Raw genomic sequence first — 72,089 nt, 5'->3', positions numbered from 1 at the left:
TTTTCACTGATTTTAATTTGATATCCAATTCCATTTTTTTCGCTCCCTGGCAACATAAGTTCCAAGGACGTGGCCAAGGGAGGGGAAAAAATGTGAGGACATAACCATATAATTTTAGGGGATAGCTTTTACTTCCTCCTAAATAGCCTCTTTACCAAACATCCAATTGACCCCCTGAAAATCCTATTCAGAACACGTTCCTGTTGTCCTTCAGTAAGTGGTCTTAACTGAAAACTGGTGGTGGGAGTTAAATTTGTTATTTTAACAATTTTCAGTTTGGAAATATCAAACCATCGACAGTTTCTCTTTTTTCTAAAAAAAACTCAGCAACGAAATAATAATTTTTTCCCCAATCAATATTTGAAGTGTATCATGTTGCAGGAAATTTTCGCGTGGCAAGAAATCCTTGGCAAGCAACTCTGAGGACGATGGACGGAGGGGAGGAGACACCACCCCGTTGCCGTTGAGTTTGTGTGATTAAATCCTGCTACTTTAAAGCACTTGAATGTTGTTTTAATACGAGAAGAGAAAAATGTATTTGGTTTCAATGTTGTTGCTGCTGCTGTTGGTTTTTTTTTCTGATATTTTTTAAGTGGAAATGCTTGCCGGAAAGGATTGTGCAAGTGGTGACCTGAACATGGGACTGACGGCTAGGAAGGGGAGGGGGTTCAAATAGAGAAACATAAATCCCAAGTCTCCATGTAAAGTGTAGCAAACTTCATTTAAAAGCTGTGAATTGTTACAAGTGTAAGCGGCAGCCGTCATCGTTGGAAGCCGTAGCGTCGTCATTCTCATCATTATGGCAAGCTGGCAACCAGTAGCCTCCTCTTACTGGAGTATATGTCGCTCGTCAGCAGTCTCTTCGTGGGTTGCAGTTTTTTTTCTCTCCCAGATACAATGACGATGATAATGATGACGACGATGAAAAACTTGGTGAAGCGCTTGCATTCTTGAGCATACTTGAGAATTTTTTACTTTAACGCGCGTTGATAATACATCGAGCGCAGCGTTCATGCATACGTTTGGGGGCTTGAGGGCAGGCAAAACAGTGGTAAAGATATGGAGGAAACTCTACAAAATGGGACAATTCTACAATGTTTTAAAGGCCAGAAAATCTTCCCTTGTAGAAGAACAGAAGATATTCCCTTTTAGAAGACAAGAAGAAGGTCTTCTCATGGAGGAAGAAAGCCTTTCCATAGAGCACCAGAACGTATTCTCATAGAGAACCAAAAGGTTTTCTCATATGAACGTAGAAGGTAGAAGACAAGAAGGTCTTCTCATAGAAGATCCGAAAATCTTTTCATAGAAGACCCGAAAATCTTCCCATAAAAGACCCGAGGGTTCTCTCATGGAAGAGTAGAAAGTATTCTCTCATAGAAGAAGGTTCTTCTCTCAAAGATCAGAAGAATAGAAGGCCGGAAGATATTCTCATAGAAGACCCGAAAATCTTCCCATAAAAGACCCGAAGGTTCTCTCATGGAAGAGTAGAAAGTATTTTTTCATAGATGATTCGAAGATCTTCTCATAGAAGACCCGAATGTCTTGTCTCATAGAAGGGCAGAAGGTCTTCTCTCAAAGAAGTACAAAAGGTCGTCTCTCATAGAAAAAAAGAAGGTCTTCTCTTGTAGAAGACTCAAAGGTCTTCTCATAGATGATCCAAAGGTTGTCTGTCCCGAAGTTCCTCTCATATATGAGCAGAAGTTCTTTTCTCATAAAAGAGCAGGAGGTCTTTTCTCACAGAAGAGCAGAAGATTCTTATGTCAAAGAAGATCAGAAGGCCATATCATAGAAAGCCAGAAGGTCTTCTCTTAGAAGAGCGAAAGGTCTTCCCATTGAAGAGCAGAAGGTCGTCTCATAATAGACCAGAAAATCTTCTCGTAGAAGGCCTTCTTGTAGAAGGATAGAAGGTCTTCTCGTAGAAGTCCAAAAGGCCTTCTCATAGAAGACGAGAAGGTCTTCTCATAGAGAACAAGAAGGTCTTCTCATAGAAGGCCAGAAGGTCTTCTCATAGAAGGCCAGAAGGTCTTCTCATAGAAGGCCAGAAGGTCTTTTCATAAAAGGCCAGAAGGTCTTCTCGTAGAAGGCCGGTGGGTCTTCTCATAGAAGGCCGGTGGGTCTTCTTATAGAAGACCCGAAGGTCCCTTCCGGAAGACCGGAAGGTCTTCTCATGGAAGACCGGAAGGTTTTCTCATAAAGGACGAGAGGGTCTTCTCTCGTAGAAGGCCGGAAAGTCTTCTCTCATAGAAGACAGAAAGGTATTCTCGAAGAAAAACATTCTATACTCACGGTGTAAATGTTTCTCGGTTTTATTCCACTGTGCCTTGTTGTTGTTGTTGTTTGCTCCACAAAAAAAAGAAAATCAAAATTCCCTAACAAGGACTTCTTACTTAAACACTTCGGCCAAAGGAAGCGGTCCTGGACTACATTTAATTAAACCGCAGCTTTAATCCAAAACCTCTTAAATTTGGACGGTGACACTAGGACTTTTTTCAAAAAAGGATTCCTAAGACCATTTCGTGTTAGGTCCCTTCCTTTATCCCCCTAACACCGAACCAACCAAGTGATTGTTTGAGGTGGTTCCTCTCCCAACGCTTATCTCCATATACACACACATGTAAAGGTTCGTGTATCCATGTGTGTGTGTGTGAGAGGACTTTTGCTAAGATTTTGATACACTTAACTAACATACTTGCTCGTAACACTTGCGTTACGTTACGAAAGTTCTTGTGTTTCTCCTCGCCACGGATAAGTGGTCGACATATCAACATTTCAATTGATTTGAAGTGTTCCATGAGACTTAGGGCTTTCGGTATTTGCTTGGGTAGTTTGTTGATTGGATGGAGGGATGAAGGCGATGATGGGTGGCTGCCTGGCTGTGTTTAGGACATGTGTCTGTTTAGGTAGCTGGCTATAACGTATGCGGAACACACACTAAACCCTTTCAGTTTTTTGAACGCTTTAGGACTCGCATGTAACACTTGAGTGAGCGCAATGCATGAGACATGGCAGCTACAGCAGCAACATCGTCAACAGCATCCTCATCGTCGCCACTACTAAACACCCCTTCTCTCGTCCTTTCCCGGACAGCCTTTGGTTTACCTTAGCTCTGGTAAGGCACCAAGTGAGCTTGTGTTCCATTGCATCTTCCTTCGGTACGACTATCTGTAAGAGTGTGTGTGTGTGTGAGTGACATGGCCACTACTCACATGTTCCCATTGAGCTGCACATCCTGCACCACTGCCACTCTCTCACACACTCACACACACACACTCGCATTACACCCGGCTAATGTATGCCGCTTGGTTGGTAATGGTCTTCATGCTCAAAAATAAAAGCACTCGGAAGCGAAATACAAAAAAATTGTTTCAATTTATTTAATTTAAAATAATTTAATTTTACATTCACGCCACTCACTTCGTGGAACAACTCCATTAGGCAAAAACGTGGCCAAACGACAGCAGTCATCCATCCATCCAGCCATTCGTCGATTCACTTTGTTGACATCATTAGCCCATAATAACGGCTGCTTCAAATCGAATTGAAAGTCTGTCTTCACGTATCGGAAAATCAAATCAGTGTTGGTCTCTTATTTTCATATCCCCAACTAATGAATTCAATAACATTTTATATTGGACAATTTGTAAAAGAAAAGGATACCAAAAAGGATACTGAGATATTTTAGGACTTTTAAAAGAAAAAGGTGAGGAGCATTTTAAAGAAGATGCCAACATGTGTTCTCATGGAATACTAATATAATTTCCGTTGCAGAACGTGCGAGAATCTATTACTTTAATTGTTTTTATAACTTAATGCGAGAAAGCAATCATTTTATCTTAAAAATGGTAAAACTTATAGACAAATATTTGAGATGACAAGCAAAAATAGTTGCGAATGATACTCTCTTGGAAGACACTTTACCAGTCTAATTTGGACCAGTGAAAATAGTAAAATGTTTGATAGGTTTTGACAGTTTTGCTAGATTAGCGCGAAGTAGTTTTCCCAGGGCGATCATGTCTCTCTTTTACCATTCAACGAGATTCAAGGATCTGTCGGACCAAACTACCAAGTGGAAACTGAAGTTATTATTTTTTTTCCGAATTTTTATTAAGCAAGTTTTCTTGCGGCAATGTTAAGTTTGTGGGAGAGAGGGGTAAGTGGAATGAAAACAAATCCTAAAAATAACAGAAGAGGAAATGAAATACAAGAGACAAGTTCAAAAGACAACGGCAAAAATCGCAGCCAGTAAACTCGCCTAGTATAAATCAGGACTTTGGTGATATTTTTTTTACCCTCAGCGATATAGGATTTGATACGGCCAAAACGTTCCTCATAGAAATAATGATTTTATACCCTAGGTCTCTTTGGACCAAGTCCGATTCAGGACATTTAGAGCCGATCTAACGATGTCTGTCCGCCCGTGCGTCCTGCTGTAAGGCTGGTACCCACGATAACTCGATTTGATCCAAACTTGGTACATCGTAATATTATTAGGAAAATTAGATCGAGTTCGGAGATGGGCAATATCGGTCCACTCCTTCTGGTAACTCCCCAATAAAAGGTCGGAATTTTCAAAAAAAAAAAAAATATAACTTTACAGAAAGAGATTTTGCTCCAACTATTCAAATCCTAATATTTGAATCAGTGCTAGGATAGAAGCGAAAATGGACAATGTATCATGTACCTCCTCCACAAAGGGTCAACATTTTGAATAATTATACAGGGTGTTCACAAGCGAACAAAAGCATTTTGGTGCATGATAGTGTCATTTCTTTCTATTTGGCTGGAAAACCACAAGTGGCTATCGTTAGAGCACTCCAGCATTTAAATGTGAATAAATCTTTTGTGTCTCGTACCATCGCTCGTTACCGTGATACTGGTAGCGTAGCCTGACGTCAAGGAAGTGGACGAAAGAAAACAGCAACATCAGCAGAAATAGTTCGAAAAATAAAGAAGCGACTTGATCGAAACCCGCATCGTAGTAGCCGAAAAATGGCTTGTGAGCTGAACATATTGCAATATTCCATTCTGCAAATATTGATAACTGAGCTCGGAATAAGGCCATTAAAATTCCAAAAAGTGCAAGAACTTTCACCGAAACAAAAAGAAAATAAAATGAAAAGAGCTAAAGAGTTGCCTCGCTTGGCCAAAAGTGGTGAACTGCCGAATTTGGTTTTCTCCGATGAGAAAACATTCGTTGTCCAGCAGTTTGTAAACAAACAAAATGATCGTGTTTACTTGCCAAAGAGGTCACCAGAAAATGTCCACCTTCGGTTGGCCACCGGAACTCAAGCGCCGGCCATGGTGATGGTATGGGTCGCCATAACAGCCGATGGTCGCTCTCCGTTCGTATTAATTGACCGTGGCATCAGAATAAATGCCCAATATTATCGCGAAAATATTCTGGGGGAGTATTAAAGCCTTGGGCACGCAAACATTTTGGCCGCAAACCTAGGACATTTTAACAGGACTCAGCACCATCGCACTCAGCACGCGCCACCCATGAATGATTACAAAATGAGGTTCCTCACTTCATTTCCAGGCCACCAAAATCTCCGGATACCAATCAGTTGGACTATTGTGTCTGGAGTATTTTGTAAAGCAAGGTTGGCACTAAAAAAATCCAAAATGTCGATCACTTCAAGCAAGCGCTTCACCGGGAATGGGCCAAAATACCGCAGAGCAACATTCGGGTAGCGTGTGACGGTTTCATTGGCCGTTCGAAGGCAATAATTCATGCCAAAGGTGACCAATTCGGACAAATCTATACTTATTTATGCTATTTCCAACATTTTTTGCTTTCATACATTTAAAATTTAAAAAAATTGTAAAAATTATGGCGTTTGATTTTGCTGCAGTTTATTATCTCACCCTGTATAGTACTCTTCCTACAATGATGGTACACATTTCCAAAACCACCTCCTTATCTCAATTTCAGATACCAACAGAAACCATAATATCAGTATTTAGAATTTCAGCTCCATATCTTCACTCAATAGCAAACTTAGTACCAATTAGTACTTTTTGTACAAATATTGGACGCATTTCCAAACCACCGCCAAATCTCAAACGTAGATACCGTTAGTAATTTAAAATACTAAATTTCAGAATTTTATCTCCTCAATGTCAAATATAGTCAACCATTCAATACCTTTCACAGTACACATTTCCCAAACCTCCTCCATATGTCCAGACTACACATGAGTAGCGACCCTAATACCAACTCTTTATTATAAACCTATCACCAACAAGGAACCCAATACAAAATTTCAGAATTGCATCTTCATCCGTTCACATTAAACCGAGAGTTAGTACACATTTCCAAAACCACATTCACTTATTTTCCAACCTTGATTTTCATACCAAATTTTTAACCCTACCCATTCAAATAATACCAAATGCATTAGAACATCCTTAATGTTTGATCAATCAAGTTTGGCAGAAACAGGATTCCACCAAAATACCAAATGGTACCATTTTTCGTTTGCCAACGTCGATTCTCGAAATAACAGCCTTCGGTTTTATAGTTGATGCGTGAACTCTGTGTCCACCAGTTTTTTATGAAAGAATCTCATTATTGAAAATGTTACATACCTACCTAGTTTTTGCTGGGTTCTGTAATTCAAAATCGAATTAAGTCAACTTTGGGTTGGAAAGGAAACCAGTAAAGAAAGTCCTAAGGTTGGGCTGGGCCGACTTTATGATAACCTACACCACTTTGCTAACATAACAATTCAAAGTTTTTATGTGAGAATCCAATCATACACGCAATGATTATAATTATAATTTAAAGTTCAAAGGACTAAATATGCCGAAGCTTTTGTATCTTTTAAATTCGGACTTGTTTGCCCATTTGGTGCACAATTAATTTGAAATCGGATAAAAATATATATGGGAGCTATATCCAAATCGGAACCGATTTCAATAAAATTTGGCAAAGATATTTCTGAGCTGTATTAAATATATTTCCCTGAATATCGTTGTTACGGAGTGTATATTACGGCTGTGGGTAAAAAATATAACAAATCGGAAGAACAATATATATGGAAGCTATAGCTATATCTAAACCGATCTTCACCGAATTTGGCAAGCTTGCTTCTAGACTCAATTCGGTCGCATGTGCCAAATTCCATCCCATTTGGGCAAATATTAGACGTTTGGTGCACAATAAAAGGTAAATCGGACAAAGTTATATATGGGAGCTATATGCAAATCTGAACCGATCTCGATAAAATTTAGCAAAGGTATTTCTGAGCTGCATTTGATATATTTCCTCAAATATTGTTGTAGCAGAGTGCATATTACGGCTGCGGAGGACAAAAATAACAAATCGGATGAACAATATATATGTGAGCTTCAGCTGTATCTGAATCGATTTCGATCAAATTTGGCATACTTGTTTTCAGGCCTTATTTTGATGTAAGTCCATACTATTCGGGCTGATATTACACGTTTGGTGCACAATAAAAGACAAATCGGACGAAGATATATATGGGAGCTATATCTAAATTTTTACCGATTATCTCCAATTTCAATAGGGTTCGTCCTTGGGCCAAACAAATGTTTTTTTGGAAAATTTCATCTCAATCAGATGATAAATGCGACCTGCATTTTGTTCACAAGAATACGTGGACAAGACGGACTGACATGCATAAATCAACTCAGAAAGTGATTCTATGGAGATCCTCAAAAGTAACTATAGGTCTATCTCGCTTCCTTCTCCATGTTAAAAACAAATGCACAAAGACATAATACCCTTACCACTATGTGGTGCAGGGTATAAAAATCAAAAATCGATTTTAAGCTGATGTTGTAAGCACCAATATCCCAGAAAGTTTAAGTTTTTCTTGAAAGTAAACATCGAAAAATCTGAAAGTGAAGTTTTAGCTCAAGGTGCCCGAAAGAAATCGTAGTCTGTAACGCAAATCTGTGAGAATCCTTTCATGTCATATGGTTAGCTATGAAAACACAAACACAGAAATAATCTAATAATCCTTTGACGGAAATACAAAGAACTCTTCCTGCAGATACCCCACCATCTATTTCTGTATCACCTAACCTTGTCCTCGCACGGACATGGGTCAGACGCTCGCTCTGTGGTCGGTCAGTAATTGAATTACGAATTTTCCCAAAAAAGGTAACGAAACAATTATTAAAAATTAGGGCGGAATATGTATTGTAACCAAAAGAAAATTAAAATGTGGTCGAAAGAAAATGCAGAACCACCTTCGCAAGGATGCAATCCCCTTCCGGCTGCATGGTTTATTAGAAACCCATCATGCCTGCCGTCGCCGCAACACAACAAGCTACCAATTTATGCAAACATCAACATTTACTTAATTTGATTTTGTTTACCGAAATCCTGTTTTCTGCCAAACTTGATGGCTCAAACATTAAGGATGTTGTAATGCTCTGCTCGCTGCCCCTGCTGGTGGTGGATTACCAAACATATTGTTTTGGTTGCTACTGCTACTGACTGGTCTTCGCTCACTCTCTCGCTCGGTCTCTGGGTACTGTGGTTTGTTTATGCCTTATTTAGCCCCATAGGCGTTAACTTGTAGCATTAAGTTGCAAATTGAATTATTTAAGCATTAACTTTTATTTATTTTAAGGGTGCATTGCCCCTGAGGAGTTTTAAGGATGTTTTTCGCATTGGATGGATGGGAGGACGAATGGAGGAAATGGAAACATCTCTGCTTGTATTTTGCTTGAACAAACAATATTTATTTGCTAGCCAAGAGAAACTTGGTAGTAAGCTGCAAGTGCGAGGGGAAGCGACAAGGGGAAATACTGAAGGCTGTGAATGTGGAAATCCCTGTGTGATCGCTGAGTACTGTAAATATGTTTAATGTCCAATTAAATTTCAGGCTTCGTTGAATTTTCTCAAAAGGCCGAAAACACTTATCCAAGAAAATTCCCACACTTCCAAAACAATTTCTCTATTTTGTTTTGGGGGGTAGGGGGAGTTGTTTTGCACATCGCCTCAATGTTGCAACAGTTCTTGCATCCGTTTGACACTTATCTTTGTTTAGACAAACTCTGGAAATCTGTTAGACAAACATTTTGGTCAGTGACATTTCGTCTTGTCGCTCCTGAGAGCAAGAGTCATCACATCAAATGCAAGCACAGGATATTCCTAAAAAAATCCCCTAAGTCTCTTTATTACCTCCCCCCACCTCCTAAAGCAATATAAGACCTATGACATTTAAAAAAAGAAGAAAACATTCCTCTTTTTTTTTAAACCATTGCCTATGACACGTTTTCGGTCACGTGGCCATGGCCATAAAAATTCAGTGTCTCCCGGTTTGTCGTTGCCAAAGTGTCACAAGGGCTGCTAATGCCTTGGCAGCGTTTTAAAATTGTAAATCTAATCAAATTGATTTCTTTGATTTGTGTATTAGGTCTTATATCCATGGGCCACCTCATCTCACTCCACTGCCTTTCTCTTTAAATTAAAAGGGGACCTTCATTTAATCCTCTCACCCAAGGAAGAAATAAAACGCCCACTGTCATGTTGTTGTCACCTTTCGTCATTAGATTGTGGCGTCATAGCTCACGTGCACGTATATGCCATTTGAAGGTGGACGGACGGGGGTGGGTCGGGTCGGGTGGATGGGTGCGTGTGTGACAAGTGTTGTGACAACATTTATCGATGAGACCTTCTGGCAAATGCAAATGAGGCGATTGTGGAAAGGTAAAAGTGATGTGACAGAAACAAGTGAATGGACGGACAACGCTTCGATTTCTACGGTGTTAATTGACAATGTTGAATATTGGATGTTTTGGCGGAAACATCCTTAGCAGGGGAGGCTAATATCATTGGAGCTGGGAGCTATTCTGATTTTTGAAAATTTTTTTCAAATACCAGGAAGTTAGGTTTCATTCGCTTTTACCATTTCTTATGACACATTTACACAACAATGTCATTATTATTGGATTTAGTACATTTTGGCATCAGGAACTACTTCATCATCCTAACCACTTATTTTTAAATAGACTGGTCATAGGAAGTAAGTACTTATCAAATTTCAACCAAGACCCAATATTCTATTACAAAGAAATGTATTTCAAACCCCAGAAATCATAAATATTCTTGATTAGTATAATATTCTATGTCGATTATCATGTCATGTCCGCCCGTTTATCTTTCTTTTCGTCTGTGGAAATCACCTTAACACTGAACAAAATGAAGTAGGTAGACAACATTTCGTTCAAATATATCTTAGGTCCGTAGAAATGATTTAGTATTAAAAATGTTCCATATAGGATAACAATTTCGTATAGCCCCATATAATTCTACCGACAGAATAATGTGTTTGGGTGTTTTAGCCAAAGTTTTAATCCAACCATGCTGTAAATTGGAGGTTTATGTCCCTAGTATGTTCGAAATATCCATACAAAAAATGTCCTTATAGCTCCAAGTTTGGTATAGACTCAATCTAAATGTACATCCGGATATTAGGCATTTTAATGATTTGACTTTTCACTGGAATTTTTTTGTATTTGTTATTTGGAGTTCATGATAGGTACTTCCTCATATGACATAAAAATGCCTCTGCAGGTTCACATATTCGTGATATTTTCGTATAATCCCAGTATAACAATACCTAACGATATTCGATATTTTGATGAATTGTATCAATTTTTTGACGAAACTGTTTCAAATTCCACTGGGCTGCCATCTTCGTATATACCCAAAATAATGGTACCTTCCTATATTCGGTATTTTCCCACAGAGTTATCTCATTTTTTTTTTTTTTTTTTTGCAATTGTAGGGGCCATCTTCACTGATACATAATTGGCTATACACCGTTTTCGTATAGCCTCTATATGACTGCAGCCGATATTCGGTATTTTAAAAATTTCAGCGAATTTTTTTTTCATCGCAATTCTTTCAACTTTTAAAAATTTCATCCAAATACCTATCAATTGAATATACTCTATCCTTATATTGAATATTTACAAGGAGATTATGCACATAATCCAAATATTGAAAATAAGTTAGCCCTGTTGATATTGAATATTACCCTATTAAAATGAATATTCACATTATCCAAATGTTGGTAAAGGCTGTCAAAATAATTCGAATATTAAAAAAAGGCCAAATAATAAAATTGGGTTATCCGATTTATATAAATGTTGAAAACATATAAACTTCTATTAAAATATTCGAATACTGAAGAAAAGATTATCGAATATTGTAAACTTATTATCAAAATATTGAAAATTATTATCCCCAATATTAAACTCACAATATTAACATAAAAGTTATAGACCAAAATATTGAGAAATGGTATCCAAATTGTACAATTTGGCTAACCGAATATTCAATAAAGAATTATCCCCGTTGTTCGAATTGTTGTAAATAGTAATCCCCGATGACAGAAAATTATTATTCTCACTATCCGAATATTGAAAATTTACATTTATGTTATACGAATATTTATTCTAATGTTTAACAAGTAAAAAAGTAGATAAGTTCCGGCCGGGCCGAACTTTTTATACCCTCCACCATTTGGAAGAAACTTGAAAAAATAAAAAAAAAAAACCGGTAAAAAAATACCGCTCAATGACGATATCGTGGACCTATATAGGGGGGTAATGTACTCACAAGGAATTTCTTTGTGGATTTTAAGACAATTTCATTGACAAATTTGGCTATACGATATCGTGGACCTATTCAGACAAATTTGGGGCTATACGATATTGTGGACCTATTCAGACAATTCTCTTCTAGAGGGTAAAGTACTCAGAAGGAACCCCTTGTGCGGATTTTAAGACAATTCCATTAAAAAAATGTGGCTGAAATCATCAAATACCCAATATCGGGAGTACCGGTATATGGGAGGTATACGATATCGTGGACCTAAATAGACAATTCTTATCTAGGGAATAAAGTACTCACAAGCAACTCCTTATGTGAATTTTCAGACAATTCCGTTGAAAAATGTGGCGAAAATCATCAAAATACAGAATATCGGAAGGTGCCATTATATGGGGATAAACGATATCGTGGACCTATATAGACAATTCTCTTTCAGAAGGTAAAGTACTCACAAAGAACTTCTTATGTAGAATTTCAGACAATTCCATTAAAAATGTGGCTAAATTCATCAAAATGCAGAATATCTGGGTATACCGTTATATGGGGGATATACGACATCGTGGACCTAAATTGATAATTCTTTTCCAGGGGATAAAGTACTCACCAATAACTCCTTGTGGAGAATATCTGACAATTCCATTGAAAAATGTGGCTAAAATCATTAAAATACCGAATATCGGGGGGCTATACCAAAACGTGGACCTATACATACGATGTTTCTCCACCGCAACCAGAACCCATTATGACCAACTAAAACCAAATTTCAGACAAATCCGTGAAAAATGTGGCAAAAATCATCAAAATATCGAATATCGGGAGGTAACGTTATATGGGAACTATACCAAAACGTGGACCGAGATATCTCATTTTCAATACCATCTTAGAACCATCTGCTAAATCTTGACGCTCTACGTCAAATAATGTGGGCTGTATCGTGATTTCAACAGAAAAACAGACAGACGGACATCTTTAAATCGATTTAAAATTTTATGCTGATTATGAATATATATACTTTATTGTGTCTACGAAGAATATTTACAAACGGAATGACAATGTTAATATACCCTCCTTCCCAAGGTGGAGGGTATAAAAATACGTTATTTTACAAACCTCCACTTTCCCATATTACGGTTTTGATTTATTTTTTTTTTTTTTGTTTTTTTGAATTTTTTGTAAATTTTTTAAGTTCAAGTATTAAAAGTTAAGCCCGGCCGAACTTAGCTGCTTTTGTATTTGTTTTTTTTTTTTCTTAATATTACTTGCGTGAAAACTGTTTCCTGTCTTGGTTTTGTCTTCCGATACATTTTGAGAATGAACTCTCTGAATAGAAAAAATACAAGTTTTTGATGTCCCCTAAGAAAATCTTCGTCTGGTCAACATGTTCTCCATAGCCTTTTTTCTAATTTTTTGATTCTTACAGCCTTCTTGACCACTTTTTGCTGACCTTCTATAACGATAAGTTCCTCTGCTATCTGCCAGTGGATTTTCTCTCTCTCTCTCTCGCTCTCCCTCTCACTATTCAATTATTTTGGACTTATCTGAGTATCCGAAATTTATTCCATATCCCAATGATAATTCCTAAAGAATCATGACCATTGATGTATGGCATGTTTCACATTTCTTGTGAGTCCTTAATTGAGGTAGGTATGCCAAAGGACTTCCTGTTATTGTCAATTAGTGCAAATGGATGCAAATGCTTAGAGCAGATTTCAAAATTACAAAAAGCGAATACAAAGCTTTTAAGGTGTTGGACGAGGCAGCAGCATCGCCAGCATCTACGGTTACATCACATTACTGCTCTTCGCTAAGCGTGTCGCGAACAATCTTTGACTTCACAGTTGGAATGGCGTTGGAAATAAGAAATTAACAATAAACACAACAATTAATCCATTTGCAAAATTATTTTTCACACACACACACCCACACACAGAAGGCAGAACAAAGCATGCACATTCGAGCATCCAGAACGAAAGTGCCGTAATAGAGCGAGCATGAGCTGAATTTGTGTGGGTGGGGGTCCTGACGGTGCTTTGGAGGAGGATTCTGAGGGCTTTTAATTTAGGCAAAAAGATTCTGCACTCTATTTTCACACTGTGCTAATGTGTTGTTGTGTTTTTGTCAAGCCATGGCTGACAGGTGCTCTAAGGTTTTGGAAAGGCAGGTTTTGTGGCATTGTTTCCAGGTTTCGCCTCCACCCCACCATCCCTCTCCATGGCAAGCTAAGTCAAGTTGTTTTGCACAGAAAATAGGTAAGGGTTTTGAAGGATTGCGTACGCGGTCTTTTTTGTAATGTGTTGTGATGTTGTTGTTGTTGGTGTTCTTGCTGTTGTTGTTAAATGTTTTTATTGTCACTTGCACATTGTGGTGCAATTTCTTAATTACTAATGATGACGATAAAGATGACGTTGATGGCGACGACTTGCTAAGGATGATGGCGATGAGGATGCCTTCCACTTGGCCATGGATTAAGTTGCTACTGAGACGCATGGTTTAGCGCCCATCATGGCTTGGCTCGGCTTGGTTTCCTTAATTGCAATTAACTGCCAAATTAATGGCAGTTGAGAGAATAAGCCTCGACATACCTCAGCCACAGCCTGCCAAGTTGTTCCATGTATGAATGCCCTGGTACTGCTGTTGGATTTTTACAGGGTATCCATAAGATGGATGTGTGAGCTTCTTAATGGAATTGTTGGCGGGGTACTTAGCTGGATTTCTAAACAAAACATAACAACAAGAAAACTGCCAGAAAACAATGGAGGTAAGGTGCCAAGATGCAACATGGCTACTACTAGGCTATTATCCCCACTCCAGTGTGGGCCACCAAAGTGCATTGCAACAAGACACACTTGAGTTGTTGCTTTTTTTGCCAGAGGAAGGGCGGAATGTGGTAGCAGGGGTACAACTTAATGTCAATTCAAATACCACAATGAATGGGTACTGCACCAATTAACATGCCACGCTGCCAAAGAGGCCAGCCAACCACCCATATGTTACCGCCAGCCATCCAGCCGATTTTAATGAAGTCAAATGACAAAATCCTTTACAATCCTGGCCATAGCACCTATCTCAAAAGCCTATTTTCTACATTGTCGCTATGCCTGCCTGATCCAAGAGGGTATAGTGCGGTTTGGCCTGTATTTCGTTTTTGTTTGTTTGAAATCGTCAACGCGTCTTGGCTGACATTTCCATGTTTTGTTGCTTTTGTTGTTGGCCGTTAGAAAAATTCTCATTTTTAATTAAAAATTATAGAAATAATAATGTGTGCAGTGTGCACCTGAGCTTGGCTTTTAATATTTCAATGAGAATGTACATTGACTAATGGTATTGCATGCAGGTTTTTTTCAGCGGAATTAATTGAAAACTTAGTGGGTAACAAAGAAAACAACAAAAAATATAAAAAAACTATTTGAAAATGTGGCTGAAACCTTTAATATGCCTGGGGGCTACCTAGAATAAAACCTTTGCCAATGGAGCTGTTATAAACTAGAAGGAATCTAGGGATAATACAAATGTCAAATCGTATCAAATTTTAAAGTTCCATCTCTATAAATTTCTTAGTTAGACCAGTTAAAGTTCTATTCCCATCGACCCAAAATTTTGCCGTAGGGCGCGGATCCAAATCCATTTTTTCTGACCAAAACTTTTTTATGATAGCAAGTGACTGCCATTTCGTCAGCGAAAAGTCCAAATTAAAATTTTAGATTCGTTCCAACATTTTGTATCAGACCTTTTTATACCCTCTACCATTCTATGGAGGGTATATTAGCTTTGACATTCCGATTGTAATTCCTCGAAATATTCATAATAGACCCCACAAAGTACATACATGGTAAGATGAAAAAACTGCAACAAAGTTAAACGCCATAATTTTTACATTTTTTTAAAATTTCTTTTGACTGAAAGCAAAAAATGTCGGAAATAACATTAAATTTTAGAATAAATTTAGATTTGTTCGAATTGGTTACCTTTGGAACGAATTATGGCCTTCAAACGGCCAATGAAACCGTCACACGCTGCCCGAATGTTGCTCTGCGGTATTTTGGCACATTCTCGGCGAAGCGCTTGCTTGAGGTGATCGACACTTTGGTATTTTTAGTGCAAACCTTGCTTTCCAAAATACTCCAGACACAATAGTCCAACGGATTGGTAACTGGAGATTTTGGTGGCCATTGTGTGCTGGAAATGAAGCAATTCGGCCTTTATTCTGATGCCACTGTCGATTAATACGAGCGGCTGTTATGGCCGGCCACACCATCACCATTGCCGGCGCTTGAGTTCTGGGGGCCAACCGAAGGTGCACATTTTCGGCTGACCTCTTTGACAAGTAAATGCGATCATTTTTGTTTGTTTACAAACTGCTGGACAAAAAATGTTTTCCCATCGGAGAAAACCAAATTCGACAGTTCACCACTTTCGGCCAAGCGAAGCCACTCTTTGGCTCTTTTGAGTCTACTTTCATTCTGTTGCGGTGTAAGTTCTTGCACTTTTTGGAATTTCAATGGCTTTACCCCGAGTTCATTTTTCAATATTTGCCGAATGGGCTCACGAGCCATTTTTCGGCAACTGCGACGCTGGTTTCGATCAAGTCGCTTCTTTACTTTTCGAACCAATTCAGCTGATGTTGCTGTTTTTTTCCGCCCACTTCCTTAACGTCGGGCTATGCTACCAGTATATATAATAAAATTTCACGATTTAAGCTCTATTCCATCACCTAATTCCAAATTTAGATCAATTATGTACTTTTCGTAAATTTATAGTTCACAAAACCATCTGCAGATCTCAATAACAGACACTAACATGCATCCCAACATCAAATTTGAGGATTCCAAACCTATCCCTTCACCCAATACCAAATTTAGTACTATTAAGTAAATTCCGTACAAATATAGGATGCATTTCCAAACCACCGTCAAATCTCAAACACAGATACCAACTGAGGCATCAATATCAAATGTAAAGATTCCAACATTATCCCATCACCCATCGAACAATTATAGTTCACGTTTCCAAAACCACCTCCTCCTACCCCAATTCCAGATACAAACGGGGACATCAAATTTGAGGATTTCACTCTATTCCTTAACCAAATAATAAATTTAGTACTTTTTCGTACTTTTCGTACAATTATTGAACACATTTCCAAAACCACCTCAAGATCTCAATAACAGACACCAACAGTAACCTCTATTTCAAATTTTAGGATTCCAAATAAAAAATTAAGTACTATTTAGTACTTTTCGTACAAATATGGGACGCATTTCTAAACCACCCCCAAATCTCAAACAAAGACACCAACTGAAGCATCAATATCAAATTTAAAGATTCCAATATTACCCCATCACCCAATACCAAATTTGGTACCACTTTGTATTTTTCGAACAATTTTAGTTCACCAGTTCCAAAATCAGATTTCAATACCAGATACCAACAGGGACCTCAACATTCAATTTTAGGATTCCAAACCTATCCATTCACCCTATACCAAATTAAGTACTATTTAGTACTTTTCGTACAAATATGGGACGCATTTCTAAACCACCCCCAAATCTCAAACACGCAGATACCAAACAGTGTCATATACATTTATCAAATTTAAGGGTTCAGATCATTATCCCTTCACCCAATACCAAATTTTATACGAATTAGTAATTTTCGTATAATTATAGTACACATATGCAAAACAACCGACTGATCTCTACACCAAATACCATCAGAAATCGGAATATCAAATTGCAGAATGTTGTCACTGTCCCTTCTCCCAATAACAAATATATTACTATTCAGTACTTTTCATAAAATTATAGTACACCTTTCCGAAACCATCTCCATATTTTCAGGCTACACATGAACAGTACTCTTGTAGTACCCACATCCACAATCACTTCTTTATCACAAACCGACCACTAACAGGGACCTCAAAATACAAAATTTCAAAATTCCACTTCTATTGTTCCAAACATAATACAATTTAGTACAGCTCGCACACTTAGTGGAAATATCCTAAATCACCTTCATATATCAAAACTTACTTAACAACTTTGATTCTCATACGAAATTTCAAATTTTTAGCTCCATACGTTCACACAATAGCAATGGTTCCATTTTTCAGTTTAGTTCCATTTTAGAATTTTTCGTAACCTCAAAGTTCGAATTTCAAAAAAAAAAGTAATTACTTTTATCATACACCCAATCAGCCCTTTTCATTTGACTCATACAATGGACTCAATTTTGAGTACACTTATAGATCGAATTTCCAAAAAAACAAGCCTTATCTCACCCTAGATACCAACATTAACCTACATGCAAAATTCCAAGATTTTAGCTTCAACCATTTCGTCTGGACGTTGATAGATCAGACATACATATATTGGAAACGAGAGTCCCAGTTTCTCAGCAATTGTTTTTTTTTTAATGAGATAGAAACAATTCTGCGATACAACTTAATTTCCATTTGATTACGATAGATATTTTTTTAACAAAATTTATAAAAGTTAAAATTCAAAAACAGTGACATCTGCTTAGTATTTCATGACATTACACACACTTTGTTATCAACCTTTCGTGGTTATTGTCTATGCTAAGTACGGTAAAGCATTATCGATAATGCAGTACTCATTAAAGGTAACACTCTTTATTCGATATTTTTTTACATACGACAGATAGTTTCCACTCCGCTATCGAAATGTACGCTGCAGTGTTATTAATTCAATGTGAATGGCGAGTACTTTACAATTTCATTTCAGTCCTCATCGAAACAAAATATTTGTCCAGAAAAAAAGAAAAGAATTCAAGTTCATTAAATTGAAATGGAAAAGTAATGCCAAATAAAAAAAAAATTGTAAAGAAAAATACTCAGTTCCATGACCGAAAAGATGTTCTGTTACGCAACTGCAAGAATATAAAACGCTTTACTACGCTTGCCGATTTCTCCTTTATGCTATTGAAAGCAATGTTCTATAGCTCTGTTCCAGAAATTCAAGAATGTAAAAGTTTTTACTACCATAACCGATTTTATGATACCGAAAAATAATTCCAAAACTAGTAGAATCTTGCAGGTTCTGGAACAGAGTAATTTTCATAGAACAAGGAATCAGACCTAGAGTGAGATTCTCTAACACATTTTTTGAGTTACCGACAAAAAACGGAAAACGGGTTTGAAACCCATAGTTTAGATACAAACAAGTAAAAAAGCAGTAAGTTCGACCGGACCGAACTTTAAATACCCTCCATCATTTAGAACGAATTTGGAAATTTTCGAAAAAGATAACATTCGCCAAAAATTCTGTTAACATCTTAAAAATACAGAATATAGCCGTTATATTAGGGTCTGTACGACGTGCACCTACATAGGCATTGTTTGTCACAAGTCATTACCATATTCAAATCCGAAACTTGAAATAAACGGTGAATAATGCAGCTAAAATCATCAAAACACCGTACATAGGGAGGTACCGTTATATCGGAGCTCTACGAAGACCTGGACCTGCATAGACAATTTTCTGTCACAGGCTGTAGCTTCCATTACCAACTTCAAATACGGCATCTCAAACAATTTCGGAGAGAATTGTACCAAAAATCGCCAAAATACCGAATATAGGGAGGCACTGATATAGGGGGCCTAAACGAAGACCTAGAGCTGCATAGACAATTTTTTGTCTTAGGCTGTAGTTCCAATTACGAACTCTAAATACGTAATTTGAAACTACTCCGGCGAATAATGACGCTAAAATCATCAAAATACCGAATATTGAGAGGTACCGTTATATGAAGGCTTTATGAAGACGTGGACCTGCACATACAATTTTCTGTTACAGGCTGTAGTATTGATTACGAACTTCAAATTTGAAACAATTCCGGTAAATAATGTCGCTAAAATCATCAAAATATCGAATATTGGGAGGTACAATTATAATGGGGCTATATGATGACGTAGACCTACATGGCGGTCCATTTCCGAACTTAACCTGCCTACTGGCAGAACAAACATCAAACATCAGAATTTTACGATGATCAAGAATATATATATACTTTGTTGGGTCTAACATGAATATTTCGAGGAGTTACAAACGGAATGACAAAGTTAAAATACCCTCCATAGTATGGTGGAGGGTATAAAAAAAGTGAAAGTTGGCAACATTGGTATCTATCGGTAGGTCTTAGCGACTACTTTTATTTTGTCGCTATCTTAGCGACAAATTTCGTTAATTAACAAAATTATAATCATATTAATTTTATCAACTTTTGTCGGTAACTGAAAAAATGAGTTAGAGAATGCAATAATCTACTAAATTTGAAATTTTTTCGATATCATAAAGGGAAAATCGATTATCTGGTAAAAACTTTTACATTCTTGCAGTTCTCATGGTAGAAGAATATAGGTAGACGCGTTGACACAGCTGTTGGGACAATGAACTGTCAAACCAATTTTGAAATTTAAAATGTTGAATGAAAAATTATTTAAATTTGTAAAAATTGTTGAAAATCGCGGATTATAATAGCCTCCGAATGACATAAGTATAAGAAAACGTATAAAAATCTACTTTTATTTAAAAAAAAAAACATTTAAACATTTTTGACATATCAATGTTCCCAAGCATTGATGCATCTACCTGTATTCTTCTGCCATGTGCAGTTCTGGAAAATACCATTAAAATCGTGTTTCACTACGATAACCGATTTTCCTTATGATATCGAAAAATATTACAAAAATAGTATATTGCCTTGGAACAGACCATAAAAAAGTTGTCAATAATCAATTCGATTAACTCAAAAAAGGAAACATCGATTGGCCATTACTCTTATTGGTTCCAAAGAAATAATGTTTAATACGGCCACAAAATCCTTTCTTTCTTAAATTCTTAAAATATACGCTTTTCTGTTCAAATTGTTTGCATTTTTTTCTATTTTCCGTTTTTTTTTTTTTTTTTTCAAATTACAAAATTATCATTACAATTTCCATCGGAATCTTTAAATATTGAATAATCGATGAATTCACAGTCGATTTACAAATCCCTATCGCTGTCACTCTCTTCTCTTTGCATGGTTATTCTCACAGCTCATTTAACACATGTGCTCACCCGCTGCACAATTGGATGAACAAGAAAAACAACACACAGAGTGTGGAGAGGAGAGAAACATTTTCTTTTTGTTATTTTTCATTGATTTGCTGTGTTCTTTTGCCATTCGGTTGAGTCGGTCGGTCGGTCGGTTTTATGTATTATCGCTGTTGTGTTTTCTAGGGCTTTTGTAAAATATACAAATTTATCACGGCATTTGTTTATATCGCAACGTTCTTGGATACATTCACTTCGCGTGGACGGTCGTTTCGAATTGCTTTCATATGGAGAAAAAAAGAAATACCTACTAGAAAAGTGTCATTTGTGCCGTTGTTGTTTCTGTGTAAAACGGCTGTTGAAAGGCCAATTCTTCTAATAAGAAATTTAATAATATGTGCAAAGCAATTGCCGTGCGGGGCTTTGTGTTATACGAAATGAAAAAATAACAAAAACAATTGATATCTGTGAAAGAAAAAAAACACAATTACTCAATAACAACGCTCGCTAATAAAGTGTCATTGTTATTATCCCCCCGTTGGAAAAAATCAAAACCAACAACAATATTGTGAAGTTCAAAAGAAGATAAACACCAATAGAAGTCACGAACCTTTGGAAACTTTTATTATATTTTGCGTATTCCAACTAGAAAACAATGATGATTCACAAAGGTTCTTCTCCCTCGTTGCCGTACACCATGCCATCCATATCTTTGACATGTTGTTGTTGTTATTATTGTGTTTATCAATAACATGTTCTACGTTTTTTTCTGTTAAGTTTTTTTTTCTGAATTAAAAGTAGAATGAGAAAGGAAATTCTCTACTCCATGACTGTTCTCAAGGATGTGTAATCAGCACGCGTAACAAAATCGAAAACAACAAAAACAACTACTACAAAAAAGGTTTAGTGAAAAAAACAAACATATGTTCGGAAAGACATCATCATCGTCATCATCAACAACAAAAACAACATCATCATCGTCGTCGCCGTTGTCGACAGCAACTGTGGCGCCATTATCACCATCACCACACCATTCGAAATATCGAAGAACAACGTCATCGGATGCCACCACAAACCACAGTATGAAGACGGTGAAGATATTTTTCAGGTAAATTTTACAAAAAACAAGAACGAATAAAATAAATAAATAGAAAACGAAAGAAACTCCAGTTGGAGTTGAACTGCTCCGCCAGGCCAGTCATTCGCAGACACAGAAAGCACAAATCTAAGAACAACAACACATGACTCTCTCACATACCGAAAAGCAAAAATGGAAAGAGGTTAGACATGAATCAAAGACAGTAGAACCGCGCTAAAATTAAATAAACAGACATGGTTAGGCCGGGTCTGTATAGGTTTTTGAAACTCCGCCGGCTGATTTTTTTGGCTTAACTCTAGTTTAGTAAAAACTCTTAAATTTTATCCAGTGGTAGGTATTTTTAAAAAAGATTTATTTCGCGTAGTCGGCGTTGGAATTACAAAAGTATCAAATTTAGAAAACTTTGGTGTGGGACATGCCCAGAGGAACAATTCTCAAGCCCTGGCAGAAGGCCGGCTACTTACAAAAAGTGTCAAATTTAAAAAAACTTTGTTTCGCGTTAGCCGGTGTAGGACATGTCTAGAGGAGAAAATCTCAAGACCCGTCCGAAGGCCGGCTACTCACAAGAAGTCTAAAATTTATAAAAGTATGGTTCGTGTTAGCCGTTGTGGGACATACCCAGAGGAGGAACCTCAAACCCCGGCCGAAGACCGTCTATATACAAAAAGTGTACAATTTAGAATAGTTTGGTTCGCGTTAACCGGTGTGGGACATACTCAGAGCAGAAATTCTCAATCCCTAGCCGAAGGCCGGTTATCTAAAGAAACTGTCAAATTTAGAAAAACTTTAGTTCGCGTAGCCGGTTGAACATACCCAGAAGAGTATATCTCTGGACCCGAAAAAGGTATTAGCACAAATTGCAGCATTTTGGACACTTTTACAGCTATACTTTGGCATCAATTTAGTTTACCCCCATAATGGGCCCTTTTTTGACTTTCTAGGGTTTTTATAAAAAATTCGGGTCCAAAAATCAATAATTTGACCATAACTTCAAAACCGTTTATAAATAAACACATCATGTGAACACTTGTTTTATAGGTATTTCCATAAGTGGATCCGGATTTTCGGGTCAAAAATCTGGGGTCCCGGATCCGGCCCCAAGAAAAATAGTTTCCCGGAATCAGGATAAAAATACCTACCTATGGAAAAAATGTCGAAAAGTTTTTTACTTAACTAGAGTTGTTCCATTTTTATACCCTCCCGATATTCGGTATTTTGATGGATGGATTTGTCTAAAAATTGGTATTTGTTAGTCATAATGGGTTCTAGCTCCGGTGGCAAAACATTGTATGTATAGGTCCACGTTTTGGCATAGCACACATATAACGGTACCTCCCGATATTCGGTATTTTGAAAATGTTTTCCACATTTTTTCGCGCATTTGTCTAAAAATTGGTATTTGTTAGTCATAAGGGGTCTAGCTCCGGTGGCGAAACATTGTATGTATAGGTTCACGTTTTGGTATATCACCCATATAACGGTACTTCCCGATATTCGGTATTTCGGCCCGGCCGAAATTATTTTTGTTTTACATGCTTTTATTAGAAGTAGAAAACCTGATGGTGCTTTCAATTGTTAGAAGAACACAAGAAGTCTTTAGTATTTCGACTATCTACAATCATTATGTAGCGAGGCCAAAGGTTGAAAATCCGTAACACTGTCCCGACCAGAAAGTCGGGGTCTAAGGCCCGGATCTACTGTAGGTATGTAGGTATCCTTTAAAAATAACTAACTACTTTTTAAACGGGACAGTCCATTATGGGATGTCCTTATAAAATTTACCAAGTTAAAGCTCTAACATTCATATACGTTTTTTTACCCTCGTGCATAGAAAGTATAGTTTGTCAAATATGTCATTTCGGTCCCGCACGACTTTTGACTTTTCTGTATTGGTTTTCACTCCTTATATTAATAGTGTTATCTACAAAACTCGTAATTCAAGTAGAGAGTGAAACTCATCCGAATTCAAGCGAGAGTACTCGTACTAGTAAAAAAAAGTAATCGAGTGTTCTCCTTGGTACTCGAATGCGAGAAAAGCTCACTCACTCTTATTCGAGTGCCAACGAGAATACTCAGAAAATATATGGTCATTTTTTAGAAGAAAAGTAACAATTCTAATGAAATGGGTTCCACTGTACAATATGTCATGCCTCCAATTGCCATCGGCAAAGAATACAATACTCTTGCTCTTTGGCTACCACCACAACTACCAAGTCAAATAAAAAGTACCTTTGGATTTCAGATAGCGTTGCCACATCGAGAGAACGATTTATTCCCAGCTTAATGTAAATGATTGTCTTTAAATACCATAACACCCAAAAACAATAATACCAAATGGTATCTAAAATGAATTATCCTTATGGTTGTAAATCTAAATTCCAATTCGAACACTGTTAGATCCAAATATCGTCGAATATTCATCAAATATAGGCACGTCAATTTCGTTCATTCCTTGCTGCAACTTTCCATTGGCTCAATGGAATGATTAATTCCTATACCCTCCACCATAGTATGGAGCGTATATTCAGTTTGTCACTCCGTTTGTAACACCTCGGAATATACATTTTAGTCCCCACAAAGTATATATTCTTGATCAGCATAAAATTCCATGTCGATTTAGCGATGTCCGCACGTCTGTGGAAATTACTCTAGCTTCCGAACGAAATGAAGTATGTTGATAAAATTTTACTCAAGTGTGTATGTCTGCAGGACTTTTGGTATTGAAAATGGATCATGTAGGTCCACGTTTTGGTATAGCCCCCATATAATGGTACCTCCCGATTTTCGGTATTTTGATGATTTTAGTGACATTATTCACCGGAATTTTTTTAAATTTGATATTTGAAGTTCGCAATGGATTCTACAGCCAATGACAGAAAATTTTCGGTACAGGTTCACGCCTTCGTATAGCCCCCCACATAAGGGCACCTCACGAAATTCGGTATTTTGATGAATTTAGCGACATTATTCACCGGAATTGTTTCAAATTTGGTATTTGAAGTTCGTAATGGATGCTACAGACTAGGACAGAAAATTGTCCGTACAGGTTCACGCCTTCGTATAGCCCCCACATAAGTGCACCTCACGATATTCGGTATTTTGATGATTTTAGCGACATTATTCACTGGAATTGTTTCAAATTTGGTATTTGAAGTTCGTAATGGATGCTACAGCCTAGGACAGAAAATTTTCCGTACAGGTTCACGCCTTCGTATAGCCCCCACATAAGTGCAACTCACGATATTCGGTATTTTGATGAATGTAGTGACATTATTCACCGTAATTGTTCAAAATTTGGTACTTGAAGTTCGTAATAAATGCTACAGCTTAAGACATAAAATTGTCTGTGCAGGTCGACGTCTTCCTATAGCCCCCATATAACGGTACCTCCCGATTTTGGGTATTTTTATGATTTCAGCGACATTATTCAACGGAATTGTTTAAAAATTGGTATTTTAAGCCTAAGACAAAAAATTGTCTATGCAGGTCCATGGTATAGCCCCCCTATAATAGTAGCTCCCTTTATTCGGTATTTTTCTTACTTACTTTTCTTACTTACTTATTCACCGTTTTCTTGCAAGTTTCGCATTTGAATGTTGTAATGGCTTAGGACAAAATTTGCATATGCAGGTCCACGTCGTCGTATAGTCCTAAATATAACGGCTTCACTCGGAATTTTTGGGATTTTAACAAAAATTCAGCTATTGAGCTTACGATCTCGTCACTTGGGTAAAGAGTATTTCTTGTCATAAAATTTATTTTTAAAATAACTTCTGGGGAGAATATCCCAGACAAAAAACAGGGGAACTGATGAGAATTGGTGGCTCTTTCCGAAACCTAGGTATTCCCTGCCTTTCCCCCTAGTAAAAATTACCATCGTTCTCCACTAATAAACAAACCTTGATTTTATTAAAAACAACAATAAAAGAGATTGAGCCTGACCATTTTGCAACATGAAAATACTATGGTATCCCGAACAAACAAGCCAACACTGTTCTATTTCAACAACAGATTTTTTTTTTTTGAAAATTCCCAAATTCATTCCAAATGGTGGAGGGTATTCAAAGCTCGGCCCGCCCGAACTTAAAGCTTTTTTACTTGTTTACTTCTTCGATTATATCTGGATCAATTATTCCCCATTTTGACATATGTTAAAACCACTTTAAGCTAAGCATTTGAAGAGCCTAAGCTCCAATGAAACCTATTCGGCCAAATGTGAAGAATGCCCTCAAAATATCAATAATGGGGGCTCATTTGCAAACTATTCCAGAACCTGGATCCATATCAATGATGTGCATAACATAATGGGGAGTGCGTGAATGGGCGTAACTGAGAATTCACCATATCTGATCCATATTGAACCATTTTTGTAAGAATGAGCTTTATTTGAATACCTAAAATTGGAAGGTATTTTATTTAAGGACAAATTCCAAATAATTTTTTAGCAGTTTGAAAATTTTGTCTGAAATCGTCATAATTCCAAAAATTAGGAGGTACTGTTATATGACAGCTGTTGATAAATATCAGACGATATAGCCCATTTTTAGAAGTGCTATAAAAATCCATATCAAAATTCATTCATTCATCTTCAAAATTGGGACTAATTTCTTAAAATCAAGAGAATTTCAAACTCACAGATAATTCGGCTTAGAATTGAATTTTTTCCCTTCTCGGTATATTTTCTGAGCTTTTTCTTACCCAAAGTGGCAACACTTGAAACCAAAATCAGGCTAGAAGTGGAAAAGAACCACCAACCAGGCCGGTGACCAATTTCTTTTTTGTTGTTTCTCTTGTTGCTAATATTTTTTTTTATTCGCATTCGTCGTTGTAGTTTTTTCTCATCGTGTCTGAATGAGCCTACAACAAACAATGTGGGAATGTTCGCTCGCCATGGCTGTTGGTTGCTATTCTGGTGTTATTTTCGTAAATGACGTAAGCGTTAAAAACGGCTTTTCATACAGAAAAGCAACAACAACAAGACCTAAACAAAAACACAACAGCAAAATATCAAAATGTCAAAAGACCTGCGTTCGAACGAACCTCCGACAATCTAGCACAAAACACAACGCTAAACACATGTCTATCAAACAAAAAGAAAAAAAGCAATGCTGAAATGGGTACAAAAAACGCCAAAAAAAAACAAGTACCACTTTGATTCCGATTTTGGAAAAAAGCAACAACACCAAAAACACAAAAAGCGACATCTACAAAACTAGTATGGAATAGGAAACACAAAAAAACGCTAAACAAAGCAATCGAAACTCCGACTGACAGTCAATCTAACATAAGGTCTGTCTGTGTGTCTGTCAGTCAAAAGCCCCCAAAGCGTAGAAAAAAATAAACAAAAAAAAAAAAAAACACACACGCGATATATTGTAAATATCGACAGACATACATACTTAATTATATATAACTAATGATGTATAAATAAATGTCTAAATGTAGACGTGCTCATTTAGAGCCATCCGCAGCAGAACTAACAACAACAACAGGCCTCAGCGTTTGCTGCTGCTGCCGCCGCATAAAGTGGAGCAGCAACAAAGGCCAATCGATCGCGTACAGATTATGTTGGGCCATTGACCCTAAAGCGGGTTGTAGTTGTTCGCACTAGGTAATGTCGCTTTTTCTGGTTTTTGGGGGCACCACTCAGCCATTACTCATCACCATCTTTGTTGGAGCAAAGCCCTTAATGCTTTGCCTCGTTTTTTTGTTTGTTTATTTTTTTGGTGGTTCGTAACGCATCAAATGTTGTACATGTCATTGTCTGGCAGCGGGTAGTGATGGTAGTAATTGATAGGTAATCAATCGATTGTGTCTACCGCCCATCCCTACTTGTTAGTGTGTGTTTTGTAAATGTCAAAGTTTTTTGTTTATTTAAGGGACGTTTGCTACCATCCCAGAATTTCGTTCAATCCCCTGGGTTTTAAATGTGGGAGGGAGGAAAAAAAGAATAGCCTGGACTCCTAATTGGTTTTACTTTTGGTGTATATAGGCTTTCTTACTATTCAAGAAGACCAGAAAGGTCGTGGAGGTCCTGCATAGTAGACTATAGAATACAAAGAGGACCTCCATTGAAGTAGAGAAGGTATTCGCATAGAAACCCAGGAGGACTTCTTGTAGAAAACTAGGAGGTCTTCTCATAGAAGACTAGATGGTGTTCTCATGGAAGACGATGAGGTCTTCTCATAGATGGCGGGAAGATCTTCTCATAGATAGCGATAAGGTTTTCTCGTAGAAGACGAGAAGGTCTTCTCATAGAAGACAAGGAGGTCTTCTCAAAGAAGACAAGGGGATATTCTCACAGAAGAGAAGGAAGTCTGCTCATAGAAGACCAGAAGGTTTTCTCTTAGAAGACCAGAAGGTCTTCTCATAGAAGACCAGAATTTCTTCTCATAGAAGACCAGAAGTTCTTCTCATAGAAGACCAGGTCTTTTTATAGAAGACGACAAAGACTTCTCATAGAAGACCAGAAGGTCGTCTCATAGAAGACGACAAAGACTTCTCATAGATGACCAGAAGGTCTTCTCACAGAAGACCAGAAGGTCTTCTCACAGAAGACCAGAAGGTCTTCTCATAGAAGACCAGAAGGTCTTCTCATAGAAGACCAGAAGGTCTTCTCATAGAAGACCAGAAGGTCTTCCCACAGAAGACCAGAAGGTCTTCTCATAGAAGACCAGAAGGTCTTCTCATAGAAGACCAGAAGGTCTTCTCATAGAAGACCAGAATTTCTTCTCATAGAAGACCAGAAGGTCTTCTTATAGAAGACGACAAAGACTTCTCATAGAAGACCAGAAGGTCTTCTCACAGAAGACCAGAAGGTCTTCTCACAGAAGACCAGAAGGTCTTCTCATAGAAGACCAGAAGTTCTTCTCTTGCAGACACGGAGGTTCTTCCATAGAAGAGAAAAATTAAAAACCATAAAAAAGCCTTTTCATCGAAGACGTGAAGATTGTATTCTTACCAAACACAAGGAGATGATCTCATCGAAGCTGAGAAAATGGTATTCTCATCGAAGGTGAGGCGATACACTTCTCATCGAAGGCGAGTCTTCGCGTCGATGATAAGAAGGGTCTTCTCATAGAAAACCAATGGGTCTTCCCATAGCAAACCAGAGGAAGGAATCCTCTTCGAAGACCTTTCTAAGAAGAATTCGAAGCTTTGCAACAGCTGCAACAAATAATGTCATAGATCCTATTTTTGGCTTAGTAACATCGCCTCAGCAAGGAATTTCCCAACACCCATACTAGAGCCCCCAAAAATTTCAACGGTGTTGTTATCAGTCAGCCATCACTGTTATCTCTTCTCTTATAGCCAACGAATGTAAAGCATATTGCCAGATTTTATTATGTTTGACGTAGCAATTAACGGCTTTAGCGGCGGAGCACAGCAATCTGTTTTGAAAGACAAGTATCAAACGTGTGCTGTGTTTTGACTTATAATAACCTGACATGTCCTTGTTATCTGAACATGCCACCCCCTCACTCTCTCTGTCCCTCTGCCCGGTAATGTGAATGTTTCGTTAAGGTCTAAAAACGTTATGTGGCCTGGCCCCATTGTCTACTTCTATTGTTGGCTGATACCGTAACTGGTTTTCAATTTCAAGAGAAGTTATTTTAAAACAAAAGCAAAACCAAAAAAAGAACAAAAATTTGCAAAAAATAATTCACGTGTGCTCTGTATTAACGGCATTAGTTTGAAATGGTTTTTTGTTTAAATTAACAATTGTTTTTGGCATTGAGGTATGACCGACCAAGTAAAAGGCAATTGTCTGGCATGTCTTGTCTATGAATGTACATAATCATGTGTGAATGTACGTATCTTAAACATACACTATACCAGATAAAACAGCCTAATTAATAAATAAATAAAAAAAGATCTAAAATAAATCAAAACAGCCAAAACGGAAATAAAACCACAACTGTGTGTAATTTTTTGTGGCATTTTTGTTGTTGTTGTTGCTATTTTGTTTTTATTTTTCAATTTTTTTGCGAAGGCCGTATTTGTTTGCTTTCATACTCACTTCGCGAGAGAGGGAGAGAGTTTAGCAAATTAATTCTCTTTTTCATTGCAATGCTTTTTGATTCTCACTGACACACCTACTAAAAATTTGGAAGCATCGATGAGATACTTACTCAGAGATCACATATTATTTCTCTCGCATCTTATTTGTGTCAGGGATGGGAGATTTTATTATTTGGACTGTTTTCTGTACATTTAAGAAAGTACCGAAGTACTTTTGTGGAGGATTCAATGGCCAGCAAAAGCATCTGCGGGTCTCTACGTCTAATTTTTTTTTATAAAATCCAGTTATGTGGGTCTCACAGCTAGGTTAAAAAATCAATATTTTTAGGTTTATATTTCATAAAAATAATTTAAAACAAGGAAGGAAAAGTCAAAAGTCGGGCGTGGCCGACTTTTTGATAACCTACACGACTCTGTATATTTAGTATAGCTCCCATAATAAAATAATTTATTTGAAGTAGATCATACATCCTATCAACCTTGGGCCTTAGAGCTGTTATAATTTGGTTCCAGAGGGAGACATATCCAATTCTGAATCGATTTTCACTAAATTTGACGGATACATTTTTATCTTCTATACCAATTAACAGTGATATAGAGTGCATAATATCACTTGGAGAAGGATTATATTAACAAAATATAAATCGAAGCCGAGTTCCGCCAAAGGAAAACGTACGTCCCGAAATTGGCTCCATTTGGGCTGATATTAGCCATTATTTACACAATAAAACTGAAATCGGCTTGAGGATATGGAGTTGAGCTATATCCAAATCTTAGCCGATCTCGATAAAATTTGGCAAAGGCATTTCCGAGTTCTATAAGATATCTGGTACCAAACATCATTGTTGTCGAATGCAAATTACGAATGTTTGGGATTTAAAGGCCAAATCGGATGAAAAATATATGTGGGAGCTAAAATTATATCTGAACCGATTTTGACCAAATTTGATGTACTTGCTTCTAGACGAAATTCGGTCGGATGTACCAAAATTCAGATAATTTGGACTCACATTGGCCATTTAGTGCACAAATAACCTGAAATCGGTTGAAGATATATATGGGAGGTATATCCAAATCCGAAATATCATTCTTGTGGAGTGCATACTATTAATGCAAGGAACTTAACTACCAAATCGGATGAAACATATATATTGTAGATATAGCTAAATATGAACCGATTTTGATGTACTTGCTCTAGACTGACTTCGATCGGATTTACCAAAATTCAGGTCATTTGGACTGATAGTGGCCATTTGGTGCACAATTAAAAAGAAATCGGTTGAAGATATATGTATATGGGAGGTATATCCAAATACGAACAGATCTTGATACAATTTGACAGTAGTAGTTCTGGGCTGTATCTGATATCAGGTAAAAAATATCATTCTTGTGGAGTGCATATTATGAATGTAAGGAACTTAAACACCAAATCGGATGAAACATATATATGTGAGATATAGCTGTATTTGAATTTTTTTTCTCCAAATTTGATGTACTTGCTTCTAGACTGAAGTCGGTCGGATGTGCCAAAATGCAGGTCATTTTGAGTGATATTGGCCATTTAGTGCACAAATAACCTGAAATCGGTTGAAGATATGTATGGGAGGTATATCCAAATCCGACACGATCTTGATAAAATTTGACAGTGGTATTTCTGGGATGTATCTGATATCAGGTACATATATGTATATGTACAAATTACGTGCTTCATGCTGAATTCGGTCGGATGTCGGTCAAAATTCAGGTAATTTGGAGTGATATTGGCCATTTAGGGCACAATTAATCCGAAATCGGTTGAAGATATATATGGAAGCTATTTCTTAATTTGAAGCTATTCTCACCAATTTGAATAGGGTTCGTCCTTGGGTCAAACAAATATAGTTTGGAAAATTTCATGTAAATCAGATAATAAATGCGACCTGCATTTTATTCACAAAAAATCATAGTGGACGAAAACATGAAAACCTTACCACAATGTAATGTAGGATATAAAAACACATTTTGGACCTTTAATCCTTGAAAATGTGTTGAACATTTCACAACTGTGGATTTCGGATAATATATCGGCGCTAAGTAAGGTATGCCTACCTTATAGTGGTACCTTCTGATTTTTCGGTATTTTACTGATTCTAGTGTCAGGTGCTCAGCAGATTTTCAATGTAGGTTAACTATATGGTCAAGAGCATGGGCTCCTTCGAAATAGGGTCGCCATTGGCCCACTATTTTATGTAGCCTCCATATCCGAGTACCAGGGGATAGAACGCGGCAACAATTTCTGACTGACATGACTGTGATTTTAAGGCCCACGCAGGGTCCCTCCGAAATAACCATTTTTCTGACACTTTTCTACATTTTACATGGAAAAGTTAATTTTTTTCATAGGTCGAGTTTTTGGAATTGCTCTCTTAGAATGGAAATCTACTAAGGGTATTCTGAAGGTCCAGAGGGTAAAAAAAGTTCTTCAAGGTAAAATTTTAAACAGTTTTCACGTACCAAAATCAACTTTTATAGAGCTCTTTGAATAACTTTTAAATTAATTTTAATTTTTTTAATAATAGACCAAAAAATCTATTAAATTTTCTTAGATTTCACTTTTCCATCCCTGATATGTCATTGTGTTGTAGGTGATTCCTCTCTCCAAAGAAAATAGAGTAAAGAACGAATCACCATAATTCATTGTACGCTACATTTGCCCAGCATGGCCATTTCATAACACCTTATTTTATGACCTCTACGCTCAGGTAAAAGAGAATTCTGGTTTCCTCTTACATTTTCTTATCTACGCAACTGTGTGGGGTTGAGATGTTGACTGTGAGAAGCAATTTTAAAGAATAATAAAATACGATTATTTTTTGGTTCTCAGTTGGAAAAGTGTTAAGATTACACGTGTAAATGCTGTAGGTCTTGGATTGCTCGAAGAAAGTGTATTATTTGTGCAATGCCCTGGGATAAGGCTCAGATTTGAAAATATAAATTGGTTTTGAAGACAAGTACACGATGCTCATGTAACCTTCCATGAATGAGACGAGTTTTCGACCTCATATAGACACAGTTATTTTTTCATAGGGGTTCCAAAGGTTCGGCTGACATTTCCCTATGTCAAAAAGAGAAAATGTCAATGGATGGCATCGATGCCCTTACCCTATCATTGATATTCTGGAATAATTGCCCCTAACCTAATATTCTATACCCTAGAAATTCATCATGACTGAATGAGAAGAAAATATTGTCTTCCCATGTTGATTCAGTGATTCGGCCTATAATTTTCCCAGAAATGATGACAGTTAACTTCAGATTACAAAACTATCTCTATTAAAATATTGCGTATTTGCAGATATCTCCTCTGCTGTACTCTTTTTTGCGTAACAGCAAATCTCAGATAATGACTCTTTGATCCGATAGCTACTGTGTTTACAACAATTCTCGTAGTTCCTTATTTGCCCCTGTAAGATAAAATGAAATCATTATCTATGTTGACTCATTATTGTTTTGCAATTTGTTGATCATATATAATAGTTATTTTAAGAAGAAATCCTGTTAATTTTTTTCTCTTGAGAAGTTCAAAAATTCTTGGGAGGATGGCTGGGAGAGTTATTGAAGAAAAATTCTAAAAGTTTTGGTTATTATACCTGAATTTCCATGACTAAAATTAAATGTATTATTTTTGTCTTTCGAGCCCGAAATGAGAAATTTTTAAAATGAAGACTTTGTAATGAAAAAAATTGCTTTTGGTTGACAAAAATGTTAAAATTACCCAATGTTAAAAACCGTTGAAAAATTCCGCTATAATTTTAAAAATTCCGAATATAAGGTGTTAAAGTTGCATGGGACTTTATGAAAAAGTGGACCTTTACAGCCAATTATCGCCAGAGAAAGTGGTGCATATTATGAACACTAAACAACAAGTTTAATATACAGGGTGAGATAAAAAAAACTGCAACAAAGTCAAACGCCACAATTTTTACATTTTTTTCAATTTTATTGAATGAAAACAAAAAAAGTCGGAAATAGCATCAAATTTTAAAATAAGTTTAGATTTGTTCGAATTGGTTACCTTTGGCACGAACTATGGAAAATGAAATCGTCATACGCTGCCCGAATGTTGCTCTGCGGTATTTTGGCCCATTCCCGGCGAAGCGCTTGTTTGACGTGGTCGACACTTTGGTATTTTTTGTGCCAACCTTGCTTTCTAAAATACTCCAGACACAATAGTCCAACGGATTGGTATCCGGAGATTTTGGTGGCCATTGTGCGCTGGAAATGAAGCAAGGAACCTCATTTTGTAACCATTCTTGAGTGGCGCGTGCTGAGTGCGATGGTGCTGAGACCTGTTGGAATGTTCAAGGTCTGCGGCCAAAATGTTTGAGTTCCCAAGTCTTTATACACCCTCCAGAATATTTTCCCGATAATACTCGGTATTTATTCTGATGCCACGGTCGATTAATACGAGCGGAGAATTACCATCGGCTGTTATGGCGACCCACATCATTACTTTGGCCGGCGCTTGAGTTCTGGTGGCCAACCGAAGTTGCACATTTTCAGCTAACCTCTTTGGCAAGTAAACACGATCATTTTGATTGTTTAAAACTGCTAGACAACGAATGTTTTCTCATCGGAGAAAACCAAATTCGGCAGTTCACCACTATCGGCCAAGGGAAGCAACTCTCTAACTGTTTTGAGTTTATTTTCTCTTCGCTGCGGTGTAAGTTTTTGCACTTTTTGGAATTTCAAAGGCTTTACCCCGAGCTCATTTTTCAAAATTTGCCGAATGGAATATTGCAATATGTTCAGCTGACGAGCTTTTTTTCGGCCACTGCCACGCGGGTTTCAATCAAGTCCCGTCTTTACTTTTCGAACCATTTCTGCTGATGTTGCTATACAAGACAACTTATACTCGAAGAAAAATATCTTTTGGAAAGACATATTCTGACCTTCTATAAAGAGGCCTTATATGAGAAGACTAATGAGAATACCTCGGTGTCTTCTGTGGAAAGTTCTCAGTTCTTCCCTGAGAAGACCTCAGGGCTCTATAAAGAAGACCTTCTCGTCTTCTATGAGAAGACCTTCTCGTCTTCTATGAGAAGACCTTCTCCTCTTCTATGAGAAGACCTTCTCGTCTACCAGTATCACGGTAACGAACGATGGAGTGCTCTAACGATAGCCACTTGTGGTTTTCCAGCCAAATATAAAGAAATCACAATATCACGCTTGAATTCCATCACGAATAAGTTTTTTTTTCTGGAAAATTCTCTCCAAAATATTTTTGTACGCTTATAAACAATATAATGAGCTGTCACTGGAATAATTTTTATCACCTGTCGGCCAAGTGGCTTAGAAATGACAGCAGTCTGAAGTTAGTTGCAGTTTTTTCATCTCACCCTGTACTTGTTACCAGATATCAGATGCAACCTGGAAATACCTCTGCCAATTTTTTCTACGGTTAGTTCTTCAAAATATGCCCTACACCACTAGGGTATCACAATGTCGATCCCTCCGGACTTTTGACCTCTATTTACTAGTTTTCTTTCTATATCTGTGAATTTTGTTCCGTGGTTAAAAAAAATAGTTGCAGTTTTTTCATCTAACCCTGTATTTATAATAATTGTAAAAAATATCGTTGTACAATATCATCCACAAAAGTACTTTCGGTACTCAAAATATTCTAAAACGTACTATTGTTTAAAACTTCCATCCCTGACTTCAATTTTCATTTCTCTGAGCACCGATCAACATTGCTCTCCCATTTTCTCAATACTCTCTCTTCAGATTCTCTACAAATATTTTAAGATACTTTTTGTTTTGGCCTCTTCAAGGCAAGTGTATGTGTGTGTGTGCGCATTGTCGAATGTTGTTGTTATTATTTTTTTTGAATGAGACGAAATACGATGGACATTTGTTTGTAGTGGATTCTTCATTCATGGCATAATGTACGAACGTGGGCTACAAACGATACGACGACTGGTATTCATTCGTATGTTTGCCTTCGGCGACAACGGCCATATAACGCGGTATTCCTAAGATTGTTTTTTTTTGCGTTTTGACGGTATTTTCTTTTTTTTTTTGTTGTTGCCGTTTTGAACTCTCGCGGTTGTGATCTTAACTACTAGTAGTAGCAGAAGAAGAACAAGAAAATCAAAAGACAAGCGACCACAAACAAAATACACAGCCATCAAAGCAACACCAAACATTTTTTGTTGCTCCGTTGTGTTCAGACGTTGTTGACGACGGACGGTTCGAACGCGCTTCTCCCTCCTTCTGCTTTGCCGTCTGCTCTCGCTGTTGTCGTAGCAGCTTTTGCTAAAATCATTTCTAAAATTAAATCCAAGAAATAAAACCAAGCAATCAAACGATACATAACGCGAACGTTGCTGGTTGGTATTATTGTCGAGCTTCACCATCGAGGCAAGAAAAAAATTGAAAAAAAATATTTTGGACGTGTTTTGATGATAGACATAAAGAAAATCGATTTTGTTTTTGTTTTCCTTTGGATCCAGAAAAAAGAAATATAGAAAGTTTTCTGTCATACATATCTGCCGTTAGCCAAGAGAATTGTAGTGAAAAAGTGTAATTAGAGAATACCTATCTGGACGGACAAAAAAAGAGAAGAAGCCGATTTCATCCTCCTCACAATGTGACGGTATTGAAAGAAAAAACAATTGAATGAAATTATTTGCTTATTATTAAATTAAACGCTTCTTCGTAATTATTGTCTGTGTTGTATTGTGCGCTCTTTTTGACAATTTAATAGCTTCTGTAGTAGTTTTTGTTGTTGTTATTGTTAAATAATTTATAAACAATTTGACGTCTATCTCTCGCCGTGGAACATTTCGAGTGTGATAAATGTTGTGGCTTTCTCTGTGTGTGTTTGTCAATTTTTCACATCACTTTGCATCCCCCACCAACCGCTATCAACCTACCTACCTACCTATCAAGTAGCAGCACCAGTTGCAAAAAAGTTCATGTTAAATAAACAATTTTTTATTTTTCTTTAAACAATTAAAAAAAAATATTGAAGATAAAGAGAAACCCTCCAGCTTTCCTTGGGCAAACAAGTGAAGCGTGAAACAAGAGCATGAGATACGTTATAAAACTGGCCGCCGCAATGAATACCGTTAAACTTAAATAAAGCAATCAAAAAAAATAACTAAAAAACACAGAACAGTTTTGAACACAAAAAAATAAAACACCACACGCCTGGATAATAAACAAAACTAGTACCCCAAACACCTTCACCACCATGGGCCTAAGAGCAAAAACAACAACCGCTACCACTGCTGCCACTTTGAATAGTGCAAATGCCAGCAACAGCAGCAGCGGTTCTCCCTCCGCCAAACACAAATTTTTGAATGGTGCCCGGAAATTCAACAAGGCCTTCAGTCGCGGTTGTTCAACTTATGTTGGCGGCAATGGCGCCATCACCACAAAAACACCCTCACCACCCTGCCTCAGTCCCAATGGCATCAGTGCTAAATCCCTAATTGATCCACATGCATACAGCTTTCGCACCACAATACGCAGCAGTTCAACATCAGCAATAATGGTAGCCTCAATGGCGCCCAACATGCGTCCCCAAACCCTTAATGTACACAATCATCAGCAGGCACCGGCGGATCATACACAGTTATTTTTGGGGTATGTTGTTGGTTTTTTTTTTTCTAATTTATTTTATTTTTAATTTTAATTTGGTTTTGGTTATAAGTTAAAATGGAATTATGCGGATCAGAAGGGCAGGGAAAGATATACAAGAATTAAAACACCAGGAACCTTGTTTCCAGAAGAATTTCACAGACTTTGAAATAATTGCAACCGACTTTGCTGACAATTAAATGATATGAAAATAACAAGAGAAAGCGGACATGTTTCTTCCTTATTTTACCACATTCCTTGACAAAAAAAAATAATTTAATTTTTTAACAAAATGTTGTCGATAACAGCAAGTTTTTAACAAAATATTGTTGATAACAACAATTTCTATAGAAAATGATGTCGATATAAACAATTTCTATAGAAAATGTTATCGATATAAACAATTTCTATAGAAAATGTTGTCGATGAGCCCAATTGTGATAGAAAATGTTGTCGATAGCAAAAATGTCTACCGAAAATGTTGTCAATAACAGCATTTTTTTAACATAATGTTTTCGATAACAGCAATTTTTTAACAAAATATTGGAGATTACAGCAATTTCTATAGAAAATATTGTCGATAACAGTAATTTCTATAGAAAAATTTGTCGATAAAAAAATTTGTATAGAAAATGTTGGCGATAGCAACAATTTCAATAGAAAATGTTGCCGATAACAACAATTTCTATAGAAAATGTTGTCGATAACACCAATTTCTATAAAAAAATGTTGTCGACAACACCAATTTCTATAGAAAATGTTGTCGATAACTACAATTTCTATAGAAAATGTTATCGATAACAACAATTTCTATGGAAAAAATCCACAGAAAATGTCCTTAAGATGAACTTCATCTGCGATGTTATCGATATCAATGGTTTACATGGAAACTTTTACCGATAACAAAATATACATTAAGAAAGTTATCGAAATACACCGTTTCTGTGGAAAAAAATTCCGATACCAAGAATTGATATGCAACGATATATGAAAAGCTCTTTCGATATCAAAATTTTTTATACAAATTATCGATGAAAATATTTTAATTGAAAAATGTAGTCGATAACAACATTTTCTTCTGAGAATACTGACGAAAACACGATTTTAAATCTCAGATATGTTTCATTGAATAACCGGTAGGGGCACAGATACAAATTGATTTTACCGGATCCGCATAATTCTCGTTTAACTGTGTATGTGTGTATATTTATTATTATTTATTTCTTTGTTTATTTATTTTAATTTCTTTTTATTTTCTCTTGTTTTGCATTTTTATAAACATTCATAATAATTTTAATTTATTACCATAATTTTGAAAATATTTTAGAAAATATTTTATTTCTTGTTTGTATTACGTTTTTATTTATTTTCACTTTTTAGTAATATCCCAATCCATTACCTCCCCTCGCAAAATGTTCGTCTTCTGCCGTAAGGGAAGTTATTGTTGTTGTTGTTTCTACACATATCCATCCACATGTATCGTCATTTTGTCTGCACATTATCCATTGCAGTGCAGCGTCAGTACGTTTTTCTATTCAGTCATCGTTTATTTTAAATGTTTTTGTTTTTTTTCTGTTTTTATCCGATTGGTTGTTTTTGTCGATTTTTTTTTAAATGATTTTCCTTCTCGTGTTTTGGTTATTATTAAATGCCAGCCACAGCAGCAACGCCAGCCACTACCACTACCACCGCCACCAAAATCCCAACCACCACCATCGCCGACACTATTGTCAGCGTTTATAAAACTTATTCCGTTTTTCTTGTTATTGCATTTTTTTTTTGAGTTGAAAAAAATATTAAAAAAAATCGACGACAATATCATTGAACTTGATCTTTGAAAACGTTAAGCGCGTTTTGCATTTTAATTAATTCATTTAATTGCCATGGAGGCCATTTATGACAAGTTTTTTTGTTTGGTTGTAAAGTGTGGCAACTCGTAAAAGGAAATGTTTTATGGCATAAAATTAGTTCGATAACAATAATGACTATGGAATATAATGCCGATAACAATAATGTCTATAGAACGTGTTGTCGATAACATGCATTTCTATATAAATGTTGTCGATAACAACTATTTCTATAGAAAATGTTGTCGATAACAACAATTTCTGTAGAAAATGTTGTCGATAACAACAATTTCTGTAGAAAGTGTTTTCGATAACAACATATTTCTATAGAAAATATTGTCGATAATAACATATTCTATACAAAATGTTGTCGACAACAATATATTCTATAGAAAATTTTGTCGATAACAACTATTTCTATAGAAAATTTTGTCGATAACAACTATTTCTATAGAAAATTTTGTCGATAACAATTGTTTTTCATCAAAAAATTGTCGATAACAATTGTTTGTCTTCAAAAAATTGTCGATAACAACAACTTCTATAGAAAATGTTGTCGATAACAACTATTTCTATAGAAAATGTTGTCGATAACAGCAATTTCTATAGAATATGTTGTCGATAACAACATATTTCTATAGAATATGTTGTCGATAACAACATATTTCTATAGAATATGTTGTCGATAACAACATATTTCTATAGAATATGTTGTCGATAACAACATATTTCTATAGAATATGTTCTCGATAACAACATATTTCTATAGAATATGTTCTCGATAACAACATATTTCTATAGAATATGTTCTCGATAACAACATATTTCTATAGAATATGCTGTCGATAACAACATATTTCTATAGAATATGTTATCGATATTAATAATGTCTATAGAAAATGTTGTCGATAACAACAATTCCTATAGGACATGTTGTCGATAACAACATATTTCTATGGAATATGTTGTCGACAGCAAGATATTTCTATAGAATATGTTGTCGATAACAACAAGTTCTTTAGAAAATGTTATTGATAACAACAACAAATGTTATTGATAACACCAATTTTTAAAGAAAATTTCATCGATAACAACAATTTGTTGTCGATAATAACATTTTCTTTAGTAAATGTTGTCGATAATAACATATTCTATAGAAATTATTGTCGATAACAACAATTTCTATAAAAAATGTTGTCGATAACAACAATTCCTATAGAAAGTGGTGTCGATAACGACAATATCTATAATGTTGTCGATAACGATAATTTCTACAGAAAGTGTTGTCGATAACCATAATTTCTATCAAAAATGCTGTTAATGACCATAGTTTCCATTTGAAATTTTTTCATTGAAAATGTTGTCGTTATCGATAACGAATATTTTCGATAATTTAAGTTTTTTTTCGGAATAAATATGGAATCTTTTTTGGTAATAAATATTTTCAAATACCAATAAAACATAATAAAATACTATAGGAATGTCGGGTTCTGTATTCACACCTTCTTCCTCCTACAAGTCAACCATCAACTGATAACGCAGACATAAGGGTACAAACTCATATTCTATTATGACTCAATTTATTGCCGTTATCGCCCCGTTACAAATGACGTTAAATGCTTATCACCGAAATGCGAATACACTTTTATTGTTATTGTAAAGCTTTACCTATCTCTGTTTTTTGGTGGTTCTGCAAATGACATTGACCAACCAAGTCCATGGTGATAACTTGGTTGCTATATGTAATTGTTTTTTTTTATCACCTTCAGACTATATAGGTAATCTCGATTATTTGTCGGACGACACAGACACCGAAGGTCATTGTGGGGAAAATTTAGTTTTCCACGAGTGAAAGTGGCACTCACAATTAGGGATTTATTCTAATCCCTTAATTTAAATAAGGGTTTGCTTTTGGTTAAAAGGCGAAATTAAAAAAAAAATATTTTATTCTCTGGTGGGAGAGGTAATTGTCAATTTTTATTGTCTCTTATTATTCCAATAATAACTTTTGGTTCCAAAACTCTCATAGAATATTTGTCTTATATAGTTATCTAAAGATTTCCATTGAAATTCCCTTGATCTTCCTCCTTCAATATAGCTTCTGATCCTGAAGATAATCCTGTTTTTTTTTATTTGTAGCTTCAGAAATACAATATTGTCCTGATTTTTCACTCCTTGTGGCTTCAGGTGTAAAATTTTATTATTTTTTCCTTTTATGATCCCTAAAATCTGTAGAAGTTTTTTTTTTTCAAAAAACTTTTCACACCCATCTCGCATGTGTTCACATGTATCTCCACAACACATTAAGTGAGCTTCAACCCCAAAATAACAATGAGAGAAAGAATCGCTCGATGAGGGAGGGGCCGAAGGAGGAGAAACGCACGTTGACAATGTTGTAAATATTCAAATTGAAATAAAAGACACCAAATGAAACTTTATTCATTTCAATCAGAGACGATGAATTCATTGACCCCCACTTGTCACAACCATTAAGTGAACATAAATAAATGATCTGTCATGAACATTGCAATTGATTATTGCCCAGAATGGGGCAGCGCACACACACAGTCCAAAACTGTTGCAATTACACGCTCGTTCCCCGGGTTTGGCTGGCTGGCTGGCGGATTGGCTGGCTCGCTCATTCTTCACATGTGTATGGCCAAACAAAATCGACAGCAAAAATTTCCTCTTTAGCTGGCTATGGGTATGACACATACGCATGGAACGAGCGCGAACAACAACGTACATACATAAATATGTACATGCGGAACCCATTTAAGAAGTCGTAAATTCATGTGTCAACTAGCAACTCTACAAGCTAAGCAGGGGAACCCAGTAGGGGGACGGTTCAGATAATTTGCGTCTTCCTTATTTTGATTTAGGCCAGTTTTTTTGTTGTTGTGTTCACTTCGCCTTGTGATCGCCGATAATCAGCTGTCTTAACCACCAGATATCGCCAATGATCACTGACCTCACCGTATCGAATATTTGTTATTCTGTTGTGAAAAGAAAAGAAACAAAGACCCAAAATCCTTTTGTATCTTCAAGTTTGTTTTGTTTAACAGCTGACATCCGCCTGAAATGACAAAACTTTCGCTATCACTTGCCAATCTCTGGCTCTTTATCATTCCGCTGATCAATATTAATGAGTGGGATTACAATATCATGTTCTTTGTTTGTTGACGAGGATTAATCTGGATGCGGAAAAGATCATCTGTGATCAATGGATTTTGTTTTTTTTCTTCGTTGGACGATTTGATCTGTTGACTCATCAAGAACAGCAACAACAACACGTAATTACAGTAAATATCCGCCAGTGATTTGTGGCATGCCAATAAAAAAGAGGGCCATAAACTTTGTCAGCTTGTGGCGATTGGTGTTGTTTTTTGTTTTGCTTTCAATTCACATATCAAGCTTTTTGCCTCGTGACGCGATAACAAAAACAAAAAAAATAATGTTTTGTATTTAAAATGTATCAGGTGTTCTCCGACTCGACTTGGATATGGCTCTCGTCTTTCGTCTAGACATTACAGGTCATTTCAAATGTCAATGACTCATGCACCAGCATTTTCAAATCCTTTATTTGCCAATTTCGTCATTTAATGTAAGAGAGAACAAACGATTTTGAACTGTCATCAACTTGTAATTGAAAGTGGGCCAACTCATTTGAAGAACAATGAGATAATTGGTAATTTAGCAATTAGATAAGAGGGGTTTCAAAAGTCATACATGTGGTGGGGAAGGAATGGGCCGGAGAAAAATTGAAGTAAAAATTGAAAAGAAAAAGAATCTAAGGCTATATAGAAATATCACAGCTTTCAAAAAATGTTTTAATCAAAAACAAAGGTAGAATCTGGGTTCAGATTCGAAATGAATTCCTGTAAAGGGTTTTCTGTTTATTAAAGTCCCGGGTTGCTCTAAATTTTTTTAGAGATTTTGTAATGCCTTCTTTCCCTCTGCTTAGGATAAAGGTCTTCTCTGTAAAATAGAGATTTTTAGGGTTATCTCTAAGGGATACTTTCATGAAGTCCCCTGTTTAAGAACAATCTTTAAAAGGTTTTCTAAAGATAGAAAGCCTAAAAAATTATTTGTCCATAGAAGTGCTCTAAAGGCATTGTGTCTATAGAAGACTTGCAAATTTCTGCTCGACAGAAGTCTTGAAAATGGTATTCCATCTGACCTTTTAAACGTCTTCTGTTCTCGATTTATTAGAGGCGGTAAGTCAGAAGCAAACCTTTAAAAGGATATTTCCGTTTTTGAACAACTTAAAGGGTCTTCGGTCTGTAGAAGTTCTTTACTCTTAAAGCTTCTCTCTATCTAATATCTTTGCAAAGTCTTTTATCTCTTTCCATAGTATACCTCTAAAAAGGGGATTTTTCTCTATAGGAGAACATGTTATGGTCTTTCCAGAACAGAGCGACTTCTCTCAATAGTAAGCTTTCATAAAGTCCTCTGTCTAAAGAAGAACCATGAAAGGACATCTGTATGCAGAAGACTGATGACCTAAAGCAATTCTCTATAGAAGACCTGGAAAATGTATTCCGTCCCAAAACATTTTCTGTTGTGGATTTTCGAAGGTCTTATGTACAGCTTGACAACATATTTTATCTATGGAAGTCCTCTAAGAGATGTTCTATCTAGAGAAGACGTTTAAGAGGATTTCTGTATATAGAAGATCTTTGAAATGTACCTTGTCTCTCTCTATATAATACCTCTAAAATAACTTCTCCTTTAGAAATTCTTATCTTTTAAAGGTCTTTTCCATATAGGAGACATTTTAATGTGTTCTCTTTATAGGATGCCTTTAAAATGTTTATCTTTAGGAGACCCCGAAAAGGTGTTCTCTCTGAAAGGTCCACTATCTTCAGGAGTCGTATAAAAGATATTTTCTATAGGAAATCTTTAAAACGTCTTTAGGTGATTTTTTAAAGATAATTTTCTATAGGAGACCTTTTAGAAGTATTTTTTCCATGAGTGACATTTCTCCTGTTAATGTGGCACTGTTGGTGTCACTCTGTATAGAAAATCTTTAAAAATTCTCTTGTATATAGAAGGCCTACTAAGTATGCCTCTGGTCCAATTTCTCCTCTTTTACGAAGTCTTTAAATGGGTCTTCTATGGAAAAAATACCTTCTCTTTTTAAGATAACTTTTAAAGGTGTTCTCTATAAAGGAGAACCTTCTCCTTTTAGGAGATCTCTTCAACGTGTTCTCTCTAAAAGGTCCTCTATCTCTTCTAGTGTCGTGTGAGAGTTATTATCTATAGGAGAACATCAAGAACGCCTTTCGAAAATATTTTCCTCATTTTGGGACCTTTCAAAATTCTCCCTTTAAATTTGCGACCTTTGAAAGTCCCTTGTCTATAGAAGGTCTTTATTTAACATTTCTATGGGGCTATAAACTGTTTTTCTAAGAGATTTTTCAATGTCTCCTTCATTTAGGAATCTTCGTATCGAAGGTATTTGATAGGGAGATTATCTTTTGGAACATTTCATAAGATCTTCTTTATACAGTAGATTTTTAAAATATTTTTTTTTAAGGGAGACCTCTTAAATTTTTTTTTTGCCAGCTTTGTGTTGATAAAATATCCATCTCACAATTTTTGCCGAAGGCTCAGATTTTAGATTTTTTTTTCCGAAAGATAGAAGATATCTAAGGCACCATCTTTCTCTGGAGACAGAGAGGTACAAATTCCATAGGAAAAGAAACACATTGCATAGGTAACATTTAAATATTTTCTTATATGTGGAGGAGGTTTTAAGGGTCTCCTGTCTATCCGAGACTATAAAATATTTTCCCCCTCTATTTATGATATCTATGGAATCCTGTAGAGAGAAGGCGTTGTGGAGATCTTTAGAATGTCGAGACAATAAAATGTTTTCCCCATATATTTATGAGATCTATGGACTCCTATAGAGAGAAGACGTAGTGGAGATCTTTAAAATGTCTTCATAAGAAGTCTTTCTATAGTAGACTCAGAAAAGTCTATAGAATATGTCTATAACGTCACCTTTCTCTGAACACCTAAATTAGTTATTCTCTTAAGACTAATTTATTCAAAAATTTTCTTACCTAAGGAAGATCTGTCAAAGGACTTCTGTCTATAAAAGATCATTGTAGAGATTTCCCTCTATAATAGAACCTTGAGACCTTTAAAATATCTCCTATGATAAGATATTTTGGCAAGGTATCCTGTAGGAGATACATGTTGCCAAGATCTCCTATCTGTAGAAGATTTTTATACCTGTGTCAAGTCTTCCAGAAAAAAGTCAATAGGTCAAAAATCGTAAAGGACGATCTGTCAAATCATTCCTGTCTATAAAAGACTATTGCAGAAAATTCCATCTAAGGTAGAACCTTTAGACCTTTAAAATATATCTTATGACTGGATGCTTTGGCAAGGTCTCTTACAGGATACGTTGCCAAGATTTCCTATATGTAGGAGATTTTTATACTTGTGTCAATTCTGCCAGAAAACATCACTATTTCAAAAATCATAAATCTCATATAAAAGGAAGAGACTCTCAAAATTTACCTACAAAGGTCAAAGTCCTCTCACACCCTTTGTAATTTTAAGTGCAAATTTGCCAATAGCAAACAAAAAATATGTCATTGTTCAATGCTGAGCTCATTACAGTGCCGTAGACAAATAATTATTTTTATCGAAGAAAAATCACAAATTGTATTAATCATATGATCACATCTCAGAATTCTTTTCAAAAAAAAACACAATTCAAAAACATTCAATTAGCATGATGTGTTTTTTGATGTTGTTTTCTTTGCTTTTGTTCGCAAAACAATTATTGTTATTAAATAATGAAACAAAAATAATATTAATAAATAATACATTAACAACAAAACAAAGTGTTTACGACGAGTCGAGGTTTACAACCACAAGTGCCCTTCAAATATCAATGTCATCATCTGCATACATACATACATATAAACATTAAAGTTTATCTTCTATGTTCAATGGCATCATATCTGAGTTCCCCTCCTGAAAACACACCCCACCACACATCACCCCTAAAGATAAGTGATTCATTGCGGCTAAATGTCAGAGAAAGTGTTTACAAAATAAAACTCTTTTTTTTTGTTGGTTTTGGATTTAATAGAATTTTGTAAAAAAACGTAAACAACAATCACGACATTCCTTGGATTTTAGTTCATTATTTTATTTATCTTTGGTGGTGGTTAGCATCTTCTGTTTTTTTTTCGGGAAAAATAAAAGTTGAATCATTTTGTCGGAAGATCTTCCTTCTAATGATCGTAATGGCTTTCCAGGGAATTGTTATGACTTGCAAAAAACCAACAACAACAACAAAACGACATAGACATGCCACAAAGTCTGATGAAAGCTGTCATTTTGATTGTCTTAATTTTGTAACGTCTGTGAAGTCGATGTGAATTCATAGGAAAAACTTAATCATGGATGTGATTAACAGCCTGTTCCACGATCTCGAAAGAAAATTTGTGCGAACGAAGGCTACTCACTCACTTTCGTATAAGAATGCGTTCCACTAACTTTCGTTCTTTCTTTCGCATAGCCTTACGTGATTCAGTGTTGCTAAATATTTTTTGGCAAAATTAATCGCAAAATAAAGCAAAAAAAAGCGCCAAATGTCTAATTTAAACGCGAAAAAGCAGCAGTGGCTGTGTCTCAACTGACAGTTCAAACAAATTGTAAATAAACAAACAAAACAAAATTTTTAGTGATTGTGTTCAAATTATTTGTGTTCTTAAAAAAGAAAAAAATGAATATTTCTGTAGCCCTATTTTTTATGGATGATGAGGAGGAGGTTCAAAATGTGCCACGGAGGCATTTAAGAGATTCTTCGAATTTATTTGAAGTACCTAACAACCAGTAAGTATGATTGTATTTTTACATTTTTGAAATAATAACCAATGATTTTTACTAGGTTTGTGGCCAATTTTCGTGTGTCGAAGGAAGTTTTTCGGGCTCTTTTGGATATGATGGATATGATGCTGCTTCCAAAAATTGGCACTCCTCTGGCGAACTCAGGATTCTCCTACATATACTCAACTAGTGCCCGCAGCTGTGTAGTTGATTTTTTCGTGCTGGCATTTAGGAAATAAAAAAAATATATTTGTTGTTCACATTTTAAATTGCATTTATTATTTTTACTTACATTTTTGTTTCCATTTTCAATCAAGCAATGCTTATGTTAAAACAATTTTCCTTAATTGTTATCATACGACAGCAAAGACACAAGTGACTGATTTTGACATTTGTGTTCGCATGCGAACGAAAGAAAAAAGATAGTGGAACGCAAAATTACACTGAAATGCTTACGTTTACGTTCGCTTTGATTTTCGTGCAAATTTTCGTTCTGATGGATTTTAGTGGAACGGAAATCAGCTGTTTGTCGTGTAAAAGTTGTGCGAACGTGTTCTTTCGATATCGTGGAACAGGCTGTAAGATTTCATGTGGTGGATATTTTTATTTTTTTTTTCAACCCAACTCAAATTTCATTGAATTGGAACATTGTTGTGGGGTTCAATGTGCAATAAAATACGTAGTTTATTTATTAGTCATTATATTTCAAACAACCGTTTTAAAACATGTCGTTTTATGGTAATCATCAGCTTACAAGGAAATGAATGGAAAAATATGATTTATTAGAAGTACCACCACATGTATGAACAACATATCAAGTATACGCCCAATATGGAAGGAAACCATATCAGACCTTTAATACAGAAAGGCCTAAGTCCATTATTTGATATTTTTAAATAATTCCTTTAATACAGGAAGGGCAAAAAATCCGATCAATATATGAGAGTATATTTTATTCTCTCTTCTGTTTTATTTGCAGATCCGATATTCGGATGTAATGCGAGACCCTCAGTCATATGACTAAAGAGGGTATATATCATTCAATACGGCCAAAACGTGGCTCATCGCAATAGTGGTTTAAGAGCCTAGATCTCTTAGGACAAAATCCGTTGCAGGACATTTGAAGTCGATGTAGCGATGTCCGTCCGTCTGTCCCTCTATCTGACTGCTGCGCACAATAACTCTCAAAGGGAGGAGTCTTTTTTCTTTGCAGAACCGATATTCGGATGTAATGCGATACCCTCAGCCATATGACTAAAGAGGGTATATATCATTCAATACGGCCAAAACGTGGCTCATCGCAATAGTGGTTTCAGAGCCTAGATCTCTTTGGACCAAATCCGTTTCAGGACATTTGAAGTCGATGTAGCGATGTCCGTCCGTCCGTCTGTCCCTCTATCTGACTGCTGCGCACAATAACTCTCAAAGAGAGTATCCGACTTAATACAAACTTGGTACATCGTAATATTATTGTCAAACCTAAATCGAGTTCAGAGATGGACAAAATCGACCCACTTCTTCTGGTACTTTACTCACAAAATGTCAAAATTTTCAAAAATAAAAAATCCGCACAGAAGGAGAAAGGATATTCCGATTTTGCTCCAAATTTGCAAATTCTAATATTTGCATCAGTGCTAGATCAGGTGCAAAAAAATGCACTTAATCGGACCACTCTATCAAGTACCTTCCCCACAAAGGGTCAAAATTTCGAATTATTATAACTGCTTTAAAATATGATGTAAGCGCCCGATTGTCTTCAAATTACGCAGATCATAATATTTTTATTAACCCAAGGTCTGGTGTAAAGATAGAATATATCTATCTACTCTTTCTGGTACCTCCCCTATAATTCTGACTTAATACATCTCAATATTTCCATCAACACAAGATCTGTTATAAAAAGGTAGAGCTTGGACCATTCCTCCTGGTACCTTCCCCACAATGGGTCAAAATATTGAATATCCATGAAGCTCATAGATCGCGAAAATAACATCCGATTCCATTCAGACTTGGTACATTTCAATATTACTATCACCACAAGATCTGTTATAAAGATGGTAGAGATCGGAACATTATTTCTGGTAACTTCCCCACAAAGTTTTGGGTGACCAAAACTATTACAAAATCTGAAATTAACATCCGGGTCTCTTAATATTTCACACATCTCATTATTTTCTACTAACACAATATATGCTATGAAGATGGAATGTACATATCCAGTTCTTCCGGTACCTTCCTCACAAAGGGTCAACACTTTTAATATCCTTGAAGTTCATAAAACACAAAAGTAACATCCGATTCCATTCAGACTTGGTACATCCCAATATTTCTCTCAAACACAAGATTAGCTATAAATATGGTAGAGATTGGAATATTCTTTCTGGTACCTCCCTCACAATGGTCAACGTTTTGAGTAAACGAAACTATTATAAAATCCGAAATAAGCTTCCGGTTCTCTTCTTATTTCACATATCTCATTATTTCTACTAACACAAGATCTGCTGTGAAGATGGAATGTACACGTCCACTCCTTCTAGTACCTCCCCCACAAAGTGTCAAAGTTTCGAATATCGCGAAATTAACATTCGATTCCATTCAAACCTGGCACATCTCAATATTTCTATCAACCCAGATGTAATATGAAGAGGGTAGAGAACTTACTATTTCCTCTGTTATCTTCCCCACAAAGGGTTCAAGTTTTTGAAAAACAAAGTGCTCAAAGAAAGCGATATAAGCATCAAACTCTCTTCAAATTTCACACTTACCAATATTTTTGCTAACACAAGACCTGTGCCTCACCCACAAAGAGGACAGATATTTATCGGTTCAAATTTGATTAAAAACTATCTAAAAATAATTTGTTTTTATGTTGTTTTAAACCTTTGTAATATCTACGACATTCATAGATATGTTGGCGTCATTGATATTTACAACTAATCAATGAGCGCTATCATATTATGACCGACATTTCATTTGTACTTGGAGATAATGAGTGCTACCCTCTTATCATTGAGCTAAAAATAGAATACAGCATAACTCTTGAAAAATAAAAAAAGTTAAAATTGTCGCTTTGAGAAAAGTTGGAAATTCCTTCCAGAGGCTCTGATAGGACCAGAAAAGCTACATCCGCTTTGACACCAACTCATAAAATAAAACTTTAAAAAGCGCAGTTACACGTGTCTGTTTTTTTTCATAATCTGTTGGATTTTCCCCGTAATTATCGACAAAATTGAATAATCGAATTATTTTTCGAAATTTGCTATTTTCGAACTCTATGTGACGTTTTGCAAAATTGGTCTAATGACACAGGAAAGAAAGTCTCTTCAACTCAAAAAGAAAAAATCAATGAACCCTCAGTTTCCTGACATTGTCAAATGCGTTTTCTTTCAGTCAAGTTCATTGATCACACACTCACGTAAAAAAATGTAATTACAATTTTCAAAATTTTTATTTCAAACGATGACTCAGAGTTCAGAATTCGTGTAAAGATCAATATTCCCGGTACGCATGCCATTAATGTGGTCTGTGTCTTACCTAATGTAAAAAAATATATATTACGTGTTGTTTCGGTTTTTTGTTATTTTTTGTGTATTTCGAAATATAATTTAAACAAATTCAATTATTCATTGAAAATTCCATGGCATATAAATCATACGCCAATAGAATGGAGAGGAGATCAATAGCCCCATTTTTGTGAGCAATGGAATTTGTTTTTTTTTTGCCTAGGTATTTTTACGGGACACACCTTCAATTAGCCCCCCTCATGTGGCGGGAAAAATGGCTAAACAAATTCTCATCGGCAGTTTCGCAGATTTATGAGCAACAAAAAAACACAAATTTTCAATTTCTATGTTTTTTTATTTATTTGTTAACAACAACTAATAAAATAAAACAACAACAGCTTGTTCGACGATCAAAAGATTATTACGCATTGTTAAGTATTTTTGTTGTTGTTGCTGTTTTGAATTAAAAATAAAAAAAAAAATAAGAAACAGCTTTTGGCAGTTATTCTTTTCAAAGTCATTAACTTACACCCACTGAATAATTTTTTTGCTCTTCGGGCAGGTTTTTTTCTTTCGTTTGCCAATTTGGTTATATATAGATATATGTTTTAAAATAAAATATTCATAGACACAAGCAAAAAAAAATAAAAATAAATAAAATAAACATATGGAAGAAGTAGGGACATGCGGACATACCAACACCAATTCTCCTTCCACATTTATGTCAAGATGAGTGTGAATTGTTTAAACAAAAAGCAGAGAAAAAAGATTTATTGAATATTATCTGTTTTGTTTATATGAAAAACACATCTTTGTCTTTGTACCAAAAATTTTTGTTGTTATTGTTGTTTGAAAGAATAACACAAAATTGTCAAAAATAAAACAAAAAAAAAAAAGAAAAATTAATTTTGTTCGTTGAATATTTTTTTGTTCGGCATTTAATTATTGTCACCACAAAGAAGGAAAAATCACCGCATTCTCATTGCTGTTGTTTCTGTACATATTTTTTTTTTTTTTTTGGTTTTCTTACTAAAAATATCCAAATCAGGAAAACAATTGTGAATAATGTGAATTGTGTGTCGTTTGGAAAAAAAAAAACGTATTGTTAAACATTTGTTGGGGCAAAACATTAAAAGCAAAATACCATTCAGAAAAATAACAAAAAAAAAACCACACTCACATTTATGGTCATCTAGCCGCGACAATTGTTTGTAAACATATAACGTCATAATTATTATTAAACACCCTGTCGATGATGTGATTTGCCGCTTTGAACTTAGACTAATTAAATCACTGCTCGAATTAAACTAACCGCAATGAAAAAATACATAGATATAAATTTTCTATTAATATGCGAACAATTTACTGGCGAGTTTGACTTATTGGAGACTCTTTAAGGAGAGATGAGAAAATAGGCGATGAGGCAAGAGAATTTCTATTTTCGAAACATAGAAGACTTATTGCAGGTCTTTCATAGACTTTCAAGCGGTCTTCTAAAGATAGAATACCTTTTATAGATCTAAAGATCTATGATCTAGAGTTATTCCTAAAATAGAAGGCATTTTATAGACCTGCTAAGGATGGAAACATTTTTGTCGGCCTTCTAAGAACATAAAACCTTTTACAGGTCTTCTTAGCAAATATTTCCACTGGCCTTCTTATAAAAGTCTTTTTACCGGTTAAAAAAACCTTTAACAGGTCTTCTAAAGACAGGTCTTCTTAAGCCTTCTTAAAATAGAAGACCTTCCACAGGTCTTTTTAGGAGATCTATTAAAGGTCTTCTAAAGGTAGACGACTTTTACCACTTTCCACAGGCCTTCTAAGGATAGACGACCTTTTACCGGTCCTCTAAGAACATAAGACCTTTCACAAGTAAACGGAAGAAATGTTATAGGTCTTCTTAGGAGACCTTTTACAGGCCTTCTTAGGAGATCTACTCAAGGTCTTAAGATAGACGACTTTTACCAGTTTCCACAGGCCTTTTAAGGATAGAATACCTTTTACCAGCCTTTCAAGGATATAAGTCCTTATATAGGTCTTCTAAAAACAAAAAAAAAAAAAACTTTTGCAAGTCTTCTACAAATAGAAGATCTTTCTCAGGTCTTCTGAGGAGATCTACTAGAGGTCTTCTAAAAATACAAGACTTTTACAAGCTTCCACAGGCCTTCTAAGAATAGAAGACCATTTACCAGTCTTCTAAGAATATATGGCCTTTTACAAGTCTTCAAAAAATATATGGCCTTTTACAAGTCTTCAAAAAATAGACGACCTTTCATAGGTCTTCTTGGGAGACCTATTATAGGCTTTCTAAAGATCGAATACTACTACCATTTACCTTAACATAGAATGTTTTTTGCAGGTCTTCCAAATACAAAATATTTTTTTGATATCATCTAAATATGGAAGACATTTAACAGCTTCAACCGAGGTTCTAAGGATAGAAGACCTGTTACCGGCCTTTTAAGAATAGAAGACCTTTTACAAGTCTTCTAAAAATAGACAACCTTTTATAGCTCTTTCTAAGCTTTTTGCAGGTCTTTTAAAAATACAAGACTATTACCAGTTACCTTAACATAGAATGCTTTATGCAGGGTTTCAAAACCCAAAGGTCTTTTAAATATTTTCTAAAAATGGAAGACAGGTTCCATAATATTTAGGCCTTACCTATGTTGGCTATTTTTTGAGAGACGTCAATCTACTTACAACGCACCTCAAATATCAATAGAATTTTGTTGAAAATTTTGGGGTTAAAACCTCCAAACCAACGAAAAAAAAGGGGAACCGTTACGTGATGTGGGCTATAGTGAACATATTCCTTGGAATGATTTCAGCAAAGACTTAAACTACCCCCTGAGAGCTCGAAATGGGAGAAAATCTTCAAATTACATGAGATCAGGATGTAACATTAAATGGGCCTATACAGTACTATTACTTGGGAACTATAGAAAAAAAGTAGACCTACATCAAATATTTTTGAAAGACCTGCCCCTTGGGAACTCGATATCTTAAATTATAACTAATTTAGTTCGAATTGGGGCTATACCCTGGAAAATACCGAAAATCGGGAGGAACCAATAACAGGGGACTATTTTTATACAGGGTGAGATGAAAAAACTGCAACCAAAACAACTGTGGGCCGCCATAACAACCGATAGTCGCTCTCCGCTCGTATTAATCGACCGTGGCATCAGAATAATTGCCGAATATTGCGAAAATGTGACCAATTCTAACAAATGTAAACTCATTCTAAAATTTGATGCAATTTCCGACATTTTTTGCTTTCATCCAATAATATTTAAAAAAATGTAAAAATTGGCGACTTTGTTGCAGTTTTCTTATGTCAACTTGTATTTCTCGTATTTTTATTTGCAATATTACTGAAGATACTATACATCTAAAATGCACGGATTCCAAGGAATCTTTATCCGAACATTTTCAAATGTGTGGATGGGAGTGGGGATCCCTCTATTTTTGTTACTTTGCCATGCAAACTTGCAAAACGCTGATACACGTGTTTTCTTTTGTAGCTCTACTCTCATAATCCCCATAATTATTGAAAATTTTGAATTTTGTCAAACAGAGTAATTAGCGCAAATATATAATGAAAATCTTAAATTCGCCGGGTCTTGGTAGAATATTTCGTTGATAGATCGCAGAAAAAGGAGATGCTCTGTAGATAGAAGTCCTTCTTTTGGCCTTCTGTTAAGATAATACTTTCTATGTTTCCCTGAGGATGGGGTGTAGTATGATCGATGTTAATTATACGCAAACTTGGAGAAAATTGATTTATTCCCCCAATCTTCAGACTCGTCAAAATTTATTTTTTTTTCTCATATCCACACAATTTGAAATTTCCACTTGATTTGCTGTGAAATTTGAAAGACTTTGTTGTTTATTGAAAAATTATGTTAATCAAAAAATGATTTCATTTTTTGTTTTGTTTTTTTTTTATTTGTTTTGCCTTCAATCAATTTTAAAATGTAGATGATCTCACACCTTTTAAATGAGTTTGGCTAATCTAGCTTAAAAGCCCATCATTTATACAAAAAAAAAAAAAGAAAAAACATCCAAATTTTTAAAACATTTATTTTTTTAATTTATTTTTTCTTTTGTTTAAAAAACCGAGCAGAGGTTTACCTTAACTTTCTTTTGGAATTACAAAAAAAAAGACCGAATAATTAGTGTATTTTCAAAAAAAATAACGTGTGTGTGGAACTCCAAAGTGAAACGCAATCTCGCTTAAATCAACTATTTTTAGACGCCTACCAAAACAACGCGAAAAAAATGGAAAACAAAACTAGAGTTCATTGCTATTTATAGGCAAAACAAAACCTACGACATTTTGTTGCTTGTGCCAAAAACACCGAACAACTTCTTTGTTTTTGTTGGTCTGAGTTTGGGTCGGTCGAATGGTAGTATGACAGTAGACAGACTTCGTCAACCATCCATCCATGACAGAGACCGCCAAACAATTGACAAGACAGCAGAGCAGCGTCAGCACCAGCACCAGCCCCAGCGCGCGCTACCAGTATTTAGACATTTAAAGTCATGACATCATTTGGTATTTATTGAACGTTAACAAATCATCCACAGCAACAGCAACACCAACCACAAATCGCCAAAAGAATGATAGCCCAAACCAACACCCAATAACTCAGCACATAAAAATTTGCCGGTTCAAAATCATGAAACCAAAACCAAAACTAAATACAAAAACAAACTTCTCATGCTCCCTTTATTTTAGAATTTTACGCCATCGTTTATTTTCTCGTCTATTATTATTATGGCCATTTGACCGCAAGGGATGAAAAGGCGAATGTTTTATTTTTTTGAAACTTTAAAACGTAGTAATTTTAGGTCGTCGTCGTCGTCATTGCCATTTTGAGTGTGGTGAGCATACAGCTGCTTTGTTTTGTGACCAATGTTGTCACATTATTCGTGTTTTTCCATTTCGTTCGTCAATGATCTAAGGCGTCAAATATGAACTTCTTTCCACGCTTTTTAGGTGATATGTAATGCTGGCTCTGTTGGTTTGCTACTCCTCCTCCTGCTCCTCGGAACATTTAGCTGACGCAGTTGGAAATATTGACACGGCTGGCAATACCAGCAGCACCAACAACAACAACAACAAAGAAATAAAACAATCATATTGTTTTTTTGATGTGAAAATGAATTAAAAATAACAATTATGACATCAATTCGTGATTGCCATTAACAAATACGGCAAGCAATAGCAACAAGCTAACAAAAACAACAACAACAAAATCAGCAGCAGCAGCAGCAGAAAAAAAGCAAAACAAAAAGAAATCTGCTATAGTACAAGTGACTATGACTAGGTGAACATGATTTATTTTCGCAAGGCACAGTGGGCCAAAAGTAGGGTGGAATAATAGGGAGTTTAATTGAGGATATCTCGGAGGATACTCCAGCGTATTTCATTTGAGCGAAAAAAATCACTCTTGGATCACGCTTTGGATGTTTTAAATATTTTGGACATTTATAAACCTTTTCAATTTAAAAATTTGGATTTTAACTGTTGGGCTCCACAAATTTGTTTGAAAAATATTTAAGGTCTCAATTAGTGCATGGATTAGTTTGTAGGAAATGCTCACATTGAATATGTAATTCAGCACATTGATGCAATTCACATGCAATTTTAAAAACATTGCATTTCTAAGCCAAAATTTTGCAAATTATGAATTTTTAGCAAATTTCACCTCGTGGTGAGTTTTTCAAGAAATTCACCACACCCTGATTTTTTGTGGATTCTTGCCTTAAAGCAAATATTTTATTCAATGGTTGTAAAAAAAATATTTTTTTAACAAATATTTTTCAGAAAACTCTTCAATATTCAACAGATATTGAGCTTGAAAAATATTTGAGTAATTCTATTGGAAACCACAAAAGTTTAATTTGTAGATTTAAATATCTAAGTCAAATTTTTGAAAATGATGAATTTCTAGAGAATCTTATCTCATGGTGAGTTTCTCAAGAAATTCACCACACCTTGATTTTTGTGGATTTTAGCTTTATAGCCAAAAATTTGTTCATTGGTTTCCAAAAATAGTTTTTATAAAATACAAATTATGATTTTTTAGAGAATTTCACCTCGTGGTGAGTTTTCCCAAGAAATTCACCACACCTTGATTTTTGTGGATTCTTGCCTTATTGCAAAAACTTCAATTGTTTCAAAAAAATATTTTTTATGAACGAATTTTCCGAAAGTTCGTGAAAAATCTTCTGATGCCGTATTTTATTCACCACGATGGTTTATAACAGAAAAGTCCAGCTATACAAAACTTCAAATTAAAAAATTCAATGTAATTGGCATGGAAATGATTTGATTTTACGAATTGAATTTACGATTTTTTAGGCGTTGTAGATTTTCCAAGAAATTCACCACACATTGATTTTTTTGTAAATATTGTCTAAACTTGAAAAATTAAACAAATGTTTATTAAGTTATAGCAAATACAACATTTCTCTGGATTTTATGCAACCAATAAATATGTTTTCCAAAGTCTTATTACTTTCTCTTGAAAATTTGAATTTCACCACTAGATTATTTTCCTAATTAGGGCAAGTATAATAAAATCGTTTACATTGTATATAACAAGGGATGTTAATTATTCGGTTTTATAAAATTTTTACCCGTGGTGAGATTTTTTAGAAATTCACCACACCTTGAATTTTTCATTAAATCGACAATTAAAAGTCGTTCTTGTAAAAAGAACACTTTATTTGAGTATTCTTCATGATTATTTTCTGATTTTAAAGTTTATTATAAGATGAAATTCACCACACATTGATTTTGTTATAAATATTGTCTAAAATTGAAAAGTTAAACAAATGTTTATCAAGTGATAGTGATTGTTTGTAAGCAACCAATAAATATGTTTTCTAAAGTTTTATTACTTTATCTTTAATATTTGTAATTCACCACTAGATTATTTTCCTAATTAGGGCTAGTATAATAAAATTGATTACATTAATAAATAGAATTAAATAGAAAAAATAAATAGAAAAATGTTTACTACTTTATTTTAAGAAATTTCTATCCGTGGTGAGTTTTTTCAAATTCCCCACACCTTGATTTTTCTTGCTTTTCTTTAGATCGACGATTGAATGTCATTCTCGTTAAAAGGGCAGTCAGTTTGAGTCTATTTTATGGATATTTTCTAATTTTAAATTTTATTTTAATATCAGACCCTCAATTTTCTTTCTATGGAAATGCGAAATAAAAACTCTTATAAAGGAAACAAATGTCAAATGAAAAAAAAAATGTTGTCATTGAACAAGAATCTACACCCAGACCCTAACATTGATTGGTGTTGTAATACAAATTGAAATAATTCAGTCATAAATTATCTTTATTCCCGATTTTTTTCTCACAAAAAATTATTTTTCTCTTAAGAAAGTTTTTTTTTAATATTTATTTATTTATTTTTTTTTTTTTTTTTTTTTTGAAAGCTTTGTAGTGGTTCCTTGGTACTTTTTAATTTTGCCCACTGTCAAATGCAGTATTACCGCTCCATTAGCGTTCTAGCATTTCTAGCTGGATGCCAACAAATTTATTAACAATCATTTGAAATCGATATAGTACAAGATTTCCGTTTTGTTTTTGTCTGTCAACCCGCTCCGTGTCGTGGTTGTCGTCATCGCCGTCACCGTCGCTGACTCGTGAATGTGGTTAATTTACGTGAACCAGCTGTCATCCCTGTAAATATGTTTCAATCATTAGGGGCTCATGATTCGATTTTTGCCAACAACCTAAACCTTAGCCTCCCTCCCTTCCCCTGTTTCATATTGGTGCAATGTAAATTGCATCTTTCATTGTTTGGTTGGGTTTGTTTTGTTTTTAAGCTGGACAAGTTGCTCAAATCGGATTTTTTGAAAACAATCCTCATTTAGTTGCTGTCGATTGGCAGTTGGAAGTTGTTGAACGTTCGCTAGTTTGTTGTGTTGAAATCGTACGCCAAAACCGCAAGAGTGAAAACAAGTTTTTGAACCAAAAACCAAAAAAAAAAATTGCTACGATTATGGTTTTGACTTAATGTTTTGTTGGTATTCTGTGGTTAATTTGTTTTTATCTTGGGAAATAACAAACATAAATCGTGCAAATTTGATTGATTAGATTAACAAAAAAAAAAGAAAAAAGCGATGGTCGGTCGCTCGCTCGTAGTCGTTGTTTTTGGTTTTATCAACTAAATATTTTTGTGTGATTTCGATTGTGACTTATATGATTTTGTGCCATATTTTGAGCGTGTGTTTTTGTTGTCATTTCGGAGGCTCCCTGGCAATTTTGAGGCAATCCACCAGCCAACTTATTGGAGGAGGTGAGTTGCAGAGTTTGGGAATATTGGTATTTTGTTAGTTAATCAAATTGTCACATGTACTCACTCACACAGTGTGTGCATGTGTGTGCGTGCCTACGTGTTTGAGAGTGTCAAGGGTTCGAAATATCAAAAAATTAGAGCCATTTGATAGCAGTGTGGTGTGGAGGTGGCGCTAGCCTGAAGTTGTGACAACCGCACGAGTGAATATTTGTGCGTAAACGTGATATCATACCACCAAAATAAGTTGCTACGGCAGTGGGCCAATCGACGCCACCACCATAACAACAATAATAACAAAAGGCTGGCCGACAATTTTGCAAAAAATAAAAAAAAATAAACTTTAAAACAATCTACAAATAAAAATTGTGTAAATGATTTAAAACAAAACACACTTACCAACAACAAAAACAATAACAAAAGAAAAGGCGACAAGTTGATGTCATTGTTATATTGGTTGGTTGTTTATTGTCACAACAACAATAAAATTATTGTAGTTTTGAAGTGGTGAAAGATATCTTTTCTTTATTGCCTAAGAAGTATTCAAATTGTAGTGATTATCGATAATTAAAAGAAAAAAAGTATAACGTAAAGGCTTTAAACAGATAATACCAAAATGAAAAACGTAAATTATAACAAGTTCTTAAGTAAAAGGCAGCTGCAACTTTGCATTCGTCAACGGTTAGCCAAAGAACTTACAACAGTGTGACAGCTATTTTTTTTTTTTTTTGAAATCTAAAAGCGATTAAAAAAATCCTCCGAGTCAAGAAATTTGTGAAATAATTGTTTTTAAATATTTTATATCCTTTGTCCTTGGTCATTTGTTTTTTCCAATTCTTTTCCAAGAAATCAGTCATGTTCAGGTTTGGCTTATATTCTACATCGTGTTTTCACACCAACAGGTAATTGTAGATCATGGGCATTTCCCGTCTAATATCCTTGAAAATAAATTAAATTAAAATTCTTCTAATAGGATTTTTTAAATAAAATATAAAATTCCTTTTCGTTATCACCTAAATCCTCGAAAAAATACGGAATCAACAGTTAATTTGTTTGAAATCTAAAAAGGATTACTAAAGTCATTTAAGACCAGAAATTTGTGAAATTAAAAATAAATTAATTACTATATTATTTTATGGTATTTTTTTTTTAAATATTTGTTATCCTTCGTCCTTGGTCATTTGATTTTTTCAATTATTTGCCAAGAAATTTATTATGTTAAGGTTTGGGTAAGGGTTTTCACATCAACAGGTATTTGTCTATTATGGACATTTTTCGTCTAACGTCCTTGAAAATAATATTTCAATACTCTCCAATGGGATAATAAATTATATAATTAATTAATAATAATAAATAATAAATTTCATCTCGTTATAAATAGTTCTACCAAAATCCTCGAAAAATGCGGAAACTAAATGAAATACTAAATTCCTTCTCGTTATCAATAGTAGTAGTAATAGCAAAATCCTCAGAAGAATACCGAAATATACATTTTCAGGGAATATTTCAAATAAATTCAAATCATGCCCCTTGAAATCGTCCTTAAGGTCTGGAAAAAATTTATATACTTTCTGCCTCTATGAAACTTTTATTTTTTTACCTGTTTTTACAAATTTAAATCAAAATGTTCTGAAGTTTTTTGAACGGTGTAATGTGTGTGTGTGTGTGTGTGTGTGTTTTTTTTTATGGAAATTAAAAATTTGAGACATAAAATTTTATAAATTCCTTTATGACTTCTAATGTTATATCCTTGATAGCTCTCTATTTCCTAATAAAAAAAAACAAGTAAAAAAGCTGTAAATTAGGCCAGGCCCATCTTTGAATACCCTCAACCATTTGGAACGATTTTGGCAATTTTCAAAAACAAAAAAACATTAAAAATTCTGTTAAAATCTTAAAAATACCGAATGTGGGCGTTATATTAGGGTCTATACGACGACGTGGACCTGTATAGGCAACTTTTGTCATAAACCATTACCATATTCAAATGCGAAACTTGAATAAAAAAATCGGTCATCAAATTACCGAATATAGGGAGTTACCGTTATATTGGGACTATACGAAGACGTGGACCTGCACAGACAATTTTCTTTCATATGCTGTAGTACCAATTACGAACTTCAAATAGCAAATTTGAAACAATTCCAGTGAATAATGTCGCTAAAATCATCAAAATACCGAATATCGTGAGGTACCGTTATATTGTGGCTATACCAAGACGACGTGGACATGCACCGACAATTTTCTGTCATAGGCTGTAGTATCCATTACGAACTTCAAATACCGAATTTGAAACAATTCCGGTGAATAATGTCCCTAAAATCACTAAAATACTAAAAAAGGGGGGAGGTACCATTATATGGGGGCTATACCAAAACGTGGACCTACATGAACCATTTTCAATACCAAAAGTCCTGCAGACATAATACACATTTGAGTAAAATTTTATCAATCTACTTTATTTCGTTCGGATGCTAGATTGATTTCCACAGACGGACAGACATAGCTAAATCGACATAGAATTTTATGCTGATTAAAAATATATATACTTTCCAAATTATGGTGGAGGGTATAAAAGGCGAAGAGGAAGTAAAAATATTTGTTCGAAGCCCTGTGATGCGAAAAGTGCCCAAGAAAAATATTAATCGTCAAGTCTTAAAATTGTGATATTTCTTTTAACTTTTAATGGCCCAGACATAATTGATATCTTTTTTTCTTTTGGCCTATTTTTACAAATTTAAACCAAATTGAAATTCAAAATTTTGAGAAATAATATTTGTATAAATTCCTGTATGACTTCTGAAATAAAATCCTTAAATGCGACCAATTTTCCAACAAAAAAAAGAGAAGAGAAGTAAAAATATTTGTCGATGCCCTGTGATACCAAAAATTCCAAGAGCTTTCATATACAACTTTCAAAACTAAATTATTAATTGTCAAGTCTTAAAAAATCCTTCTCAAGGCTTCATTTTTAAGGCTATACATTTGAGAACAAGTGTTTGCAAAAATCTCTAATTTCAACAGACATAAACCTTCAATATAAATAATAACTCTAATAAAGTTGATAAAGTGGAAATTTCTTTCATTGAACTGCAAGAAATCAGCCCTATTCGATTAGAATACCGTAATTACACGTGAAAACTTAACAAGTTATGAAAAATATCGAATCACCCAATGATATTCTCCTCCTGCCCTCTATCGACAAAATCCATATAAGTTTTATTAAAAATTTTTTCTGTTTTGTATTTTTTTTTTTTTTTTCAAACGATGTGCCATTAGGCACAAATGACTTTTTAATTGGGGGCAAAGTTGGGAGAAAGTGACAGAGAAAATTAAATAAAAAAATATTAATGATAGAAACTTTACTAAATTTACTATGAAATCATACTTAGCTCATCGTAGAGGGTAATGACCAAATAAAATGACAAAAAATCGTTGTCTTTAAAAGATTATTATTTTTTATATAAGTCTTAAAAATAAATAAATAAATAAAAATTTTCAATTTTAAATAATTTTCTATAGCATAAAAAACAAGTGACTAAGAGTGAAAAAGTTTGGATGAAGTGAATCGAAAGGAAATAAACAATTACTACAAGAGAATAACCTGACTTTTTCCATACATTTTTTATCATTTTTCAATAATTACAGTTACCTAGACTTCTATATATATTTTTTTATTTTTTTTCTTACATTTTTGCTGAATTTTTTTAATTCAGATTCGTCTTAATGCTCCAGTCAATCTAAGCTAAAAAAAGAAAAAAGACAAGTTAAAAAATATAAGTCGGGTTTGTCGACAGATATATATCCTCAGCCAATGTCCGTTTACCGAAGAATTTCACTCATCAAATACTGATAAAAAATATTGGGATGAGCAAAAGAAAGTCGAACATTTTCGCATTTCATGCAAAAAAGTTTTAATAAATTTTTTAACCTTTTTTTGGGATGTACGAGAGGGGTGGGGTCGGTAAATTCCGTATTCATATCTGACCTGTGATTTACAGAAATACTTATATGTGAAAAAATAGGAGTATAAAAATTTTTACCCATTGAGAGGGAGTTACCAGAAATGGTGGGTCGATATCCATTCTCTATCACACCAGATCTCGCATAATTAAAAGTGTTGGCTTGTTTGAAATTTGAAGAGAATCGGAGTCGGAATTTCCAATTTTGTGAGCGTTTTGGTTATTCAGAATCTTGACCCCTTTGTGGGGGAGGTACCAGAAGAGGTGGCCCGATATATATCTTCTTCACACCAGTTATTGTGTTAGAAAAAATATTGGAATGTGTGAAATTTTAAGAGAATCGGATGCTTATTTCACATTTTGTGAGAGCTTAAATTATTCAACATTTTGACCAATTTGTTGGGAGGTACCAAACCAGTGGACGAAAATATCCCATTATCCCATTTTTACTAGATCTTGTGTTATCAAAAATGCTAGAATGTGTGAAATTTGAATTATTCAAAAATTTGACCCGCGGTTTGGGATGTACCAGTAGAATGGTCCGATATACTCCATCTTCACACCTGATCTTCTATTGATAGAAATATTTGCATGTGCCGAGTTTGAAAGTATTCAGATGCTCGTTTCGCATTTTATGAAAGATGTAATTATTCCAAATTTTGGAACCGTTGTGGGGAGGTGCCAGAGGTTATGGACCAATATCTACCAACTTCCCAACGGATCTTGTGTTGATAGGAATAATGACATGTGCAGAGTTTGAAACAGATCGAATGCTCATTTCTCGTTTAATGAGTTTCATGGATTTTGAAAATACTGACCCATTGTGGGGAAGATACAAGAGATCTCGTGTTTGGTAGTAATATTAAAACGTGCAAAATTTGAATATAACCAAACACTTATTTCGCATTTTCCGAGAGTTATAATAATTCAAAATGTTGACCCTTTGGGGGGAGGAACTTGATGGAGTTGAACGGTATTGACCATTTTCGCACCTGACATAGCACTGATAAATATATTGAGATTTGCAATGTTTACACAATATTGTTCTTGTTCTACACGTTAAATTATTTTCTGTGAATATGTTGACCTTTTGTGGTTGACATACCAGAAGGCGTGGATCGGTGTTGCTCATATCCCAACTCGATCTAAATTTGGGAATATTTTTACGATTGGATCAAATTCGGCACTCCCTTTAAGAGTTATTGTGAGCAGCAGTTCGACTCCAAATGCCCTGAAACGAATTTGGTTCAAAGAGACCAAGGGTCTAAAACCGTTATTTCGATAAGGCACATTTTGGTCGTATCAATTGATATATACCCTCTGTGCCCTATGGCTGAGAGTATAAACATCAATGTGTCCTCCGATGCCCACAACATGCATACTTTGGGAATTTTCCAGCATTACATACCTTCCTTCCCACAAAATGGAATGAACAGCAATAAAACCATAACTAACCCCCATATGCGTTTTCGCAACCCATAAAAAATACCCACACAGGACCATAAAAATACCCCCCATATGACCTGCAATTATCCCCAAAAATAGCAAAACAACAAACAATCAAACTATCTATCTATACCGGTTATCTCAAAAAATATAACTCAATAAAATTTTGCATCTGTTGTGTTGCAGCTAATCAACATGGAACGTGCGTTTCATTACATTTCCGTATGACGTGCAAAATACGTATGGTCGGTCGCTTCATAATTGCTTGCGCGATTCGCAATTCGTTCAATCCCCTCTCATTCATGTTGTTGGTGGGTATTCATGTGTTTTTATCGCTCCCCACCAACAAAATTTGTATAAATGTTATCACTGAATTGTTACTAGCCGCAGCTGAGTGAGTATAGGCGTGTGTGTGTGTGTGCAACAAGGTGCCTATCAAAGGAACGAACCTCAACAGCAACAATAGTCTCCCCAAATTGGTCATACAGAATTGTTGGTTTTTTTTCCTTTTTGGCGCTCGTTTGTTGTTCGGCTTGTTATGTTTTAATCTCAAGTGCGTGTTTCCAATTGGAATATACCTAGTGGGTATTTATGCGTGTAATAAAGCAATATGCGCGCAATCACAGGCCTTCACAAATGCCACACACAAATCTCCTCTTTAGTTATACTCACTCTCTCTCCATATATTTCTTGGAGTCTCCCCTTTGTTATAAAAAAAACAACTCTCTCCATCTCTCATTCTTTTCGTTTCCCCATATTTTGTTCTATACCTCCCAGTTATGTTATTAGGCCGGAAAACAGCTGTTTTCTTAATTCAATGGCTGATTGTTGTTGTGTTTTCCGCCTATCAGTCTGTCTCACATTGAGCAGAATATGGTTTTGTTTGTCTCCCCAACTCTATCAACTCAAAATACTCAGTTTATACTCACTTCTGAAAAGGGGGTCTGTTTGGCGCCACATTGTACTCTCCACATTTGCCTTTGTTTATATTTCTGTCTCAGCTTTTGTTTTTCGAGAGCCACTCTCGCTCACTGTTTCTCTCTGTTGTTGGTGGTGTGTCTGCATGTGAGCGTGTTTAAAAGTCATTTTTATTATTAGTTATGACCTCATCATCGATTATTTTGTGGTTGATTCTTATTGAAGCGGTTCCTCTTGTTATTTTTTTTCTTTATTTTTTTTTTTTTTTTTGCACAAACAGCGGTAACAACAACAAAAGTAATAACCAACAAATGTTATAACAGCAACGTAACGTTAAAACAACAATAATAGTGCCAGGCCAACAGCAGCCGCAGTAGTCAATAACAACATTTTTACACTAGATATTCTCAAGCTCTATAAAGTCTGCCGCTGTCTTCTGATTCGAATAGGCGACGACGACAACGCCATCGACACCGCGATGCATGCATGCATGCCTGCATTCACAGACATACCTTTGGATTCTTTGGCTACCCCTCGGCATACCAGCACATACCTATGGTGTTAATTGTTGTGTATACAACTAATAGTTTATATCGTGTGGATAGGTGGGGTGGTAGCAAAAGTTTGGGTAAAAATAGGTAGAAAGAAAACCCACGACTATAGGTCTTCTACAAAGAGACAATGCATTATATTTGGAAGACGATATGTAGGTATTTTCGAGACGACTTAAAGGTCGTCTATCTTTAGGCGTCTTCAGGATCATCACTTTAGACGACTTTAAGGTCGTCTCTTTAGACGACTTTAAGGTCGTCTATCTTTAGACGACTCTTTAGACGACTTTAAGCTCGTCTCTTTTGACGACTTCAAGGTCGCCCTCTCACCTTTAGGCCCCTCTCTTTTTAGACGACTTTAAGGTCGTCTATCTTTAGACGACTTTAAGGTCGTCTATCTTTAGACGACTTTAAGGTCGTCTATCTTTAGACGACTTTAAGCTCGTCTCTTTAGACGACTTTAAGCTCGTCTCTTTAGACGACTTTAAGCTCGTCTCTTTAGACGACTTTAAGCTCGTCTCTTTTGACGACTTCAAGGTCGCCCTCTCGCCTTTAGGGCCCTTTCTTTTTAGACGACTTTAAGGTCGTCTCTGTAGACGACTTCTCAAACTTTAGTTGCTACCTCCCTACCTCTTGTATATCGTATTTTTATGTCAACTTATCTGTTTATATTCCAGGCGGGAGTAAATATTTTTCTAAACTCTGACAGACTTAAATAAACGGATTTATTTTATATGACAATGTAGTGAGATCAGCTGTAGAGGGCGAGGAGGAGAGTCAGAGAAACCGAATAGTTGCCTGGGGGCATATTTAATGCGAATTGCACGATAATGTTAGGAAGAAGAACGACCGGATGTGTTGCGTCTGAATGAATGAATGAAGGAACTTTTGAATGGATCAATTGGGATGAAATAGCTTATTTAAAATACAAAGAAATCTTCGAATCTGCAAAAAAGTGAAATTCCCATTGTTATCACTTGCTGTGTTATACTTTCCAATTCTTGAAACCCATTTGCGACAGCTTTAAAGCCGCAATCAATGTAGGAATTACAAAATAGATACATGTTATGTTTTTTTTTTTTCTTATTTTTCTTCAGCGATTCATTCATTCATATTCGCAAGTGGTTTCGATAAAAATGGTTATGATGATTATGTCATTGAATGATTTTTTTTTTCTCTTCTTATTTTTTTCTATTTTATTCAATAAACTAATGATAAAATTTCATTGTTGTTGCTGGTGCTGTTCTTGCTTGGAATATGCGCTGGCGGCTTTCGGCATTTGTTCAACAATTTGCATAATAAATGAATGTTAATACGATTAAAAGTTATTTATCCGCTTTGAATAGGTGAACCAAAAAAAAACACCACCACCACCGCAAAAACAACAACAACAACAACGCAGCATACATTATACTGAATGACTTATATCCACAAAAAGACACCTTTGTGTACAAACTTGTATGGCTGGCTATGTGGATCATTAACCCAAAGAAATTCTCAATTTGAATCTGTATTGTTTTCGTACACCTCTCTGGTCCATCCAACCAACCATTCATCCATCCACCTACACTACACATATAGCTTTTTTTGATTGCCATCCACCGTCACCATCAACCGACCGACCGACCGTATGTTGTATGATGTGGAGGTGCCTCTTTATCGTCATATTTGTTGTTTATGACGGCTTTAGTAGTGCTGTCTGTGATGACAGCGGGTGGAGGAGGAGGGATCGCGTAGTTGTAGTGCATATTATTGCTCTAAATCTAATCAAATCAACCATAACACACTCAATCCAATTAAAATAATTAATGTTTTTTATAATTTTTTTTAAGAAAATTTGCCTCATGTGACAATTGCTCATGAGAGGGCAAGAATGTCATCAAACTTGTCTGAAGAAATGAAAAAAACATAAAATAGTACAAGTGTGTGTACACCTTATGCGTAGCTTTGAGAGATTTTCACAAGGTGGACATTGAATTGACTTGAAGATGCAATTCGAAACGTTGTGATTGGAATTCTAGAATGACATTCGTAAATTGGTACATACAAACTGGAATGGGAGAATTCACTTCGAATTTATGAGATTTTTTCGTATTATTTAATGTGAAATTTGATACAAAATAATTTAAATGTTTTCAAATTAAAAATGGAATAACTTAAAGTTCAAGTGCAATAATTCGGATTAAAAAATTAAAGTAATTCTTTCAAAAAAAGTTTTGAATTGTGGGTATTTAATCCTCAGAAAAAAATTTTTCGACGGTTTTGCATAACCTCTATGTATATACGATACCGCCCGATATTCGGTGGAACTTAGAAGCATTTTTAAAAGAAGATTTTAAGGACGTCTGTGCAATGGATGCTAAGGTCGCAAAGAGGACTTTAAGATCTTCTTTAAATCTTATAATGCTTTTAATAGACTCCACTATTAAATTTTCATTGCGTTTGCAACACCTCAAAATATTTTTCGGAGGCTCCATAAATTTATATATTCTGGAGCAACGTAAAATTCTATGTCGATTTAGCTCTGTTAGCCTGTATATCTGTACCGTGGAATTACAAAGAGCTCGAACTATCAAACATAGAGTTTTATCCGCTTTGATGTTGATATTGAAAGTGAAATATAACGGTCCAATGGGATTTTAGATTTGGTAGATTTAACTAACGACCTGAAAAATACTCACGAGCGGGAGAGCTCGATGATTATGAGTATTTTCAAGAAGTTTTCTCTCCAGATCGTATACAAAAGATAAAAAAGAAAACAACAGAAGCAAGGCATTGCAAGTGGCCAGTTGATATTGTGTACAAAAACAACCCCACAACTTGTGAATAAAACACCAGTAGAGAGAATCTAAGAAATGCTCGGAAAGATAGAATCTGCTCGATTTTGAGCTCATTTTTCTCGCACTCAAAAAAGCGAATAGACTCGCTCTTATTTGAGCGACTTAGAAAATAGAGAGTAACCATTTTCCTTTTTTTTTTACTCGCAAGAGTACTTCCGCTCAAATTTGAGTTGAGAGGGAGAGAAAATCGTTCCGAGCAATTGAGTGTAGCCACCCAAACAAACCAGGTGTAATTAAATGCTTCAGTTATCAATGCAACAACTTTTTGGAATGGGCCTGCATTAAGGCCCCTCCTGAATTTTGTAGGTTTGGGTCCCAATTTTCAATCGAATCGACCTGCAATTTAATATTCTGGTTTCTCGATGGCTAGATTAAATCCATGGCAAAATATTCAATGTAGGTCCCCATTTTGCCAGCATACAGGTGAGATAAAAACTGAAACAAAGTCAAACGCCGTAATTTTTACTTTTTTTAAAAAATTGTTAAATAAAAGCTAAAAATGTCGGAAATATCATAAAATTTTAGAAATAAGTTTTAGATTTATTCGAAGTGGTCACCTTTGGCACGAATTATAGCCTTCAAACGGCCAATGCAACCGTCACACGCTGTGCGAATATTGCTCTGCGGTATTTTGGTTCATTCCCGGCGAAGCGCTTGCTGAGGTGATCGACACTTTGGTATTTTTTAGTGCCAAGCTTGCTTTCCAAATACTCTAGACACAATAGTCCAAGGGATTGGTATCCGGAGATTTCGGTGGCCATTGTGCGTTGGAAATGAAGCGAGGAACCTCATTTCGTAACCATAATTTTAACAGTGTCGGACGAGTGGCTTAAAAAATGACAGCAGTCTGAAGTTTGTTGCAATAATGTCATCTCATCCTGCATACACTAATTAGCCCAATGGACATGACTAGATCGATTCCAAAGGTACCAAAATCGCATTTCACCAAAAGAGACATGGGATTTACATGAGATCTGCGATCGTTATTTCAATGAGGCACATTTTCGCTATACGACATAATATTGCATACCCTCTACAGCCACATGGTTGAGGGCAACAAAAACGCTAAGTTGCAAATATTTATTTAAAATACCTATTAAATGAGTGTTGTTTTTTTTTTTGCGAAATCCCTATCAATCTTCCGTAGCTAGATAATCCAATCAACACAATATTTAATGAGAATCTTGAAAACGTCATTAATAATGAAAACAAACTACAAAATATCTCCCAATTCTTATCAGCTGCAAAGCAGCACAACATCTCTTAATACCAACAATTAATCATGCAGGAAGGAGGGGATCGATCGCAATGATCTCTCGTTCTCACATGGGTTGGCTGGCTGGCTATTCCTCGAATAGGCAGATAGATAGCATTCCTACGAAGCCCCCCACAATTGCGTAGCAATTTTTTGAATTATTTCACATTGAGTTCAGTGTGAGTGACTGAGTGAGTGGTGAGGTGTGAAGACCAGATTCGGTTATAAATTTTCGCCCAAGAAATTCTGCAGCAATAGACCATCCGTTCGCCCGCTGCATGACGTTCTAAAATTTCTAAACATTGTTTGTCTTCTGTTGTTTTTGGAAATTTCCAAACAATATTCAATGAAATTGCACTCGTTTCATTGTTGCTGCCGCCGTACATGGCCATAAACGGATGTGAAAACTCCCAGCTTCTGTGGTACCTCAAAGAGCTGTTGTGCCCCAAACGTGCCGTGGTGCTGTTGGCAATTGATTGCAAAATCGCTGATGATTCATGTTACACATATTTTGGTTTTGGATTTTGCTGTTTGTTGGAAATTTATAGACCCAAGAGAGAGATTGATGGCTGTAGTGTTTGGGCGTTTGTTTGACTTGCCGTTGGATCACTCCAACTAAACCAAGAAAGGCCAAATTGTGTGTTTTCGGTAAAGAAAAAAAATTAGAAGAAGAAGAAGAAAAAATAACCAACTGTCTGCTGCATGTTGGCGTACTTCAAGTATTTGTATGCGTTCACTGACTGACTCAACAAGCTCTTTAACAACTCTGTGTGTGGTTGGTTGGCCGGTTTGTCGGTCGTTTGGTCGATTAATTTATCCAACGTGTAATGATGCAATTGTTTATTTGTTGTATGTTTTATTTCTAATGTTTGATTGCTCCACGGTATGCGGCAAAGCATTCCACCTTTCGCCTCAAACCAGCATCAAACTTGATGTCGGACAGTAGTAGCGAGCAGGAGGCGCTGCTGATGGGATGTGAAAAGACTCCTCAATATATTAGGTTATTTCATTATTTTTTTAAACTTAAAGTGAAAGAAATATATTTTATGGTTCTAATGATTATTTTCTTTTTTTTCTCATTACAGTGAGGTCCTAGCTGCCTGGCGTGCCAAAGCAAGATGCAATGTTGTACCTGCCGAACGTACTCAAGAACTATTTCAAGAGCTGAGTTTCCATCCAAATGACAAACAGAGTAAGTTGAATACATAATAGTCCTTTCAAATGATTTGGGATATCTTTTCATAGAGGATTTACAGATTGTTATGAAAGACATTACAGGTCAGAAGAGATCTTAAAATGTTCTCAGAATGATCAGAAAGAGATCTATGATTTTTTTTCTATAAATAATATCTATAAAATATCTCATAGAAAATCTGCAAATATCCTTTCAGAGGATCAGCGGTCTTCTCTCAGTATTCCAACATTAATTCTCACAGAAGTCAAAAGATCCTCTTGCGAAAATCCACAGATTAATTCATCGAAGATCAACAAAACTCTCAGAAGGCAGACAAATATTCTCACAGAAAATCAACAGATCATCTCACGAAAAGTGGACAAATTCTTTTTATGGAAGATTCACAAATCTTCAGAATATCTCCGAAGAAATGCTCTCAATATTTAAGAGGAGATAATCGATATTCTCCTAAAATATTTGATTTATTTTCCTAGAAGACGTACAAATATTTCCAGAGGATTTTATATCTTATCCTAGAAGTAAGAGGAGATTTCCAGATCCAAGAAATAAGTTTTCTTCTCAGAGGACTTTTAAAAAAAATCCTCAAATTTTGCCAAAAAACTATTGAAGATCTGAAGCTTCTTATGGAAAATCTTCAGATGTTCTCAAAAAAAAATGTTATTTCACATGAAATCTATAAATCGCTAAATATCAAAAGATGTACTCATAGAAGAACTTCATCTTGCAGAAGTTTGACGTATCTTCTCACATTTTCTAACAAAAGATTCACAAATCTCACGACTCAAAATTTCATATCTTTCGGAATAAATGCCTAAAAATCTAGGAGGAGAGATTAAAAATAGTCTTCTAAAAATTTAAACTTCTTTCCCAGAAGACACACAGAAATTCTTAGAGAATGTTTATGTTCCTCCCGAAAACATTTCTTGGTGAGAGGGAGAGAAAACTTTTCTCTGTGAGAAAAGATTCTTAAAAAATCGCAT

General features: G+C 35.4%; 1 protein-coding gene and 2 long non-coding RNA genes across 3 annotated transcripts; 2 read left to right on the top strand and 1 right to left on the bottom strand.

Annotated features, from left to right (window-relative positions):
- Positions 1 to 35,847: 35,847 nt before the first annotated feature.
- On the top strand, positions 35,848 to 71,123 carry LOC131800488 (uncharacterized). Its single transcript, XM_059124880.1, has 3 exons — positions 35,848 to 36,413; positions 36,792 to 37,408; positions 71,000 to 71,123. The coding sequence occupies exons 2-3, from the start codon at positions 37,014 to 37,016 to the stop codon at positions 71,121 to 71,123; spliced, it is 519 nt and encodes a 172-aa protein (XP_058980863.1). The 5' UTR covers positions 35,848 to 36,413; positions 36,792 to 37,013.
- On the top strand, positions 46,695 to 47,368 carry LOC131803531 (uncharacterized). The gene is made up of 2 exons (XR_009342638.1): positions 46,695 to 47,112; positions 47,168 to 47,368. It is a non-coding gene; the product is annotated as an uncharacterized LOC131803531 (long non-coding RNA).
- On the bottom strand, positions 47,071 to 47,681 carry LOC131803532 (uncharacterized). The gene is made up of 2 exons (XR_009342639.1): positions 47,399 to 47,681; positions 47,071 to 47,327 (listed from the first exon to the last, which is right to left on the bottom strand). It is a non-coding gene; the product is annotated as an uncharacterized LOC131803532 (long non-coding RNA).
- Positions 71,124 to 72,089: the final 966 nt, after the last annotated feature.

Source organism: Musca domestica, unplaced genomic scaffold (genome assembly GCF_030504385.1).
Source record: "Musca domestica strain aabys unplaced genomic scaffold, Musca_domestica.polishedcontigs.V.1.1 301, whole genome shotgun sequence".
NCBI lineage: Eukaryota > Metazoa > Arthropoda > Insecta > Diptera > Muscidae > Musca > Musca domestica.
The sequence above is the reverse complement of the archived record's forward strand: the minus strand, read 5'-3'. Positions and strand labels throughout refer to the sequence as shown.

Bases quoted from the DNA above. Each gene is read 5' to 3' on its own strand.
- LOC131800488 (XM_059124880.1), top strand. From the start codon at position 37,014: ATGGGCCTAAGAGCAAAAACAACAACCGCTACCACTGCTGCCACTTTG. The intron at 37,409-70,999 runs GTATGTTGTTGG...TTCTCATTACAG, and splicing joins CATACACAGTTATTTTTGGG to TGAGGTCCTAGCTGCCTGGC.